General features: G+C 38.7%; 1 protein-coding gene and 1 long non-coding RNA gene across 2 annotated transcripts; both read left to right on the top strand.

The window, feature by feature from the left end:
- Nucleotides 1–11,573: 11,573 nt before the first annotated feature.
- On the top strand, nt 11,574–39,902 carry LOC118162804. Its single transcript, XR_004748640.1, has 2 exons — nt 11,574–12,182; nt 38,821–39,902. It is a non-coding gene; the product is annotated as an uncharacterized LOC118162804 (long non-coding RNA).
- A 9,602-nt stretch (nt 39,903–49,504) lies between these two features.
- SNAI2 (snail family transcriptional repressor 2) lies at nt 49,505–53,118 on the top strand. The gene is made up of 3 exons (XM_035319253.1): nt 49,505–49,809; nt 50,377–50,922; nt 51,859–53,118. Exons 1-3 carry the CDS (start codon nt 49,731–49,733, stop codon nt 52,038–52,040), a joined length of 807 nt encoding a protein of 268 aa, XP_035175144.1. The 5' UTR covers nt 49,505–49,730; the 3' UTR covers nt 52,041–53,118.
- The last annotated feature ends 13,116 nt before the right edge of the window (nt 53,119–66,234 follow it).

Below are 66,234 nucleotides of genomic sequence, written 5' to 3'. Positions count from 1 at the left end.
CAGGCAATTCATGCACACAAGAGTGAGCCATCTACTGCAGGTTTCAAAATTATTGCACTTTCTTCTCAAAAAGAGAGAACGCACTCATCCCAGTAAAATTGATATCCATGACATGTAGATGCTCAGCCACAAGGTGCAGATAGTGAGTATCTTCTTCTGCTGTCTCTATGCAACTCTGTCCGCATGACTCCAGTGAGCATGGGAGTTCAGATACATACCTAAATCTGAATGGCAATTAAGGTGCTGGGGAGCCTGATAAGCCCTTTCTATGAAATGCCCTTTCTATGAAATCAGCTCAGTGCTAATCTGGAAAATGTCATCTCATTCATTGTGATATAATGAATGTTCCAGAGTCTGCACAACTAGGGTAGCCTGTGTGGCTGCAGAAGTAGAAATATTTAGCTAGTTCTGTTGCAGATCCTCTGCACATACATGTAAGTTCATCCTACCTTCATTGTGCAGCTTATTCCAGGAGTGTTCTCTTGTTCATCTGTAACTCAATTGGCCTTTCTTGTTAGCAGTCTTCAGACACATTTCTAATTCAGGAGCCCTAGGCATTTTAAGTGGGGAAGGTCCAGGTGCTGAGTTGTTCAGATTTTGTGTAGGACTGCCTCGAGAGCTTTCTCCTCCAGCGGGTGCATTCAGTTCACCCTCAGTAGCATTTCACAGACTGTGCAACGTGGAAAATTAGATTTTGTCCTCTTGAGTGTTGGAAGTAGGATTGTGTAAATACAAGCAGATGTCTGCCCAGTGGTGTAGAGCTCTTCCTGTTGTGAAGCTCAGTGCTCATAATATTGCTGTGATTCAAAGAGAATGAACTGGAAGTCCTTCATATTAGAGGCTAAGAAGCTGTAGTTTTTCAAGGGCCCCTCTCATTGTGCAAGGTCACAGGCCTCTGAGCTGTACCAGCTTACACAGAGACCATCCGCCATGCAGGGAGGAAATACCTTTCCCATTTTAATACTCACCTAAGTGCTTAACATGTCCACTTTGATTATGTCTTTTGATGTCTTTTATTTGCAACTTGCACATATTGCAAGACCAAGAAAAACATAAAGTGCTCAGTACAGTAAATTGTTTTCTTAAGGTGTGATTTCCAGATATTTTTCAGATGGATATCAATCCATCTGTTGATCTGCATTACCTCCAATTACCTTGATCCTCCATCTGGTAGCTAGATTTTCTGCTCAAACATTCTTCACACTCTCCAACAAAATGCTTGGAGAAGAATTGTAATTCCACAGATTTTGAGTGTGATTTTCAAATTGTTTTTTCTTGATCTTTTTTGCATAGGCACTAAACCATAGCTCTGGGGAATCTTTCAAATTTGCTAGTAATGCTTTCAAATTTAAAGATCAATAAAATGTTTCATAAGATCTTACTTTGAATCAAAAACCACAAATTAATGAGGAAATCATAGTTTAAAGATGAGTATTACATACCCTGTTCTCTTTCTTTTTCTTGTTTCTCAGTTCTGCACACATAAAAAGGCAGGTGCACTTATTTCTGTACACTTTATTTAACTCCATGGCCAAATGTTCAACGATAATGGGACAATAACATTTTTTCATTTTTTATTTTTAATACTGCTTGACAGGTTTGACTATGAAAGTAGTAGTTCATTATTTTATATTTATGAATCAAGCTGAAATTCTACAATATCCTGTCCCAACCTGATTTATTGTTGTACTCTTGTTTCCTGCCCGTTATCTGACTGCTGCTGGAAATTTTACCCATAGGTGCTGGTGTGTTGCTTTTAAATATAATCATGTACTGTTGATTGTTCTCTCAGTTGATTTATTTTGGGTGATAAATGGACATCTTGAGGCAGTCATCAGACTTTAATTTGACTGAACAGATCATATCTGAAAATGACAATTTTCCTAGAGTGCTTTTGGAAAGAAGCAGTAATTTCACATTTAGCTATACATTTTTGGCTGTTTATTGGTTCTTTACAATATGCACTGCAACACTTCTTCTAGTATTTATGGCACTCTTCACATATATTACTATCAACGTAATAAGCTACCAGTAACAGGTAAAAATATATTTACCCACAGAGCTTATGATACTGGGGAAACATAGAAATGCAACACTACTACCTGTGTACCTCAAGCAATATATTAAGTTGTTTTATATACTATTAAAAATAAAAACTCCTTTATGAGTGCTTTTCTTCTACCATTTTTTCCACCTAAGACTCTCGAGAGCCTCAAATTTGAAAAGCTTCTTATTTTGCCTTGCAGGGCTTTTCAACATAGTTACATATTGGTCTTGTTCTGCTGTTTACATTGATGTAAATATTGTTGACAAGGGATGCTCTTCTGATCCAGAAGACTGAAAATGTTCTATCTCTTTCCTTTCCTCATCACTCTCTTTAGTCTTTATTATCCCTTGCCCTTCTTTCTGTTCATGCAACCCATCCTGTTTGGGCTGGAGCCTTTCTATTCTGTTACATAGATTCATTAGGTTTAATGACTAGTAAATAAACCCTTCCATGCTCCTGTACTATAAAGGCTACAGGCTATTGGCCCCTGCTGAGCCCAATAACTCTCTTGTGGCTAAAAAATATTTTTAAGGAAGCACTTGGTTTCTCTCTGAAGGCAGCAAAACAGGGATCATCTATGACTTCTCTTGTCTACCTCCCTACATTTTCCCATATTCTCAATTTTCTCTTGTAGAGAATGTCATCCAAAATGATACATTTTCTTACTTTTTTCTACTGTTAATTTTTACTCATATAGAATTCTGGTAAAGGTGGTATACAAGAAAGGAGCTGGATCCCAAAAGCCTTTCTTATTGTAGCAATCCCATCAACTACAGCAGCATCTGAATCTACTTACTGTAAAAATGCAAAGTTTTCTGGCAAGGTTCTAACATGACAGAATAAGCATGGTCAGCTTTAATAACAATAATGTTAATAATATTAATAATAATAATAATATACCTTGCAAAGGGCCAGAATATTTTTGTTGTTTTCAAGAAGATACCACTAGACTGCTCTTCCCTCTACTGTAAGCCTACTAGTGCTGTAGCATCTTTACACTCTGGGGAACATGGGAAAGCATCATCCACTTATCACATAGGACTCCAAAGGGACAGGAAGGAGCCCACACTGTACATTTATTCTAATACTCAGCACAGCAAGGCATCTTTTGTGCTGTTTTATTCATCTTGGAAAGGATATGTGTGAACTGAGACAATGCTTCTGTGTAGTCCCTCTGTATTGCTGAAACTCCAAGTTAGCCTCTAGATGTGAAATCTGAAACTTGTACCATCCTTATAAAGGTTTTGAGCCCTAAAAACCAGAGCCTCTGAAATTTGACCTACCCAGTACACTTTCTAGTACTGTGAGTTAAAAGGCAAGACTTTGCTGTAGTTCTCAAATGTCAAAACTCTGTGCTACATTTTCTTTAGTAGCTGATGCTTCACATAGTCATCTGTTCAACTAATTACAAACCATTTTTTCTGGTAAACACACTTATTATTGTTACAGATGACAGAGAAACTCCTACTATTTTCTAGAATATTCAAGGGAAAATATGTTCTCACAGTATTTTTGAGTTTTCCTTTGTGACACCATATTCTGAAGAAAGCCTTGGAATAGAGTGTCTCCTCTCAAAATCCATAAATGTTTAGATCCACCTAATTAGTTTAAAAGCATATAAATGTTATTAAAAAAAAAAAAAAAAAAAAAAAAAAAAAGTTGGATCTATCACCACAAACAGGTAGATCTTCAAGGAAAGATATCTGTGGCCATACTCTGCTTTGAAACAATCATGAGGTGCTGTTGGGTAGCAATTTTCACTACTCATGCTTAAAAGTCAGAAAAGCAAGGTAAAAAGCATAGGGATGATAACAACCAGGCACTGTATCCATGATGAGCCTCTTTAGGTAAGTAACTTTCAAAGATATATATGTGGAACAAAATATCTGTCAAAAGCATGTTAAAGTATCTCATGAAAATCTTGTAATATTCTACCTCTTTTGTGAAATCTGGCCTCTATTTCATATTTGCTCAGACTCTTACTGCAATCCCTTCTGCAGTTGCCGTATGTTAGATGGAACGACTGAAAAGCACATGATGTGGTTATGACAAAATCTGGAAGACAGACTGACTACCCATCTAGCTGGATATGTCAAAAGACCTCTCTGCTAACTTCTTACAACATATTCTTACAAAGCTGCCTCATATATGGTAGGCCAAATTAGCCACTTCATATTGCTTTTAGCTTCTTGTGGAAAACACTTGTAATTTATTTGGAGCAAAAACTCACTCTGGTTCTCTTGTACAAAGAGAACACTGCTGTTGTCAGTCACTGGCAGTAATTCAGTCAGGAGGGGACTGAACTAGTAAGAAAATTCCAGAATATCTCTCCAGCTTCCAAAAATGTGTTCAAAACAACATCCTGTACTTTTCAGCTGTAACCTTTCCTGCCTCTCTTCCCAGTGTCAAGAAAGGGAGATAGTGAGGGCTGTTGGAAGAACCAGAGCAAACATGCACCAGAGTTCCTGATAGCTCAGCATGCCAAGTTACATATTGCACTGGTAAAAGTCCACTGATATTCTGAGAAACAGGAAACAACAATAACTGTATTTTGAAAAAAAGTCTGTTCTTTGGAGGTAAACTAAAATTGACTCTCTGCCCAGCCTTCTGTGAACAATCTATACTTAGTACTCTTTAAGGAAATCTTGGCTTGACTTAAATACAGCCTCCAGTGAATACCAAGCTGGGAATGACTGCACCTTCCCTAAGTTATTGTAATTTCTCATTTAATTCACTTGCAGTGAATTTCCTCACCCCACAGACTAAGCATTAACTGAGCTTCCAAGCTCACACCTGCCTCAAGCCTGGCTTTGTGTAGTGGGCAGGAGGAAAGACACACTCAGGATTAAGAGCCTGTCCAGGCAGGAATGTGCCTAATTTAACACTCAACCACACTGACAAAGCCTTCCAGTTGAAATTGAGCCATACCTAAGATGAAGCTTACGCTGTCAGGGTGGGGACAGTTTGCAAACCCTATGATGCTAACACTAGTATGGAGTGGGAGAGTTCAAGTCCCTCTGCTATTGCTGACACTTGCTGACACTTCTGCACTTCAGATGACTGTTGCCCATCTCTCTCTCTGTGAATTAAACCCTATGGATATTGTTCAAGTGTCGTAATTTAAGCTAACCAGTGCAGAGAAGTCAAGCGCTGAAAGAAGATAGCCCTGTTTGGGCTGAACCACATTTAGAAGGAGCACAGCAACAGCAGTAAACCAGTCCATCCTACTTTATATTTCTGTTCAAGGTATTCAACTGCCTTGACATGTAATAGCTCAAAAGCGAATTTCCTTCATTGAAATGTAATGCTGGAGTTGTCTTCAAAAGATCTGTGTCAGCAGCTCCTTGTTTCAAGCCATCCTATTAAAAAAAAAAAAAACGTTATAAATGCAATTTTATGCCTGTATGTTCAAGCCAAGCATTTTATGGTGTTTAAAAATTAATAGGAATTGAAAAGCCTCTGATAGTGCAAACTTCAGCATTCTAGATTTCCTTTTTCACTCCTTTACATTCACTGCCAAAATATTTGTTAACCAGCTGCAACCTTTACCCTAGTTTCACCGGGTACTAAAATAGTCTGTTGTGCTGCAGACATGTTTCTCTGCTTTTAATTTGCTGTTCACGTACAGTACAGCGTGTAGTAACCAACAGCTTTTTGTGGGGCAAAGGTAACCTGTGGACTACAGCAAAAACAGCACAAGGAAAATGTTGAACTTTTAATCCTATGTATAAGCAACATCCTCTGACATTTAGGCAAACCTGAGTTCAGATTTCTGAATGAAATACTCATGATCATTAGTAATGTGTAAAGCATTTTCTATCCAATCTGTTTTGTATTCCCTATAAAGTCTCCATACATTTAAGCGAGGAATTTTAGTGTCTTAAGCTAAAATGCTTCAGGCCCTTGGCACAGGTATGAGAGAACTGATTCTGGATTTGCCTTCCTTAATACAGTCTGGAACTATTTGAATCATTCTGAAAACAGGAAAAACAAGGTAGAATAGTTGTCATACTATTCATTAAAATAATAAACAGGCGAAACAGTAATTCGAGTTGTCATACTATTCATTAAAATAATAAACAGGCGAAACAGTAATTCGAGTAAAAATCTACTGATCAGGAAAGCTGGGAAGAAAAAAAAAAAAAAAAAGAAAAAAAAAAGAAAAGAAAAAAAGAAAAGACTTCAGGGCTTAGTTCTGTAACTCTCATTTGCAATAGGCAGCATCTTTTGTCTAAGGCTTTTATAAATATTGAAACCTGGACTGTAATAGGACTAGAGGAAAAGAAGGATATATCCGCATACAGAGAGTCACGGTCACAGTTTCAGTTTCAGAACTCAGGACTATCCCCATATTCAACTGCCATGTCCCAGAAGACAAGTAAGAAAAAGAGCCATTTTTCACAGGACAGGACAAGGTTGCCGAAAAGTAACAATAATAGGTTGCATCAGGCTGTAGAATAAGTGATTTGATTAGCTTGCAGGTTGGGAAGATACTGAACATAAGTGTACTGGTCTAAACTTTTGGGTAGACCTGCGTGGTGCAAGGAGTTGGACTTGATGATCTTTATGGGTCCCTTCCAACTCAGAATATTCTATGATTCTATGACTGCAAATTCCTAATGCTATTGTGCCGCTTACAATGCCATATTTAAAGGTTTTTTTGTTTTGTTTTGGTTTGGTTTTCTGTTGTATTTTGTTTGTTTGTTTGCTTGTTTGTTTGTTTTTCTTTATTTTATTTTTCATAGAAAAGGAAGATGGGATATGTCTCAAAATAAAAATAATTTTTAAAAAGTATAGTGTTTTAAGGATGTTCTGACAGCTCTAGCAACGTGAAGAATCCCAAACAGCTGTGGATTTTAGTGGCTTAACCAAGCCTTTTGATACTGGATTTAAACCTGAGGCAGAAGAATACAGCTTTGCTGCTGGAAGCAGTGGAAGAGATCTGTTCTTAATTTATTTTCTACTGTACCAAAACTTCCATTTCCATTATCCCTGTGTGCATGTGTAAGTCTTTTAAAAGTACAATATAGAATAGATCTTTTGTTTTTTTCTCTTGATGTATTCTCTCTATTTACATATTTAAACATACACTCCACCTTAAAACTAAATGCTGAAAAGTCACACATACAACATAATTAATAAATAAAGGTGATATTTGAAAGCTTTGCTGTAAGTCTGAATGGAGCAAGTTGCCAGAGGAAAGCAAAGTACTTTGCAGAAAGTGAAAAAACTTTTTCCCCAGCCTTATGCCCAGGTGTCAAAGAAAAGAAAGATAGATTTCAGGCAAGCATTCATAAGGAATATTTTTTCTTAGGTATAGACTTGCCAATCATCTACATTTTTAAAATATGTATGTTTTGAGGGGGAAAATAATCTCTTTTTTGACTGATAGAAGAACATAAGTTGCAAAATTTTGAATAGTTAATTTTCAAGCATTGAGGTGGACTGCTTCTGCAGACAGAATCACAGCTGTGTTCTGATATCTATGTCTATCAATACAAAGGTATTTTCAGACTTGTTCAAGAACTGAAGTACAGAATCCATAGTCCAAACTCACTGTGCTATTGTGCTATCTCAAATTTATTTAATTTCATTAAGAAGCTTTAGGTTCCTGCTGCAAACTAATGTCTGCATTAGAAGTAAATGAAATCCTGTAAAGGGCTCTGAAAGAAATAAGTGTATATGTGTACATTTCTCACAGTTGTGCCTAGAATGCCATAGTGATTTTTATTTTGTTAATTTGGTGGAAGAGGGACTCTGGCAGAATAACGTGTGCACTATTTTAACATGGATGTAACTACAAAAACTAGAAAATTCACTTTTGAGACCAAACCTTTTGACTCAATGACTTAGCAGTGTTTTTTATTCTTAAAATGATCTTGTATCAGTCCAGAGTTTTATGAATTTTATGTGTCATGAAGGCCGAACTAAGATTAGAGAAGGTATTACATTTAAATTTGTGATTTTTTGTCATTTTCTATTTCATCTTTAACATTAGGAAGGATGAACTCTGTCTAATTTCAATGATATGGGAAAGCTGCTAAATTCTTACCCTACTTTGAGGAAAGTGGGATCAGTTAGAAATATAGTGGAAAGAGCACAAGAGAGGAAAGAGAAAATGTCAGATGAAAGATAATTATGTTTGAGCTAAATTCAACTCTTACCTAGGATCCTACTGGACAAAATGTCCACCATACAGCTAAATAAAAACATCATACGATGGGTGAGCAATTGGCTAACGGGCAGGGCCCAAAGGGTTATGGTAAATGGAGCTGCGTCAGGCTGGCGGGCGGTCACCAGTGGGGTCCCTCAAGGCTCCATTTTAGGGCCGGTACTTTTCAATATTTTTATAAATGATCTGGATGTAGGAATAGAGGGTATTTTGAGCAAGTTTGCTGATGACACCAAACTTGGAGGAGTTGTGGACTCAAATGAGGGCGTAAAGGCCTTGCAGAGGGATCTGGACAGGTTGGAGAGCTGGGCGATCACCAACCGCATGAAGTTCAATAAGAGCAAGTGCCGGGTCCTGCACCTGGGACGGGGAAACCCTGGCTGCATGTACAGACTGGGCGATGAGACGCTGGAGAGCAGCCTAGAAGAGAGGGATCTGGGGGTCGTGGTAGACAGCAAGTTGAATATGAGCCAGCAGTGTGCCCTGGCAGCCAGGAGGGCCAATCGTATCCTGGGGTGCATCAAGAACGGCATCGCTAGTAGGTCAAGGGAGGTGATTGTCCCGCTCTACTCTGCGCTGGTGCGGCCTCACCTCGAGTACTGTGTGCAGTTCTGGGCACCACAGTATAAAAAGGACATGAAACTGTTGGAGAGTGTCCAGAGGAGGGCTACGAAGATGGTGAAAGGCCGGGAGGGGAAGACGTACGAGGAACGGCTGAGGTCACTGGGCCTGTTCAGCCTGGAGAAGAGGAGGCTGAGGGGAGACCTCATCGCAGTCTACAACTTCCTCGTAAGGGGTTGTCAAGAGGCAGGAGACCTTTTCTCCATTAACACTAGTGACAGGACCCGCAGGAACGGGGTTAAGCTGAGGCAGGGGAAATTTAGGCTGGACGTCAGGAGGGGGTTCTTCACAGAGAGGGTGGTTGCACACTGGAACAGGCTCCCCAGGGAAGTGGTCACTGCACCGAGCCTGTCTGAATTTAAGAAGAGATTGGACTGTGCACTTAGTCACATGGTCTGAACTTTTGGGTAGACCTGTGCGGTGTCAAGAGTTGGACTTGATGATCCTTAAGGGTCCCTTCCAACTCAGGATATTCTATGATTCTATGATTCTATGATTCTATGTGGACACATCTATATGAGTAGATGAATAAGAGTAGTGAGCTAGGCTGTGAATCTGCCATGTTCCAGTTCCTCCGTATCATATATTAAGAATGAGTCAATTTGTTCCATTCTGGATGTAAAATAAGCTGCACCACACAAAAATACTTTCAGGGTTACCATATAGGAGTAAAACTTTGGAGAATTAAGGGAGTGTGTGAAATTCAAGCACATTCCCCTCCCTGCACCAAGACCCTCATACATCCTGCTCCCAATGGGTCCACTCATGCATTGACCTACCAATCAGCTGTACCTCATATACAAGATCCAGTGCTGTAAAAAGCCCTTACTTCTTCTCAGGAGCCAAGGGGAATTAGCCTTACCACTGTGCAAGTGGTAAGCACTGTGCTAAGTGCTCCACACTTAGCAGGCTCCTCTAGGCTCCAGATTGTCCATCCCCAAGTGAAGCCTTGGTCTGTGCCTTTTCTGTGTCACATTGTAGCTGGGCTCCTGCCACATTACTCAAGGCATATGGTGGCTTGATTCCCATTGTGTTGCTCAAAGCACAGAGCTTCATATACTGGGTCAGGAAAACAGGGACAGATCTTTTTATTAGTCACCCTGACATGCCAACATACTGGGTTTTCTGCATGCATCCTACAGCTGCTACTTGGCTGGACCAATGGGCTGAGGCCAACAGTATGAAGTTCAACAAGGCCAAGTGCCGGGTCCTGCACCTGGGGCCCAACAACCCCAAACAGAGCTACAGGCTGGGAGATGTGTGGTTAGAAAGCTGCCTGTCAGAGAAGGACCTGGGAGTATTAGTTGACAGTCGGCTGAATATGAGCCAGCAGTGTGCTCAGACGGCCAAGAAGGCCAACAGCATCCTGGCTTGCATAAGAAACAGCGTGGCCAGCAGGTCCAGGGAAGTGATTGTCCCCCTGTACTCGGCTCTGGTGAGGCCGCACCTCGAGTACTGTGTTCACTTTGGGGCCCCTCGCTACAAGAAGGACATGGAGGTGCTTGAGCGAGTCCAGAGAAGGGCTACGAAGCTGGTGAAGGGTCTGGAGAACAAGTCTTACGAGGAGCGGCTGAGGGAGCTAGGATTGTTCAGTCTGGAGAAGAGGAGGCTCAGGGGTGACCTTATTGCACTCTACGGGTACCTGAAAGGAGGCTGTAGCGAGGTGGCGGTTGGTCTATTCTCCCACGTGCCTGGTGACAGGACGAGGGGGAATGGGCTTAAGATGCACCAGGGGAGGTTTAGGTTGCATATTAGGAAGAACTTCTTTACTGAACGGGTTGTTAGTCACTGGAATAGGCTGCCCAAGGAAGTGGTTGAGTCACCATCCCTGGAGGTCTTTAAAAGACGTTTAGATGTAGAGCTTAGGGATATGGTTTAGTGGAGGACTTGTTAGCATTAGGTCAGAGGTTGGACTCGGTGATCTTGGAGGTCTCTTCCAACCTAGACTATTCTGTGATTCTGATTCTGTGATACTTTGCAGCCTCTGTCCTAGCCTGACTCACAGTCACTTCCCTGGACAGGCAGTCATTTTTAGGACTAAAAAAGACAGCTCTAAAGAGGTGTGAGCTTTCTCTGATTGCTTTCTGAACTGGCCCAGAAACTAGCAGGCTTAATAACTGTATCCTGCTAACTTGATCAATCACACTTAGCTCATGAACTCCTGGTCTAAGGCCAGGGCAGAGTGAGTACAGAGTACCTATGTGCATGTAGCCTGTGTAGACATAGCTAAAAATACCCACAGGAGAGTCACTAGCAAAATTTAAATTCATATTTTAGCTTTCTTTTCAGTAACATACCTATAGATATGTAACTCATTACATGAGTTTAATTCCTGAGTAGGCCCACTTTGCTAAAACTCTGAGAAGAGTATGGCCTATATCACAGTCTCTATGTAGAGCAATTCTCCTGAGAATGTGGTGCTGTGCATGTGCTTGCTGCAAAGAAAAAGAAAATAAAACTTTTTTTTTTCCCTCTATCAAGCAGTGACAGGAAAAGAAGCAGGGGCTTACACTGTGACAATAGATAAACTCTCCAATGGTGAGATAGTTGGGTAATGGAGTACACTGCCTGGGGAGTTGTAGTGTCTCCCTCACTGGCGTTTTTTTTATCAGGACATAACACAGCCGTCTGTCAGGAATGATTTATATATAGCTTATCCTTGGAGCAGCTTATCCTTAATATAGCTTAGCCTTGGAGCAGGGAATAGACTAACTGACCTTCTCGGATCCCTTCCAGACCTGTTTTCTGTGATTCCCCATGCTAAGACACTTCTGTAGATGTGAAATATGCCTTTACATACCGTATTTCCGTTGTATTCTACGGGCACAACCCTTACCTCTGATAATTTATCTTCTTCCCAAAGCCAATTCTGTTTCATTAAGTGTAATGACAGTTTAATGCACATTTCTCCACCCTGTTTACAGTATTTTCATTCATCTGTAACTCTGCAGTGCTGGGACATAGAGCTCTCCTTTTAATCTGCAGTTCAAAGCTCTGCCTAAATCTGTCAATATCGCAAAGGTGAAGGGTAGAGCTGATCACCTAACAGTGACGGTTGTTACATGTTGTTAGTTGAAATTGGAAATGAAAGCCAAGAAGAAACGTAAGAAAAAGCTGTGGCACAGCCAAATGGGAAAGAAGCAATCCACGAGATGTTTTCTGCAATGACTGTGATGCATGGCCACATGGTCAAGGGCAGCACCACAGACAACGGGGAAATGCAACATGACCCTGTTTTTCTCATCCACAACTGCGTAGGACTGAACCCAGGGATTCAACAGGTCATCTTCAGTCATACGCTCTCACTTCACAGTGACATACAAAAAGGCAGACTACTTCAAGGTAGTAGTTTCTAACGTTGCCAAAGATGTTCTGAAAGGAAAAATATTTTTTTTTATTAGTATATGGTGCCATAGGCAAAACTTCCAATTCATTACCTCTGTCTGATTTTTACTGTCTTCAATAAATGTCAATTTGTTTTGTTTTGTTTTAAAGTAATTATCAGTTCTGTTGACTGTTTAATTATTCTGTCTCAGGTTTTCCCTGTTGTTTGCAATTTAGCTTGTGTAAGATTCTTAATACTCTCTTTTCGGTTATGTTGTTCCCTCTCTGAATGTCTCATGAAAAAAAAAAAAAAAAAAAAAAAAAAAAAAAGTAAGAATCAGAATTTACATGCTATTCAGGTACTACAGAACATCCTGGCAGATTCATGTCACTACAATAGAGTGTTTTCTGTTCAAAATCTCTTGTCACGGCCATGCACATAAATTATGTTTGTATACTTTCTATTAAGAGACATAACCAAGTAAATCATCCTTCACCATAAGAGAGTCCCAAATATTTTCTTTTAAAGTTTGCAGGTGATGTGTGAGCTGTTTATGAAAGAGCAATGAAAGGATTATTATGGTCAGAGTAATTGTGACCTATTTAACTACTTGTGAAACATCTACTGCATATCTCTATAATATTTATGTTTAAAATAAACTATGTGTATATGCATGTACCTACATGTGCTTAGAATTTATGAAAGGTTTTATCATCATTTCTGTCTCAAAAATAAAAAAAAAAATAAAAAATAATAATAATAAAAAATAAAGGTAGATTTGCACTGCTTAGTGCATGATGAGTCATAGCACTTGCTGGGGTACAAAGTTCAGTCCATCTCAAAATACAATTGCTTTACCTTTTTCTCCATGGTCTTGTCTGACTGTAATGTTATCACTATGGAGTAAATATTTTCAGGTCCTTGGAATACACAGGAGCTGTTGAGTTTGGCAACAAACCTTTCCACTTTTCTCCCACCGCAGACCATTCAAAATTAAATCCAGGGCATGTTCATCAGCACCTGTTCTCACTTATCCTCTTGCCCAAATTTGCATTAGGTCCTCAGTTCCTAAAAAAAAGCTCATAACATTTGATATAAAGTGGGAGAGAAAAGAAAGCTTGCTTCATATGCACGATCCATTAAAGAGTGCATGTCATTTAAGGTCAGCTGCCACCTGCAAGAGGAGCTATAGTGAGATCACAGGCAGTTCTTACTTATAAATAGAATAGATCTGAGTCTGTTCTCTGGGGAGGGGCATGGCATGTTTTGTAACCATACAACTATACCATCTTCTTCCCAGAGCATGTTGCCTCATTTACACTGTCCTGTGGATATAAACCCTGGTCCATGTCAGCCCCAAAACCACACCTGGGTATAGCGTGAGAAAGCCTACTTACCCTGAGCAGAAACCATCCCAGAAAGCATGCTAGCAATAAAATTATTTTCTTATTCATTTAATCCAACAACATGCCTTAGTTATCTGTCAATTCTTGAACTAGTTTCCTGTCCCCATGCCTTTAGCGTGAGTAACTGTAGACTCAGTTTTTGCATAAGGCACTTGGGTTAGAAATGTCACAAAATTTTGGAATGACAGCATGTAAAAATGTCCATGTATTCCTCAATCATAATAATGGGAACAACCATGCTGCTACCATTTTCCTCCTCGAAAGTGCTCCCTCTGGATACATATCAACACCATGGTAGGCTGTACACCTAGGTGACAGAACCATCCTAACAGGGATCCTAACAGTTTTCATTTTGCAAGACCTGGTATGAGCTACATCTCTCCATTTACTTGTCTTTGTGCAAACACAAAGGAAGGAAGACAGGCATGCTCCAAGGACCCAACAATTTACAACCAGACAATCTATGTAAAAGTTACTGTGAATGAGTGTCTGGTCTTCAGGCAGGTACCACAATTCATTTTCTTGGTTGGACATTGTCCAAATTCTATTGTACCTGATTCAACAGATACTATATACTTTCTTTCACGATATCTTAACAAAATGAAATATTACTGTGTGTTTCTATTACTATTAGGGCTCTTGGATAATAAACCAATTAATAGGAATTTATAGTTGATTTATTAGTTTAAACAAGAAATCAATAATTTTCATTAACAGATATGGCGAATGACTGAATATTATCTACCTGTATACCTATTTAACAGGTAAAGGCTCTGAGCCTGTGGGTCCTTGTACAGGCAAGTTGCTGCTTTCTAAAGTACTAACCCACACCTTATTTTAAAATATAATTACATGTATACTAACCCACACCTTATTTTAAAATATAATTACATGTAAGGATATATTACATGTAAGGATGTCACAGTTCTTCCCTATCGTGTCCCAGTTGTGTCCCAATCATAATTTTACTGAACACTGCCCTTGTCCTTTTCAGAAGATAAAAACTTATTTTTTCTCAAGAGAAATTGCAGCTAAAATTTGCCATATTTATATTTGTTACTATTTTCATACCGCTGGTAATATTAGTATGTCCTGAACTTCAATATTTAAGAAAAAAAAAAAAAAAATCTATGATCCCGTCATATTTCATCTCTGGCTCCCCAAAGTGTTTCTTCCCTTTAAATTTCTACCAAACTTTTTAATAAAAACAACAATAATAACAAAATAATTGAAGTAACAAAAATAATTTGAGCAATGGAATAACTTTTTATGTCAGTCTGAGGACTCTACTCATTAGATTTGAAATGAGGTTTATTTGCCTCTGAAGCATACATATGCAACACAACATGCGGCAATGCAGTTACACTCTTCTTATTAGCATTAATGAAGCTCTCATCATCAACTCCCTTATCTTCAATCTGAATACCATATGCTTTTGTGTTCTGTTGTGCTCATGCATGTTTTTTGTTTCATTCTCCTGTAGACACAACATACGTTATAAACACCAGCAGAGCTCTGGTAATTGGCTGATTTTCCTGCTCAGCTCTGAAAGGGCAAAGATTTCCTGCTGGGGCTGCGTAGATAAAATCCAGAATCAGGGAGAGAAGGGACAGAAAAAAGTCCCATGTTCCCATGTATGTGACAGTTGTTTGTCCCTTATTCTCTTTCAAAACAAACAAACAAATAAACAACAACAAAACACACTATAAATAATAATTATAATGATCTCCGATATGATCTTTCATCTCTCTATGATGAACCAGCCTCAACATTAAAAAAATAAATAAATAATATGGGTAAGCTGTGGGAGCAGAGAAGAATCATGGTCCAGATATTAAGGTTAATGGTGAATGTAAACTACATTAAACTTCATCCTAGAGTGATTCTGTTTATGTATATCACTTATATGCTGTATGAGTTTGTAATTGTTCTAGTGGTTTAAAGGCAGTTTGAATTTTGATTGTATTTAGTTTCTGACTTTCCTTTTCTATTAAAAAAGAAAATGCAATAACAAGCAAAGACAACAGATATTAACAACTCCTGTATGCTGAAATAATAGAACTTTTCATAGTGCTGACTTGTGTAATATGACACTGAAATTAAGAAATAACAAACAGAACTATTTAAATGTCTATTTTTACAGCACAACTGACTATTGCAAAATGTTGTTTGGTCAAAAAATGAAGTGTTCACTTAGAGTATGCTTCTGGTGGGAAATTATCAGGTTTATTCAAACTCAAAACAATGCTTAGTATTGATTTCTCTCTATAGTTCCATCTGAAATCTTAAATTCTGTGTTGTAGGTGGAAATTCAGAGTTAGTGTCCTTACAGCAGGCATTACCAGAATTAAGCATTTGGACGTAACTAGGGAGAAGGAAGCATTTTAGCATTATCATTTAGATGTTTCCAGATCCAAATTCTCTGGAAAATTTATCTACTGAGAGACACATAAAGTTTTATTATTTAGAATGAAAACATTACAGAATGTCAGAATTTCCCACGACAAAATCTGGATTTCCAGACAGCTTGGCAGCCACTTATTGTCCCTAGAGCACAGTGCCCTGGAGCCTTCATGCTCTGGTGAGAGCTTGCCTGAGAGACAAGACACACTCTCATTAGCTAACACTGCTACAACTCTATTTTAATTACAGATTTTAATAGAACAAGAGACTTCAGCAACAGTGCAGCTTCCTTGCAAATGCATATAGAGCATTATAAAAAGATCAAGGCAGGGTTTGGGGGAGGGAGGACAGAAACAATTTCTTCTACTTTTCATAGAACTCCTTATGCTACTCACACCTCTGTAAACAAGTTAAAATCATTTCATTCATATTTCTTGCCAATCTGTCTTTGAAATCATTTGATATTTACCAAAGTGTAAGATCTTTTCCATTACTTCGATTCACTATCTGCATTGATTTTTATTATAGACAGTTTTATTATAGAATCATCCTTTTTAAACCAATGTTCAACTTGCAAATGAGTTAAAAAGTGTTCCAAATCATAAAATGCCATACAAGCTTAGGAAGAAACAAGCAGAAGATTGATTCAAAGGCACAGATCTACCTATTGGCTCCTCTTTCCACCTCTGAATACTAAGGACAATCTACAATTGTCTCAGGTTTTGATTCTTTTTCTGATTTTCAAATTAAATCAAATATTGTCATGTCTCATTTGTTTAATGGACCTCCAAATTAGGAAATGGATTTTCATGCTTTTCTGGTTACCACAGATGTACTGACAGCCTGAGACTCTAGTTCCATTTGTATGCAAATATGGTGTATTTGGCATAACATTTGTCACCTGATGAGAGTATCTTATGTAGGTAGAATGGTGTTTCCAGGTCTCAGCTCCTGAAATGTGAAATAATAATGAATGTAAGGCATTCACGCACACATATTTCTCAACAACCATGGAACTAAAATCAAAAACTGCATTGCTGCAGATTGTGAGGGGTCCCTGGAAGATCTAAATGATATACTTATGAATGCCATGGTTCAGGGTCTCTAGTTTCTTTGAGCAATGCTGTAATTTCTCTGTGTGCGTGGCCTTGGACCAGACATCTTGTGCCACCCATCACCATTCCAACTGGAGTTTTGCAGCTCATCTCTAATGGCCTGGGCCTCAGAGTATGTTGCATGCTGCACCAAGGAGTACCATTCAGCAAGCCTGATGGGCTTTGAAATTGTCTAGGTTGTCTTTGGAAAGCAATGGCTTTCAAAAAACAAGTATGATTTAATGTCAGAGAAAGAAAGAACTGCTATGAAAGCAAATATTTGTACTGTATAGCAAGTCTATATGCTACACCTATATAATCTACATCTACTTCTGTTTTAACCAAGGATTATGAGGGCATTCCTTAGTTCATTCAGTCCCATCTCCAGAAATTACACTGGGATTTATTGGTCTGCACACAGGCAATCTTGTTCTTGCCTTCCTTCTGTACACAAGCTGCTGTACCTGCTTACCCTAGTTCTTTGCATTTTCCTCTACAGAAAAATGTGTGGTTTATAAAATAGTCACCTAACTACCATGTTTTCTTATATATTTTTCTAGACAGATAAGAGATCTGCATTACACTCTTAAAAAAAATATGGACATATTTTTAAGTATTCATACTGTACTGTGTATTTTTAAATATTCAAACACAACTGCTATGTTTTGGGTAAGTTTGCACAGGCACCCTGCACTTTGCAAAGATGCTCCATAAGCAGTGTGCTTGAAAGGATAAAGCAGAGATTTGTCAGCCAACACATACAGAAGCTAGCTAGGCTTTCACAAGCTACTAGGCTAAGCATTGGTGTGTTCTCTACTGCAATAAGATACTCAAAGAGACTTTGCTAGTGAGGAGGGGATTGGCTGGCTTCCATGGCTTTGTGGAAGAGAGCTGTTCACCAGTGAGCTTCTGTCATTGACCAGTTCCATCAACACTGACATAACAATGGCACTGACAATTGTGCAGATCCTTGTTAGATCCACCCTGTTCTTCTGTTTAGCATTTTACACCCTGCCAGACCAATATTTTTCTTCTTGAATCATTGAGCTCCTAATGACCCATCTCAAAAATCCTGCCTACATTTCTAATTTCACCTTTCTTATTTCAACTCTCTTATTTGAAAGTCTTCACAGATTTTCTCACAGCTTTCACACAACTTAGCAACTTTCTCAGCAGTCTGAGCCAAGGCTGTACAGCCAGGCCATATCACAGGCAGACCTTGGATCCTTGAAACATCAACGTACAGATCTCTGTCCCCTAGTTAATGGAGGAAAGTTATGAGAGGGTAACAAGTAGAGAAGGTTATAATAAGGAGAATCACAATTACGATACAAATCTGGATATATGTCTTCAACTCTGCCCCTAAAATTAGTGAAATGTGACTATTATTGATTCTAAACAAGGCACTATCCATACTTTTCAAAATTTTTTTTTTTTTTTTTTCTCATATGAACCAAGATCTTCCCAGAGACCTGTGTTAAGATTTATGTGTCAACCTCAAATCAGGCTCCTCAGCCATTAGTTAACTCATAAGCCATAAAATTATATGTTTTGATTAAAAAGTGATAGCCATTGTTATTTGGCTAAGGGAATAGTCTTCTAATTTAATTCCTGCAATAGAATTTTAATGAGCAATTTACTGCTCTCAAATACACATGGCCATAGCATGATCATATATTTATTGTACTCATTACCATCTAGGAAAACCAATCAACTCCTCCTCTACAAGCAAAGCACAAAAGTTAATAACGCCATTATAATTAATAAACAGCATTGAAATAAATGGGCATGTTGGACACAGGGCATAAAGACATCCTTATCTAACCATACCTGGCCCTATGCCCAGGAAGTACAGGAAAGTGAGTGGTACCAAGGTGTCACCATGGCCAAAATTTGTCATGCTAAGGAAACTGCTTCCTCTTGTCAAAAAATTTCATACATAACACCTTCCTTATTACTGAACCTGCACTCTCCTGTGTACCTGTCATGCCAAAAAGCAGCAAGCTGCTCGGTCACCTCGTGGGAAACCTTCTGGTTTCCTCTGTTTGTCTTTTCGGTTCACTTGGATAAATGACTTTTCTGTTACTGAAGAGAAATAGCCATACATAAAATAAAGAATGAACAAGTGCTAAAACAGCTGCTTTGGGAAAAGAGAGTCAAGCTTCCTCTGGTCGGTGACTTGCATAAGACATGTTTGGGGCTTCCCTGAACAAAAGATATGCTGAGAAGATGCTTACAGATTTCCTCTTCACATAGTATGTATCCATGCTCTTGAAACACAGATAATTCTTCCATTCTCCTACAGGAAAAAACAGCATTAATTTAGAATGAATGATCAGGGGACCAGAGATGCAGCCTGAAAAAGGCTGTCTCTAACTGACAGAGCAAACACATCAACAAGTATAAGGTTAGAGGAATTTAATGAACCTTAGATTTCCTATTATGGTATATTTTATAATATGATCCTAATAATTTAACCAGATTCATTAAGTCAAATAACCTGTGTAAGTATGTCTTCCTTCATAAGTACAAACTAGGTAAGGCATTCATCTGCATATCCTTTTCTGCAGCTCAGATTTATTGACCACTGCCTCCTGAGAGGAACAACCTGGGGCCGTTGAATGGTACTTTAATTTTGAGAAAATGTAGAATTGTTATCAAGTCCTGAACTATTACTCATGTTCCCCATTACATGCCAGTGAAGGCAAAAACAGATGTGAATGAATGCAAAAATAACATTATATTAGTGCTGAGTCTTTGACATCAGGAAAGCAAGTCTGATAAATCTACATCCTTAAGCATAGTCCTGTAACAAGATGCCTTGCTGAGATGGCAACATTTTGCATCATGTCTCCAGATCAGCCAGTACTTTTGTCATTCTAACTATGTGCAGTATTTACGGTTTTGTCAAGAATTCAGAATGTTTCTTCTATATGAAAAATGTCATGCACACCTTTTAGTAAAGTAAAAGGAGAAAGGGTATGAAAATCATAGTCAAACAAACAAATGAAAAAAAAAAAAAAAAAAAAGAGGAATTAAGTCTGATATAAGGAAATGCCATAAAGCCTTTGATTTGTTTACATAGAGACTACAAGACATGACATACCCTACTCAGTTTCTATTCCCATTTAATTAGAACTGAAGGAATATAAATACATGCTAATATTTAGAAATTTAGGAAACAATCTCACCTGGCAAAATATAATCTCCAAACAGTTTAACTCCAGTATCACTCTGTTGATTCATAGAATCATAGAATCACCGAATGGTTTGGGTTGGAAGGAACATACCACCTAGTGCCAATCCCTTGCCATGGGCAGGGACACCTCCCACCAGCCCACATTTCCCAAAGCCCCATCCAGCCTGGCCTTGAACACCCCCAGGGATAGGACATCCACAGCTTCTCTGGAACACCTATGCCAGTGCCTCACCACCCTCTTAGTAAAGATTTTCTTCTAAATACCTAGTGTAAATCTCCCCCTTTTAGTTTAAAGCCATTCCCCCTTGTCCTATCACTGTACTCTCTGTACCAGCTTTCCTGTAGGCCTCCTTTAGGTACTGGAAGGAGGCTATAACGTCTCACCAGAGCTTTCTCTTCTCCAGGCTGAACAACCCCAACTCCCTCAGCTTGTCTTCACAGGAGAGGTGTTCCAGCCCTCTGATCATCTTTGTGGCCCTTCTCTGGACTTGTTCTAACAAGCCCATATCCTGCTTGTGCTGGAGGTCCCAGGGCTGAACACAGCACTCCAGCTGGGATCTCACAAGAACAGAGTAGAGGTAGACAATCACCTCCCTTTCCCTGATGGTCATGCCTCTTTTGCTGCAGCCCAGGATGTAGTTGGCTTTCTGGGCTCCAAGTACACATTGCTGGCTCATGTTGAGCTTCTCATCAACCAGCACCATCAGGTCCTTCTCCTCAGAGCTGCTCTTGATTCTACAAAGTCGTCTCTGATTTACCATTTAACACAAAGCACAGGATAATTTATGTACTATGTTAAATTGGATGTTTTATTTGTAATGAAGAGTGGTTGGTTTCTGTTGAGGATTCCTAGGAGATTTATCTCTCATGTTATCCCACTAAAGTCAGTAGATAAAACTGTGTAGAATAGGACCATCCTGTGTCTCAGTATATCTGATTTGATTTTTAAAGTGAAACTAATAGCAGTCCAATTGCACTACTTTTATTGTAATGAATTGTATATTTCTTACCTCCTATTTTATAAATTGCCTGTCTTCTTAGATTGCAAACTTTGATTTTAGGCATGTTTGCTTATATGATGGGTATCACAAATGCATCCCTCTGTGGAACAGAGCTACAGGCAATACTAGATAATTTGGCAAAATTAGTGTTCAGATATTCTTTCCCGCTCTTGATCATCCTCTTGCACTTGTGTCTGTTCATACCACTCCTGCCATTTCTTCTAAAACTTCTGAAAACAGTAAACCACATGTGGCAGCTAGGAAGAACGATCAACAGCATTTTCCTTATCATCTGAACAGAATTTAGATATGTTTTTTCAGGTAAGAAAGGGTAATGTACCTAACACACTCCCATGACATACACTATTATTTGTAGTCTAATTACCACAAAACCTGGGATGCTTGACATGGAATAAAGGCTGAGAAAAAATAAAATAGGAAAATTTTATTTAGTTTGCTTGTTTGTACAAGTCCAAATTACCAATTGCAAACTTCATATAAGCAAAAAAGTATAAAATCTATTATGGCACTAATGAAATCCCACAGTACTGACAGAAATGACCTGTTCTATTGGATGATCTGTAGGGTTATTGAGTTCCTGTAGATGTTTCAAGGAGGTTTCTAGCACAAAAAGAATAAATGGATTTCCTGCCATGTAACAGCAGAAATCCACTACAGTGACCTGTAACCTGTGAATTTAAAAGCAGCAAAAGTGAAGGAAGGTTCAGACATAATAAGTTTGCTTTAAAAAAATCCCGTACATTTGCAATAACAAAATGTTGTCTTTTGATTTAGCACATATTGGGAGAAAATTCAAAACAGATATAGTCACACCTTGTGGCAAGGGCAACTGCAGAGGGAAAAGCTGGCTTTTCCTCCATACAAAAACACAGAGTTAGGTAAGGAACACAACCCAACGTGACCAGCTTTTTCTCTCTCTTAATGGTTTTATTGAACAGCCAGAATAGACATTTTTTTCACACACAACAACACAGAGTGCTGCTCTGTAATACTTGGATATTAATTGTTACTACAATGGGATAACTACAAAGAGCAGTCATGTTTGAAAAACATTTGGAGCATGACTTTTCACTCTTCAAATAAATATTGCCTGACCAATTTTTACTTCAAGACTTATTTACTATAACTTCTGTTTTCATCAAAACTTTGAGAAGAACAGAAAGTTCACTAAGCACACCAACCTTTTCCCCAATATCAACCAAAAATTAATAAAAACATGCCAAAGGCAACTGCTTTTTAACTTGCATCCAGTTTCTCATTATCATTCCCCTTCTCATCTCCTCCTTCACTCAAATGCTTAGATCAGAGAGAGACTTGCTCCAAGGCTTGCTTCGTAGGTAACAGGCACTTGTTCATTTTAATGACTGTCACTCTCTCAACATGAATATAAGAAAGGCTTTACTCTTTTATTCAAATAATGGTCCAAGTATTATGAAAATAAGCTCCTTGTAAAGTATTTCATGCTGGGTATGTAATGAACTTGAGAATAAAAACTGTTTTCAGTCCTGCCTGCAATTTCTTCTGTCTGTCTATTGGAAGATGTGCTACACAGGAAGCACAAAGTAATCTCATGAAAAGGTAAAGATGAAAATCTGGAAGTGCTAGGTCTGAACCAGGCCAAACCCAACATTTTTTGACATTTCTCATAAAATGGAGATTGTTGAGCCTGTAGCGCCTCAGTGAAATCAACATCCGTGTCAGTTCTACTTTGAATAGTTTTTCAAGATTCCTAGGGCTCTGGGGAAAAGCCAGCTATTCAGTCTCTCATCTGTGACAGACCCTCCTGGCTCAGTTATCAAGACCCAGAGCTTCAGTTTTATTTCATTAGATAGCATTTCATCAAGGATCATTTTTATACTACCAGTGCATTCCCAGTACATCTATTGGCCTCTCGATGTTTTGAATTTATATTTTGTATAAAGTATAAGGAAGAAGAATTAAGGAAGGAAAAGACTTAGTTTTAAAGTTCACTGCTCCATAGAATCTATAGTGACACTAAATGTTAGATTAACAGCACTAAGTACATGTAAAATGCCACTGAATATTCTTGTTTTACTATTACGGGATTTTGTTATGCTAGCAGTGACCTTTCATGGATTAGTATCAAATTAGTATAGTGTTCTGGGAGCTGAATCATTGTTAAAGATTTGAGATTTAACAGTGAAAAGAAGGCAGTCAGATAATCCTGACCTTCTGATCCGGATTAACTGCAAGAAGCCAAATGTAGCCCCATTTTCATCCAAGAAAATGTTGCAGCCAGGACTAATGGGCAGTTTCACTTACCACAGATACACCCAGGGAACTATCTAGGAGTTCAGTGCTATTTCATCTTACAAAACCAGAACTACATACGGATGGATTTTGTTATGTCCCTTGGCCTGGTTTGGCATGCTGGGATCTGCTCTCAGCAGAACTGTTGACAGGATGCCATCAATGACATGTTGGTGCTGGTGATCCCTGCCAGGTTCTCACTGCCAGAGCTAAAACACACATCTGAAGAGTGAGTCCCCACCCTGTCCTCAGCAGGACACAGAGACCTGGGTTACACCCTAACTTGGCGCTCAGGAATTATAAGAACATAGTCGAAGATTCATCTCAATGGCTGTCCCATAGAGTGTCCTCAAGATCTCTGCTTTCCCTCACTGCTTTCTTCTTTGCCTAGAGAGGTACCGAAAGTTTTATTCTCCCTCACAAAATTTAGCAAGTAATATTTGCAACAATTCACACACATACATACACACAGACACACACACACACACACACATACACAAAAAAAAAAAAAAAAAAAAAAAACTATTTGATAAAGGATTTGTAAATAAAGTAGAACAAAGGCACAGTGGAATAGCTGGGTCTGTATTCTACCCAGGTTATAACCAAGCAAGTTATCAAATGAAATTTTGAGAGCATCTAAAAGAAGAGATATAGATACTATTTTATTTTGACACCTTACTCTGCAGATCTACAGGTTCCTGCAGATCTACAGGTTCCTGCAGATCTACAGTTAACACTTTGGAAAAATGAACTTGGCAAGTGAACCAGCTTTTCAGCATAGTATCATAATGCCTCAGAGCATTCATCCCTCCAGAAGACAAAAAAAAAAAAAAAAAAAGTCCTACTCCTATCACTTTTAAATGCACACTCTATTTGATTTTCTCCTTTTCTGTAAATACTGAAAATATTGTATTTTTTTTTCCAATAAAAGAATTTCATGAGACATGAATGATGGTCCTTACATCTTCCATTACAGAAAGATCACTGGTAAAACTAGTTCCCTCCTAAAGCCAACTTCCAATCTAATACAAAATGGAAAATAAACCAGTTCTAAAACAGAAGTGCCAGCAATCTTAAGAAGTAGCACACATGTCCTACCAGCTATTCCTTATCTGCAAAATATATCCTCTTCCTCCATGACTAGTTTTTAGATGAAACTATAGCATAGAAACTTTGGCTGTAGTTTCCCCTTATGGAAGAAGTCAGTTAACATAGCTCACGGTCAATCCAGCCAACTGACTTGAAATGTCGAATCTTTCATACAAGAGACCACATGTGTTATTGAGGATCTCTTCCAATGTTCCACTGGGGTCAGGATCACACTGCCAAATCTCATGATTATAGTAATAAAAATATGTCTTTATGTGCAGAGTGGATCAGACACAATTGTAACCTGAGCAAAAATGTTCTTAGAGCTGTAGAATGGCTTGGGTTGGAAGGGACCTTAAAGGTATTCTAATTCCAAGCCCCCTGCCATGGGAATGTTGCAGCTTTATTAGCAGAAATTCTCTCCTCAATACCCACGGCACATCCTTCAGCTTCACTTCGAACAGCCCTGAATTACAAGTTTAAGTTGCCTATTTGTTTCATTTTGTGCTCGTTACAGTTCAGCAACAAAGATTAGCAATAAATATAACACACAATCTTGTTTTTGCTGGTTCATAACAGCAGTTTTGCTCTACCTCAGCTACAACCATACAGTCCTGTACCTTGTTTCTCCTTGTCAAGGTACTTCTGAAGGCCTGGAGTTATCCAGTAGAGAAGAAACATAAAATATGAAGCAAATTGCAGGCTATTTTAATCTGGTCCCTGATGGCTGAAATATCATTACTACAGAACTAATGCTATTGTTTAATATAATAGAAACATTCCTTTGTTCACATTGGTCTTTAGTTGTTTATTTTCAGTGAGTTTCAGAAGTTTGTATCATTAATGTGTTTTGGGATAAAAGCATCAAGCCGCTTGTACACTCAAACATTTACTAAATTCACTGCAGGAAGATCCTGCAGCTGTCAGGTTTGGCAGGCACTCATTGAAATTTCTCTCCATTAACCCTCTTGAATAGACTTCATTAACCTGGCAGACATAATACATATGATTTTATCTCTCTTAATTCCATTCCATTATTATTTCAATCCGTTTGTTACATCACCTCATTCCACCCCAAACTGTTGATGCCTCTCTGACACAAACTCTGATCAGATGCATTTTTAGCGCTATGCTCTGCTTCCATTTTCTCTGCTGCATGTCTGCTTCTAAGCTGTGAGGCCAGGCGGGACAGTACATCTCCAAGAGAATGACGCCATCCTGCAGGTGGTGACAGGACCCTACAGCTGTGCATTATCATGGAAGTAGAAAAGAGGGTTATAAGGCAATGTGGAGAGAGGGTATTAATCCTTTTTCAAGTGGCACAGTAAATAATGCCTTATCTGTAAACGACATCCAAGGAAGAAGAGAAATAAGGTGAGACTCCCTTAGCAACCTTGCCATGAAGCATCAGCAGATGCACGTGAAAAGCAATGTGTGGGATTTCCCAAGGCCAAACAGAGAGAGCTGTAAGAACTCTACTTTTTACTTCCTGATTTCCATTTTCCCCACTTCTTTGGTTTATACCCTTTATTTTCTGTTTCTTCTCTCTCTCTCTCTCACTCTCATGTTGAAAAAAACACTGCAAAGCCTTTCATAGACTTTTTTTTTCCAGCATTTCCCATCTCCCTTGCCATCACAATGGGAAATATGTCAGTCTTTGCTTTTTCAAGGTAGCGTTTCTTAATGATATATATTTTTTAAATACACTATTCAGTAATGAAGACATTTTAAATCTGAAAGGACAAGTAAAACAAATATATATGCTCTGAAAACCTCAATCGCTGCTTGCATTTTAATGTTTCATGATCTGCAATATCACAGTATTTTTCAAAGTTATGTGTAATAAAGGTGACCTTTTCACTTCTCAGGAAAAACCCTAAATAATTAATTATCTGTCTAGTACTAACGTCAATAAACATAGTCATCATTTCTTGAGATTTCTGACAGCAGGTGGGAAAAAAAGCAATACATTCAGCTCTCATGTACTTCATTTGCTGAAACTGGTCTTCCTTGGATTTACAGTGCTCTCTTGTGGCCACATCGGGTACCTACAATCCAAAAATATACCGCTGCCCTAAATCCTTAGTCTTTTTGGCTACTATGGTCACTCTCAAAATGCTACAGACATCTGCCAAAACAGATGGGTTTAGTGACAGATGTTCTCCCCACCCCACCCCCTTCATCCCTCCCATCAAGTTACATAAATTGTAAAATTATCAAAAATACTCCCCAAATACTTTAGTATTTGAAAACTGTTGGGGGGGAGGGAGATTTACTACTGTCCATGAAAGAATAATTTAATATGACCTTTTTTTTTTTTTTTTTCCTAGCATGGATTTTAAATCTATGATTTATAGCTTTGGAGATATATCACAAAATCTCCTTGAGATTTTGTATCTCCTTGAGATACAAACATACCTAGGGTGGAGGAAATCTACTTCATCCTGCCAGTGTGTGCTCAGGCCAGATCCACCTCCAGGCTCCTTCCATTTCAAATGGGCACCGCACAATATCTGTCGACTTGCATCTTCTCATGTGGAGAAGGTGGGAGATGGAATTGTGTGTGAAGCAGTCATGACATAGCTATAGGCAGGGCCATACCCACAGAGCTGCACTCTGGTGACAGCCATGCTCTTGTGTTGGTGTACAGCACCCCAGAGCAGAGGCTGCTATCTTCCAGCCCTTCCTACCGCTCTCCACTCTCCCAGCCTCCTCACAAGGAGCTACTCCATTTCCTTCCTTCCCTTTCAGCTGGATATCCTCCATCCCTTTACTACAAAGTTCCCAGTATGACCCTACCCCAGGCTCCTCTCACCCCTTCCCAACACTCTGCCTCTTTTTAGCCCTCATAACCACCACCTATCTCTGGCAGTTACTTCTCCTGCTCTGGGTAATGGCCCCACACCCACCTGGTTCAAACCCTCACTCACCTAAGGGCCTGGCTGCCCAATTTACCTGCTCCTTGCAGTCACACAGTAGCTTTTGCAACACTGAGAAAGGCACCAGAAGCCCCTGCTCATCTTCTCTCTGTCCAGTCTATCTCATATGCAGAGAAAGGCGGGAGAAAAAAACTCCAATAAGCTCAAGTGGGCACGAACATCAGATAAATTGGTTTATCCTCCTTTGTTTCTCTGCATTGAGGTAATAGGTCCAGAAAGAAAATACCTAACTCCGCAGGTGTGTGGTGTCTCATCCAAAGTCTTCACTTCCATATAATTAAGCATACACCATTAAATCTTACACATTTACATAGTAATAGCAAAGATGCTTCAAGATGTGATAACCTTCATAACCTAATTCATTAATTCACAGGCATTCAAAACAAAATATTGCTGGTGATTTTAAAATATTCTTTTGATCAGTAAAAATGTTCAATTACAAAGGCATAACTTAAGAAGAATCTCTGTATTAGACTAGACCATTTTTGTTTTTACCTCATCCTAAATTGGAAGGAAGGAAGGAAGGAAGGAAGGAAGGAAGTAAGGAAGGAAGGAAGGAAGGAAGGAAGGAAGGAAGGAAGGAAGGAAGGAAGGAAGGAAGGAAACCTTCAATCAACAGGCAGAAAAATCTGAACTGGAAACCGAGTTATTAATTAGCATCTATCACTGATTTGATCAATTTTCTTTTCATAAAATATCCAGTTTTATTTCTCCAACTTTACTGGTAGTGTAAAAACAAGTGCTCAAAGGAAGATAAGATGAAATGCATCTAATGTAATATTTAAGTCTGCTTTGTACAAAATTTTCAGAAAGAAAATTTTTGGGAAATAACCTTTTCTCTTCTTGATGTTTTTCTGTTACCTCTAAATTAAAATTGCCCTTCAAAGACTTCAGAGTTCATAAATAACCTTGACATTCTTCCTCTGACTTACTGCATAAGTAATTTTAGCATCACTGTTGGACAGTTAGTGAACAATTGCTTTGAAAAATAAAGAAACAGAAAACTAGGAGTAAGAAATTCTGATTTTTACAAACAGTAGTCAAATTACCAAGTGTGAACCACAGTATGAGACTTAAAGTACTTCCTTGAGATTATTATCTCTTTGGAGTACCAAACTACTGTTTTTAAAGAGCAGATATACTTACGTCAAAGACACTGTGATCTTCTATAAGCCTACATAAGTAAAAAAGATGTTTCAAAGTGTTAAACAAATAACATAATATTTTCCTTAATGATTTACTAGTTAGCATGTTATAATATCATTAAGAATATTTCCTAATAGATTGAATGCTAAACATACTCGTATTTACTACTACACTATATTAATTCAGAGTAAGGCTGACTTTGAAGAGAAACTTTTTTAAAAAAATAGTTTTTACTGTACATTGGAATTACCTTGATTGAGCCACAGAAAAGACTATACCGTTGTCAATTAAACTTATTTTTTTAATACAGTGGTGAGCTGTGTAGTATTTAGGTATGGGCTAGCAGCTGCTCAAGTCATATGATGAAACTACTGTGAGCTTTAATGTAGTAAATCATCCTTTCACTAATAGGTTTGTGCTCCAGTTACAAGTTTTGTATCCAATTGTCTTAAAAAAAAATGAAATCACATTTCTACACACTTTGTAATTCTTCTTGATTTTATTGCTTGGTCCCTTTGATTCATTGTTAAAACCAAAATTGGTGGGATAGCTTTCAAACAGCACTTTTTGAAAGGCAGGAACATCTTAACGGTGTTATAAATATGAAATAGCTGTAAGAGTATCTTAAGCATTTCAAACCAGAAATTTTTAGAAATATTGCAGTTCAGACATCTTGGTTACAAGATTAATAAAATCTTAGGCTCCAGTTTTGCTGCGAACGCAATTAATCCCTTAAATCCAGTTTAATTGGCTCTTTGATGACAACTATTTTAGAGCCCCTTGCAGCAAGCATCAGTGGGAACAGACTTGTCACCATTACCAATAAAAACTGTAGTCTCAAAAATAAATTGCATCTATGCTCTGAAGGCACAAATGGATGAGGTCCTTTCCTATGAATCCTACATTCTCCTTTCATATGAAGGAAGAAAATCAATCTTAAAACAGCAAAAGCATTTGAGAATTATTTTGCTTTTTCTCAGCCTTATCCGGAGACATACTGATAGACCTAAAAATGTTGGCAGCAAACAAATTTCAGTGTTGCACAACGGAAAATTAGGGGAAAAAAATGAAAAAGTATAAAATAGAAGTTAAACAAAGGAATTGATCTGTAAATTATTATTTCTGGCAACTTAAAAGTGTAAGACATTATAGTGCTAGTATACCTAAGCACGTTACACTAAACATCTTTTTCAGAATTTTGGACAAGGTTGCATAAATAATATAAGCTGACGCACACTTCTATTTTTTTTTCTTTTTTTTTTCTTTTTTTTTTTTTTCTGGCAAAACATATACCTTTTTATATCTTAATCAAAGTAGAAATTCAGAGAGGCAGTGAGCAAACGTAAGTTTTAGTAATCTCTCTACATTGTAAGCTATGGCACAAAGTAAAATTTATGATGAATTTGACAAATTATGGATTTTAACCATATGAATGTTTTTAAGTAGCTTAGAAAATTTTATTTCTTTATCATTCTTTTAGCATTTTTAAAGCAGAATATTTGTCTGCATTTTTACATAAAATTATTTGACTTGTCAATGTGATTGTCTCTTTTTGCAATGCTATTTAGAATGTAAAGAACTGATCTCATTGTCTCCTGGAAAGCAAAAGTATCAAGAATTCAAGGTGGCTGATGTTACATGCATCATGTAAATACTGCATTCTCTTCAATATTGTATACTTGTTTTGGAACTTTTTGATGTCTTGTTCCAATACTAAAGGCTTCCAAACTGAGTTACTTTCTATAATATATGTAAAATGTGACATTGTAAATGAAAAACAAACAAACAAACAACAACAACAAAAAAACATGTCTGATAAAGATAGTGTGTACCAAGTGTAATGAGTTGTCACGCTCACACAGAAATTACACGATTCAGAATTCATCCAGACCTTTGGACTGCAAAATTAATTTTACATTACTTAAAAGCTGCGAGGTACAATAATACAAAGTCAAATGATTAACAATATGATATGCTATACATTTTTTTCTTTTAAAATTTTACATATAATGTTTAGTAACAAAGATCACTGAAAAATAGTAAACAAGTATAAGCCTATCCCTTCTTAACTATATTAATGGAAGAGAAGCTTACAGATTGGTTTGATCTCTTTACACTTGTCCTTCTCTCTCTTTCTGATGAGACAAATCAGAACTTCATTTTTGCAAACTTTTTTTCCCCAACATCCTTTTCATACTTTATTCCAGTAGTGTACATGTATAGATTTTTTTTACGTTGCGATTGAAACTGTTCACTTTAATACCATGAGGCATCAGCTTCTTTATATTTCTTTGCCTACTCCTTGCCCTTCGTTTACTTTTTGTCATTGTTCCCTTTCACATCCTTCTGCATTGCTCCATTTTCAATCACTCTCTTATTATACCACTCTGTCTCCTTTACTTTTTTTTCTATATTTTTCATTTCACATAATTCTATTTCATGTCCCTTATCTCCCTGAGTTCTATTTTCCTTTAATTTCATTTGCATTCCATCCAACATAATTTTACCCACCTCGTCCATTTGAATTGTCATGTTCTGTTTCATCCATTCTTTTCCAGAGTCCATTTTCTGTTCATTTCAGATTTTTTTTTCAGCTTAATTTTGATGGAGAGGAAGGAGAAAGGGATACCTTTACACACAAGGATATTTTAACTGATTCAAAAAGGGTTCACTTTTTTTTTTTACATTTATCTTAATTTTTACCTTGGATTTTAAACCAAAATATCAAGATTTCTATGTAAATTTCAAGGCTAATGAGAATCTACAGTGTGATCTGCTGGATTTAGTAATAGTTTTAGCGTCAGATTTCAACAGGTAAACACTATACAAATTGGTGTTAATAGGTCAGTAGTTTGTTAAAGTAAGGCAGTATAATTATATATATACAAAACTTTGTTATATATACAGGAGTTTGTTGCATAGCTGTTCATTAAACAATATTATATATCTACTTCCCCTCACAAACTGTGTATTAGCGTCAGTAAGAAAGACTAGTCCTTGAGAAAGAGGTTAAGTAGAGAGATTTCTGCTGATTTACAGATGCTACATTCTTCTCCTTGAATTCCAGTTTTTCTCTCTTGGTCTCTGTCTTGTCTGTGCACATTAATGCAAAGCTATGGGTATTACATCCTGATCTCAATTAAGTCTTTTTCTCTTAATCATTAATGTTGACATTACAGGAAGGATTTCTGAGATGTCCATAAAAGCCTTTTCTTTTGACAGAGATGTTATTCTTCCTCATTATTGAATGATGTGACAAGTAATACATAGAATTATACATATGCTTTATACCATCTGAGGTGAATGCCTTTTCTCACAACATTTTGAGACAAAATAATAGATAAGGAATAAGAAACCACATAACAGAAATAGTTCTAAGGCGGACTAGAAATATAACATCCAAAGATGATTCAATTAACAATGATGGAATTAATGATCTAATGGCAAGTGAAGCAAAAGAAGGTGCTTTTACCTTTTTGTCTCCCTACATCCCCTCCACATGCACTCTATGGCTTAAAACTGTGTTGCCAATATTCTTCCCTATGTCACAGGGAATGTCACAGGGAACTTCGTCTATATCACAGAACTAACGTACTTTGGCAAGGCCAGATCTGGCTGGAGATACTTTCTTACACTTCAGAGAAAGATTGTCTTTCAGGTGGAAATCCCAACTTGAGGATTGTGACCATAGATTCAGAGAGCCTTCTTAACTCAAGGTCTGTTTTCTCTGACCACCCAAACACTTAACCACAGATGAACACATCTGAGGAAGTCCACCACAATATATTTCACAATATATTTATATTTAAGCTTTTGCTGTGTAGTTTGTTTGTCGGTTGGTTTGAGGGTGTTTTAGTTGCTATGGGAAGTGTTGTTTTTGTTTGTTTGTTTGTTTGTTTGTTTGTTCTTTTGGCTTTTGCTGTGTTCAATTATGCTTGGTGGTCAGTTCTGTAGGCAGATATCTCTTCAGTTTAACTTTCATGGAACTCTGCAAAGCAACTGCAAGTTACTTTCACAGATAGACAATTTGCCTCAATACTGCCTATTTTGACTACAACATTGGGTTTAATGAGCAAGTCTCCATAACCTCTGAACTCTTTTTCTGCATTTTCTTCCCCAGGCTGAACAACCCCAAGTCCTTCAGCCTCTCATCACAGGAGAGGTGCTCCAGCCCTTTGATCATCTTTGTGGACCCCCTCTGGACTTCTTTTAATACATTCATACATCTTGTGCTGGGTACCCCAGAGTTGAACACACATGAGACTGACTGGCCTGTAGTTCCCAGGGTCTTTTTTTTTTTTTTTTTTCTTTCTCTTTTTTTTTTTTTTTTATTTTAAGAAATGGGGGTTATATTTCCCCTCTTCCAGTCAGTGGGAACTTCACCAGACTGCCATGATCTCTCAAATAAGATGGGTAGCGGATTAGGAACTACTTCTGCCCATTCCCTCAGGACCCGTGAATGTATCTCATCAGGTCCCATGGATTTGTACACCTTTAGGTTCCTTAGATGGTCTCATACCTGATCTTCTCCTACAGCAGACAGTTCTTCATTCTCCCAGTCCCTGCCTTTGCCTCCTGGGGCGTAGGCTATGCAGCTGGAGCTCTTGCCGGTGAAGACTGAAGCAAAAATGTCAGTGAGTACCTCAGCTTTCTGCGTATCCTGCACAACATTGTATCCCGTTTCCTTCTGGATGGGGCCCACAATTTCCCTAGTCTTCCTTTTAGCACTTACTTACCTACAGAACCCTTTCTTGTTGCCCGTGATATCTCTGGCCAAATTTAATTCTAACAGGGCTTCAGCTTTCCTAACTTGATTCCTGAGTGCTAAAACAATGTCTCTGTATCCCTCTCAAGTTACCTGTCCTTACTTTCACCCTCTGTAGGCCTCCCTTTTCTGCTTGAGTTTGTCCCTGAGCTCTTTGTTTATCTGTGCAGGCCTCCTGTTTTTTTTGCCTGACATCCTCTTTGTTGGGATGCATTACTCCTGAGCTTGGAGGAAGTGATCCTTGAATAATAACCATCTTTCTTAGGCCCATCTTCCCTCTAGGGCTTTATCCCATGGTACTCTACTAGGCATATCCCTGAATTGGCTAAAGCTGGCTCTCCTGAAGTCCAGGGTAGAGAGCTTCCTGTGCACCCTCCTCACTGCCCTCAGGATCCTAAACTGCACCTTCATACCCCCTACCAGCTACTATCTGTTGGTGACAATAAAGTCCAGCATAACACCTCTCCTCATTGGATCCTCTATCACTTGGAGAAGGAATTCATCATCAATACATTCTAGGAAACTCCTGCTTTCCCTATATGCCCTGCTGTGCTGTCCCTTCAACAGATATTGGGGTGGTTGAGGTCCCTCATGAAGACCAGGGCTTGTGAATGTGAGGCTGCTTCTATCTGTCTATAAAGGGTTTCACCTGCTTGGTCTTCCTGATCAGGTGGCCTGTAGCAGACACCCACTACGTCCACTGTCCCTGCCCTCCCTTTAGTCCTGACCAAGCAGCTTTCTGTCAGAAATGTTCTCATCCAGCCCCAGGCAGAGCTCCATGCACTCCAGCTGCTCATTGACATAGAGGGCAATGCCCCCTCCTCACCTCCTTTCCTGTCCTTCCTAAAGGACCTGTATCCTTCCATTCCACTGCTCTAGCCATGGGAGCCATCCCCTCATGTCTATGCAATGTCAATGAGGTCATAGCCCTTCAGGTGTGTGTACATCTCTAACTCCTCTTGTTTATTCCCCATGCTACATGCATTAACATAGAAACATTTGAGTTGGGCCCCTGATGAAGCTGGCTTACTGGCTGGAATCCCTTTGTGCTGCTCTTCAGGTGCTCTCCTGCCAACCCGTGACCCTTCTCCAGGCTCAGGCCATCTACCACAGACACTGGCATCAAACTGGGAGAAGCAGCATGGATTGACGTTCCCCTCCCCCAGCAACTTTAGTTTAAAAGTGTTTCACTGAAAGTGTTTTAGCTAAGTCTATTTCAGCCTATGCTGAAATTGCCAATATCTGATTATTTAGAAAAGTACTGGTTCTAGCACCAGTATTTGCATTTAGAAAGATCTTAGAGACCATAAATTTACATTAGACCCTGTGGGTATGGATTATATGACTCACCCAAGTTGCTTCATTTCTGAAAACCATACAATCTTTCATGGAAAGGGAGATGACAAGCTGTTTTCTGTCTTTCACTGCCATGATTCTGTCTTTATAGTCTCATTAATAATCTTAAAACTAATTTTCATCTGTATGCAGCTAACACATTTATCTAAATCAAAGTCAGCAAAGCCTTCCTTCACAACAGGACTGCTGATGAGATATGAGGGAAATGGTATCCCAGCATGAAAACTGAACCTAACTTCTTACATATTCCCCACGCTCAGGAGAGGAATTTCACTGAAAGACTAATTCATTTTCAAAAACATCACTGACCAAACTAACATTTTCCTTTCCTTTTAAATGTAATACTTTAAGCCATCAAAGGTAGTCTACCACTATATCTAACAGAACTCAGCCATGATAGAAGTAAATTGATAAAGGAAGTGGACTGGCTACTTGAGGCATGGAAAGACAAGGACCTAAAGTTCAAATTTTAAAATGCAATGACGTGCCACTTGTCACTCACCAGGAAAATACTATAATAATACATTATCCTATTTATTAAACTTAGCTTTTTCCTATAGATTTGAGTTTCAAAAAGATTGAAGAAGCAAAACAGCCCTTACATATTATGAGAACCTGAATAAAGAGTAAAGAGTTTAAATAAGTTAATCCTGGTTGTTTCTCTATAACAGGACACTTGGATGAGAATAAATGTGTTTTCTCTTGATTTCTGACTGCCTTATCAACTTTTACATGGAGAAGAAGAAGCTGTGGTAATTCTTCAGCTTCTATAGATCAGTGCCAACCCATTCCCCCCCCATACCTCAAGATCAGGATTTTTTGTGGAGAAGAAGGTAATGCAATACCAGAATGTACAGAATGTGTATGTCAGAAAGAGAGCAAGAACACAGCAAGAAAAGTTTGTATTGTTATAATGTATCACACCAGCCCCAGGTTCCAGTCCTTATTATAGGTGCTGGCTGTGAAATAGAAAAGCTAGGAAGATGCAATAGTGCAGTCATGGAGCCACACAGTGACTCCCTGAGGAGTTCATGTGTAATCATAAAAAAGTTCAACTATAAATTTTCTTTTATGGCTTGAAATCTTTCTTAAAGTGATCCAATGAGGTGGGACAGCTCTTTCCTCTGATGAATGCCCTAGTTTACCTCCAATCCAGTAGATGCCAGGCACAGGCTATAACTGCAAGCCTTACAAACTGTCCTAGCAGCTGTTTTCTCAGGAGGAAAAGACAAATCCTTTTCTATCCTTCTGTTCCACACAACCAAATATCTGACAAGAAAATTTTGCAATGATCACAACAGAAGCTGCTTTCCTCAGCTGCTTCCTCCTCCACACACACACAAAAATGCACTTTTATGGAGGGAAGGTGTGATCAAGGCAGCAAGAGGTAATAAGACTCTGAGTGACTTTTTTTTTTTTTTTTTTTTTAACTGAATCATGCCATTAAACATTCAGCCTACACATTAATTATTGAATGACATCAAGGATTCAGTCCAAAATTGGATCTGACTAGTACACTTAATTTACCTACTGCACCAAACAGCTGTTCAGCTTCTGTTGAATTTGAAAGCAAATGTAATTAGTGCATGTTCACTGCTGCTTTCTCATTACATTGCCAGCCCATATCATTGGAATAGTTAATTACTGCAGAGACAATGGCTTGACTTACCTGATACAGTACATGATTATTCATCATTGAATCATTTTTTCTTCTTCACAGGTAATTTTGTTAACATCCCTGACAGTACTTAGCAGTGAATCCCCTTGATCTTTTGCATTATTATGTCTTCTCAAATGTTACTCAAATTCTCCAGGTAGCTTGCTTCTCTAGATTTTAACGAGACATGAGGTATAACTTCAGTTGACACAGCATGTAACTGGAGAAATAACTTGATTAAGTGGTTCCATGGCAGAACACAGCAAAACATGTTATTCAGTCACTGCTCATCTCTCCAACCTTTATGCTTTGGGGCTTTTCTCTTGCTCACAATCCAAGTGCCTGTTAATGGAATCTCCTTCTTTCAGTGATGGCTCAAAATTGATGCTGAGAGAAGGAAGGATTATTCCATAATTGGTCTTGTTCTCAATAGACTTGTTCCACTTCTACACAGCTTTTTTTTTTTTTTTTTTTTTTGACTCTGGGTGTGTCTTTTAGCTCTCCTTTGCCTCAGTACTCCATCACTAAAACGGAGGTAGCTGACTTTCCAGCCCTGCCTACCAGATGTTACATCTCCTCTCAGATACAGTTTCTTCTCTCAAAAGGAAGCTCTGCCTGGGTGAAACCTGAGGACTTCACACTTTATCAGTGACCTCCAAGCTGGTGAAAGACAAATTGCACAATTTATCTGACAATCCTGGATATTTTTGCAGTGCACATGCACATCAGCTGTGCTGTGCTGGCATGGCAATGCACCATAGTTCTCAGAAATGCCAGATTTAGTCATTTACTGCACATGTTTGGCATTATTGCCAGGCATCTGCAAAACAGCCCTAAAACTGTTCTGCTGCATTTGCCCTCCCATTGCTTTGCAGAAATACCTGTATACTTTGGCAGAAGAAGGTCACTGAAGTCCTCAAGAAAGGTTTTACTGATTTAGACAGTGCTGAACATTCGTCATCTTTTTCATACATGAAAACCTGTTAGCAATCCTTGAAGAAAAATAATGTAAAGAATCAAGGAAATGTATTAAAAAGTTTATGAAGGTTTAGGGTAGAGAAGCCATGGAAAATTCTTGACAAAAGAAGGTTAAATAAAATTATTCTTTAAAAAAATACATGATTCTCAGAGAGAATCTGAAGAAATTGAGACAGGGCTCCTAAAGCAATTCAGGAGGCAAATAGTCCCTTTAGGTACCACAGCACTATGTTGACACTTAGAGATCAGTAAAGTAGAATTAAAAGGGCTTCTCTGCCACCTGAAAGAGACTTCATATTTTTCAAAGACTTTTCATGTTCTGAGAGATCAATCTGACATTTACTTGGTTCACTCATTCTTTCTTCTCACAGATATGCTTGCCTTCTTTTCTTCTGACTCCCCTACATGAAACTTCTTATCAGTATACATTTAACAGAGAATCCCCAACAAAAAGGCTGCATGAGCAACTAAGCAGTCCACAAACAATAAACCTAAGCAATATCTGATCTGCACATCAAACCCCTGTATTAGCTAGGAGCTCCAAAGAACAGCAAATGTTTGCTTTATATGCTATAACTTTCAGTCTGACTTTTAGAAGGCTTTAAAGCTGTTTTGGTATTTTTTTTTCCTATGTTTGTTTTGGTTGGTTTGTTGTTGTTTTGTTTTTTTTCCTTTTTAACAGCTTTAGACCTCAAGGTTATTTTTGGGTACCTCAGTTCATTCCATAAGGAAAAACTGAACAAGTGAGAAAAAACAGCATGTGGAACGTAGGTAATTTGGCAGTCACTGCTGAAGGGGGTACAGACCAAATCAAACTTCAGGCAAAGTTACCTTTCACCTCCCACAGGAGCAGCCTCTGCAGCCTGTTCATGTCACTGAAAAAGCCTGAATGTCAAATAAGAGCAATCTACTCTTTATTGACATAAATAAACAGGGAATTACGCAAATTCAGAGTAGGTAATTGCCTGAAATAAGCAATTTTGAGCAGCTAGTAAAGTCAGTGCTATCACCCACACAAATATTGACTCATTTATTAAGAGTAATTGGTGAGGAAAGAAAAATGCAATAAAGAAAAAAAGTGAAAAACAATTTTTTTAAAGGCCCTGAAGGTCTCTCTTTTTTATATTCTGTGTTCTGTAAATTCTCTAAACTGGATTTTGCAATGGACATTTTCTTTGTAGATCTTTAACATTTCAGTAAAGCATTTCGTATTTGTTTCAGCTTATGAATTACACAATAACCCATGACAAGAGTAATTCGTTAATATCTTTTAACATGAAGCAAATTAACAAAAAGCCTCAGTTTCAGCTTCGGACTTCTTTTGGTGCAGCATAAAATCTCTCAAAATGGTACTTCAAAGGATTATTCTACAAATTGGTAGGGACGTGCTCAAAAGGTACAAGTGCAGAATGGCTGAGCTGAGAGAAAGGACAAGCACATGGCAATGTGGCACTACCTTCTGCTTCTGCAGTGGGAAATGATGCAGCCTTGAAGGAATTTCCAGGACATATGTTCCAGCTGCATCTGCCTCCTTGTCCTCCCTCTGTTTCCCTGTCTTCCGTTTCAGAATTTTGTTCCAGACTTCAATCCAGTCCAACACACTGCTAATCTCCTCTTTAATATCCTCTGTGCTTTAAAGCAGTAGTTCTGAGACCTTCTCAGAAGATAGGGAAATACCATAAGCCCCATTTTACAAATGGGAAACAGCAGCTGAAGCACAAGCAGAAGTAATCTGCTGCAGAACTGGGATTTCAATGCATTTCTAAGAATGGAGTGATTCAAGCAGTAAGCACAAAGTTACCTTTCATCTTGGAATTCTACTGTCTGGACTCCTGCCCTATCTATAGTGAAAAGGATGTAAGGTAATCTTTAGACTTTTAAGGATATGAATCTTCTGAGGTTCAAACATATCTCCATTTGAAATGTAGGCTATCAGCATCCCCATTTTTTTGTTTGTTTGTTTGTTTTGTTTTGTTTACTAAATTAGGATCAGTCACAGAATGCAAGTTTTTATTAATTTTGCATTAGATCACCTCCTCTTGTAAGGTTTTGTTACTTGCACTTCAGAAAATATCAGCTGGTCATAACGGTTACTCATTCTTCTTCATGGCGATGGTTGTAATACGGGATTCTACATTTTCATCTATTTTGTCTGCAATGGAGAACAGTGAGATATTTGAGATCAACAGTAGTTGTTTCCCAGATGTTACGAATATCTAAATCTTCTTTAAGTCATTTTCTAAGTACCTAGAGCATTTATAACTGCATGGGTAAGAGAACAGGAGTATAGCATTGGACAAGAGACTAGGACCAAACCGGTACAAAATAAACTGAAATGGATACTTTATTATGAGTAAATGAAGCTGACATAAAATTTTGAAAAGCAAAGGTAGCATTGGGAAAACCTATGACCTGGACTTTAGAAATTCAGTGAGAGATTTCAAAATTTTGAAATTACACATAATAAAATTATGACATAATTTGAGTAAAACACTTTTTTTTTCATTCCCTCTCCACTACCCCCTCACCCTCTGGACAGATATATGTCAGGATTTAACAGGCATTACAATGCATATAACCTGGGAGGAGGACATGAACTATTTGAAAGATGAGTGTAGAAGAAACACTAGGGAAAAGATTTATAGTATTTTTATATTACTATTCAGTATTTTTGCAAATATTTCCTTTAATGAAGAATCAGACTAATTTCGGGAATATGAGATATCCCTGGATTATTAGATAAAACAGAGCCAAGGCACAGGCATACAGATGTCTACAGTGCTCCCTTTTAAGTGAGCACTGTTTTTTGTTTTTTTCCCCAGGCACTGTTTTGCCATGTAAGCATCATCATCCTACCAGCCTTTAAGGCCTAGGCATGGTTTGGCATTTTCCATGACTGTTTCCAATTGCCAACTCAGCTGTAGCCACCATGTATTGGGGAAAAAACATCAGTTTACACATGTAGTCATGAGTCAACTGTGATGCTGAACCTCAAGGCATAGCTTCCTTCAAGTAGTAACATTTAATCTATAGAAATGCAGTCTTCTCAAGGCTATTATGCTGCAAATTATCTATAAACTCTGGTAGCAGCAGTCTGTCCAGGAAAGATCTCCCTCTCTCTTATAGCAGTTAAACCAAAAGATGTAATTGGCTAAGAACTATAACATGAGCAGGAACTAGTGCATCAACTAATTCACAGTACACTTCATACCAGCTTGCAGAGATGATTACTGAGGGAAACACTGATCATTTTACAAGTGCTTCTAAAGAGGAAGAGCAGGAAAAGTGCATAAGCAATGACAGCCGCTGTTGCAGAGAAAACACTCAGGAACATGGAAGAGAAAGTTACAGACAGTTCAGCAAAAAATCAGTTGATTTAAAATCAGCCACACTACCATAGCTATAATTAGACTTTGGGATCAATGATGGATCCATTTCCAGCCAATGTGCTGAGACAGCTGCAGCTCACTCCCACCAATACCAAGAGGCAGCACAACATGGGAGTGAAGAAGTGTGGCCAAGTGCTGGCAATATGCAGTAAAGCTGTTTTGAAGCCAACAGGCAGACACGGGCTGTTAACATAGGAAAAAAAAAAAAAAAAAAAAAAAAAAAAAAAAGACACCATCACTTGTAATGCACAGGAGTTGAGGCAAAGAACATTACCAGATAACATTATTAAAGTGATCTTGAGTACTGTGTGTAGTTTGGGGCTTTACAATATAAGAAGGACATAAAGCTATTATAATGTGTCCAAATGAAGCCAACAAATATGGTTAAGTGTCTAGAGGGTAAGATGTATAAGGAGTGGCTTAAGTCCCTTGGTCTGTTTAGCCCAGAGCAGGCTGGGGGAAGACCTCATGGTGGCTTGCAACTCCCTCACGAGGGGAGCAGAGGGGCAGGCGCTGAGCTCTGCTCTCTGGGGACAGTGACAGGAGCCAAGGGAACGGCATGGAGCTGGGACAGGGGAGGGTCGGGCTGGGTGTTAGGGAAAGGTTCTGCACCCAGAGGGTGGTCGGGCACTGGGACAGGCTCCCAGGCCATGGCACTGTGCCTGGCAGAGTTCCAGAAGTATTTGGACAATGCTTGTGGATATATGGTTTAGCTCTTAGTTTGCCCTGTCTGGAGTCAGGAGTTGGACACAATGATCATTCTAGTGGGAGGTGTCCCTTCCTATGGCAGGTGTGTTGGAATTAGATGATCCTTAAGGTCCCTTCCAATCTAACCAATCTATGATTCTATAATCCTCATGAGTCCCTTCCACTCAGGATATTCTATGATCTACTAGTTGGGTTGAAATACAATGTAATACAATGTCTGACTGCCCATACCATGAAAGAATAAGGTAGTAGTCACTCTAGGCTCTCTTCAGCAGTAGCTGACAGAGACATACTGTAATGAGATTGACTCCTCAGGTACATGCTGTAATCAGCTGAAGGCTCTCACAGAAGTTAGTATGAAACCTGAAATGCAGAGATCTGTCAGTCCTGGTGGGGCTGCTGAGGAAGGAACCAGGGAGAGCAGAAAGCCCTGACATCCTCATGCCTATGGAAACCAGAGCTGGCAGCTGTGCCTTTTCATTTTTACAGCCTTGAGCATTTTTTCAGTGGTGAAAAGCCTTCAAGAATATCTTGTATGTTTGGGAAACCTCCCATCAAGGAACAGAGCACAGCAAAGGAGTTGTTACTTGGTAATCTTGAAGATATACTGAGATATATTGCTTGATTTGTCTGGGACTAAAAAGGTCACTGACTGTGACCTCTAGGTTCTGGTGTGCTGTGCTAAATCACCCAGCCACTGACAGTCTGTACTGAGCCTTTTGCCAGGTACCATTGCAGAAACAAAAGTCTCCAGACATCAGCCTATCCCCAAATCTATTCCAGTGATAACAGATAAAGACTGAACGGGACTTTCAGACATCAGGCCTGCAGCTGGCAACAGTTATTATATAAGGTGATAGGAGAAGGTAATGCAGGATGTTTTTATCAAGCTTAACAGAGCCAGAAACAGAGTACTAGTCTGAATGCTAAGAAGCTGTAGCTCAGGAGAACACAGGGCTTCACTAACAGAAATCTCTGGGGTCCTGGGAACTTCTGAATAGCCCCCATGAAATGAAAAGACCAAGTTCTTGAGGGCAATCCAAGAAATTAAAAGAGTAGCCTTCTACAGCATTTGCCTGGGATTCCATGTGCAAGTGATGCATAATATTAAATGAGGAAATAAAGAATAGGCAGTACAGATAGAGAACCAGCCTTATAACACTACCATGATTTTGAGCAACATTGGTTACAGAAGGCCTTAGGATGAGACAAAGAAGCAACACAGAAACAATCCCAACATCTCACCTTCTGTTGCCACAGCAAAACAATGAATTTACACTGAAATAGAGATGCTGGCTCCATGAAGTGACATCATCATTTCATTTTGGTGCACAAAGACAAATGTCCTAACTGTTAACTGGTGCATACCACTGAGATGCCGAGAGTTAAATAGACGTAGAAAAAAACTTAGGTGTTTGACTTGTTTGAACAAATAGATGTGAAATTGATAAATAAACAATAAGAAACAGTCCACTAAATTAAGATACAGCCCAGGAAAGTTGCCTTCTGTGGCAGATATGCCACATGCTTTTTTGAGTACTGAACAGATGGTTGAGAAGCAGAGGAGACATCTCTGCTGTCCCCCAGAAAACAGCATGCTGCCCCATGTCTGCCAGGCAGCCATGATATAAAACTGAATGTCAACAACTACTGTCTCTTCCAGCACATGCTACAGCTGGCAGGGAGGGAAATGAACCAGTTTTCCCTATTGGACCACAAGCAACTTACTGCAGTTTTAAAGAATAAATCAAAAAGAGTGCATAGTAGCTCACTGGATAGGTAAGGAGGAAGAGTGATCAAGAAGAGGAGGTGTCATATAGACATTTAAACCCAGTCCAAAGGTGGGAACATGTTCATATTGACCCAGCCAATTTAACATCAGAGTATATAAAGATGGGTCTTATGTTTGCAGTTTCTGGCAGGCAGTAACTACCTCAAGGACAGTCAATCAGAAAACAAGTTTGTGGGGAATCTGAAGATGTGGTCAGAAAGGTAGGGCATACGGGAGAGGACAATAAGTGTCTCTGGGAAGACAAAAAAAAAATCATTCAATCATTGTATGAAGTATTTGGTATGAACATAATAACTGACACCTAGGCAAAACATAGATGGCCAAATCCAAGCACTGTAGTCCACCAATTAGAGTAAAGGGACAAGCAGATAACAAACAAAGGAAAGAGTTTTACTGTATTTGAAAATCTATGACACTGCAGTGGATTGTGGATAAAGGTCATATCCTCAGTATAAGTGATAAATTAATAATAAAAATTATACATATTATATGTGTGTGTAATCCTTTATTATTTTATCTTTAAATAAATGCAGTAATATTTGCTGCAAAAGGAAATGATACACCATGTTTTGCAGCATTTGGAGAGAGGAGCATAAGCTGTTGGAGAGGAGGCTACAGCAAGGGATAGTTAAAAATAGATTTAAGCATTAAGCTTTTGAAAATGTCAATCTCTTCATGTTTCATTTAGTAATTTTCAAAATAGGGATAAGAATACATTGTCTCCCACAAACACTTGTGATTGAAGTGTCCATGTTTGAAATAGTCTCACAATTATAAGTAAGAAAATGTACAAATACAAGCATATGTACATATGTAAATGTATGTGCACATGTAAAATACATGACAAACGTGTGTGTGTCAGTCATACACAGACAGACGGACATACAAACCGCACAGGGAGTCTTGAATGAGATTTTGCATCTCACTTTGAGGTAGGCAACAACCAATAATGACCAATAAATAAATAAATAAAAAAAAATTAAGATCGAAGTGCCCAAACCATGATAAACCGGGGTTACCAGATCACCAGGAAGTGATCCCTGGCTGATTCGAAGCGCCCACTTCGCTCGGCGGCCGCACGATGGGGCGGCTGGCACGGCTGTGGCCCGGGAGCGCGCAGTGCCCGTCCCGGCGGCGGCGCCCAGCAGATGGCTCCTTCCCCTCGCACAAAGCTCACTCGGCACCCAGATCGCTCCCAGCCTCACATACTTTGTTCCTCGCCTGAATTGTTCCAGTGGCACACTGGAAAGTCAGTAAAATGCAACGCATTTTAGTTTTCAGAGTGCGATGCAGAAAGCATCCCTTTTCGGAGCACGATAGTTTAGTGGGGACGTAACATGCTTTCGTTTAACGAATACTTGTCACAGTACTACATAAACAGAGCTCTATTTATTGGACTAGAATCACATCTCAGTTCTGCTTGAGTAAATCTGAAATAGTTCAGCTGTAGCTGGTGGAGATACTACAGATGGGAATGACAGGGGAATTTGGCCCATTGTTAAAATATCTTCATGTAGAAACAATGTAGGAAAATTGAACTATGACCAGGTTCCTTCATTATGAGCTAAATTGACTCTAAATTGAACCCTCCTAAGTCAGTGAAGTTCCACAGGTGTGAAGGAAAGCACACAGAAGCTGGCCTTGCTTGAACTACTTGGTCCAAAAGGGACCATTTTGCATCTTATTAATAAAAGTAAGTTTCCTCACAATTAACATTCTTTACATATGTATATAAATATATATAAAGAAAGAAAAAAAGGAAACATTGCAGATGGGCTTAGACCTCTAAGGCACCCTCTTCAAAGCTTCTTGACTTTGAAAAGTTTGAAAGTTGAGACTGAATCAGAATTTTGTGGTTCAATAATCGTTTCTTTAATAGGCTTAAACTGTAATTACAAACCTGAATAAACCAAAACACAGAGGAACACAGTTCTATAACATGTCCTAAAAGCAAATTTGGTTTTTAATCTCACAGAATCTCAGGAGTTTAGATCTTATTACATAACTAAACTTGATAACTCTGACTTAAGGCTACTGATTTTAGAAAAAAAAAAAAAAAAAAAAAAAAAAAAAGAAAGAAAGAAAAAAATGTGTTAATTGTTGTGAAACCTTCAAAATGTGAAGAATTTTAACTTGAATTCAAAAAGCTTTCCAAAATGCAGAGATTTCTTCTGACTCATTGAACTGTAAGCATACAAGGATGGAGTTCCACATAATTTCATACCAGTCCCTCTAAAGTTGCTGCCATTTCTGATCATAGTTCTGGTCAGAATTTGTAAGGTGGAAGTAAAACATGAAAAAAAAAAAAAGGGGGGGGTTCCTAAAAACATGTTTCAAAAAAAATTACTAAGGTAAATGTGTTGGGGCAATGGGAAGGAATATCATTCCCTAATTGTTTCTTTCTGTTAATTTCAGGCTTACCCCTCTCAGCCATTCAACATAATTACAGTTGAGGTACTCCTCACCTTTTGGGTCTACTAAACATTTACTGCCTCCAAGTTACACCTCTGCTTTACTTTCCCAGGATATACCAGCTGGCACTAAGGGAGAAATATGAAAGCACAGAATAAGACTGAAGAATAGCCAATACATGCCACATACTATTGGCTATTGAAAACTGATCTCATTTTCATTCTTCTTCCTCCATAATAACCATTTCATCCTTTCCTCTGATTTGTAGGAAGCTTATAAATTGGAAGAGCTACATCGTAAGTGTGAGTTACTTCTGCTTTTGCTCCACCTGGGATGAAGTCATCACCTACATCAATAACCCTCCATAGCTATTTTTTGTATGCTCCACTGGGTTCAGTGACTCCTGGGGGTTCCTCTGAACCTTGCTGCACTGCCTTCCATGGGCTCCATGGCAGGCCCAGGCAAAACGTGCTCAACACTGCTGTGTTTGCTTCCAGACAAATGTAGTCTGCTCTAGGAACAGTGTTCCAGCATAACTCATTTAACATTCTAAAACTACTTTTTGTGATTCTGCTGTGACTTATTCAGATATTTACTATTTTCTGATCCACAATCTTGGCTATTAATTGATGCTTGGTAAGGACATAAACTTTTTAATAAGAAAAACTGAGCTTGTAATGGCTTAGCTTGGGTCCTTCTTCCCTCTTTGATACCAGACACAGTTCTGGTACCCTTCCATTTCCAGAAAGCTGTGTAACAAAAGTTGCTGCCTCTCTCAAAAGGCCTGACAGGAAAGGGATTTGTTGGAGCTGTCAGAAACTGAGGCTCACAGGTTGTTATTTAGACACATAAACAAGTGTCCTGGTCTTTAAAAATAAATAAATAAATAAATAAATAAAAAGTAATAATCTGCTACATGGTTGAATATTTGGGCCTAGCCATGCTGTCGGAGCAAAGCACATACCAAGCTTTCAGGCAGCGGATGTGCTCAGGTCACTTCCCACCCGCTTCACAGAGCAGCAATTAGCAGTACAGTGGCATTAGCAAGACAGCTTTACACCAGCTTTCAAAGTGACAACCTAAAGAAGCCCAGAAAGACCAACTAATTGTAAAATGCGCAGGGGAAGCACTTGGCCTGACTTTTTGGAGGTGGACGCAAGGCTTTGCCTGCAGGCAGCAGGAGCCATCGGGAGCATCCGCTGCCCTCCACCAGCCCTGCGCCTCCCTGGCTCCCTGGCTGAGGGGAACCCTCCCACCCACCCTCTGTGCTCGACCTTTGTGTTTCCTTTCTTGCTCAGGGATGGATGCTGCACGTCGGCGAGTGCCCTCTCATCCACATTTGCCGTAAACACCCAGAACACCTGTTTACTCTGACTCACCCACCCCTCACACAGACTCTCCCTTTTTTTGACAGCAGACCTCACTCAGGTAGTATGTACTGCTAATATCCTTTCAGAACCATGTAATAACATGCCTTCTATCCAATTCCTAACATCCTTCAATCAGCTCAGCCAGTGGGCTAACTGCTTACGCTTCTGTGATTTATATAAGTGCAATTAATTTAAACTGCATCACTCCGGTGTTATGCTGGTGAAAATGCCCCGAGAGGGAGTACCTCACTGGTGAATCAGACCCTTTACTTTTAACAAATATACAAAGGAACAGATCTCGAGCCAGTGAAAATCTGCATGGCTCCATTCATTTCAACACACAAACTTAAACCAGCTCAAGGTCTGAATCACAGCTCATGTAACAGACTATTTAGATACAGACTAATGCCTCACATCCTGAAATGCAATGCTTTCCCAGAGCTGGCGGGGGACGGGGACTTCTCAGATGGAAGAGCTGAGAGGGGACCGGTGCCACAAACACCCCTTTCAAAAATGTGTTGTAGATTTCTTCATTCCTGTACAGAGGAGGAAAGCAACAGCTTGTGTTTTGGCCAGCATTGCTTTCTGGCTGTGAAGAGCTGCATTTCTGCCTCCACCCCAGCTATAAAGCAGGTAACTTGGAAGTCCTTTTCATTGCCACTTTCCCTTTCCTTCGCTAGTCTGGGTGTGTTCCCTGCAGCGTGGAAATCCATGTGACACCTTTCACTGACATACACCAGAACTAGACACTGAACAGCTGAATCTTTTTAATCAGGTCTTGAAAATGGCTAACCTTCCCTGCACTTGTTTTGGCATCTCAAAGATTAAGAAGTCATGCAGTTGACAAAGCACTTTGCTCTTACGTGTCTTAACAGAACCGGAGAGATTTTTTTTTTTCCCGTCTCTATTCCAACAGCTGCAAAAAAAAAAAAAAAAAAAAAAAAAAAAAGGGGGCTGGGGTGGTCTCTGTGCAACACCCATCCCAAAAGGACAGAGCCCTAGCAGCACGCCGGCACGGCATACCAGTATGTGCCCAGGCAGGTGGAGTTAAGACGCAAAGGGGGGGGGAGAGGGGTGGGGAGGACAGAGCAGGACTCAGTCAGAGTGTGGTCTGTGTTACACGTCTGCCAGTGTTCAGCCGTCCACATTTTCAAAATGCAAATGTTTTAAAATTAAAAAAATATATCTGTGACTAAATGGCTTCTCAAAACCAATCTAGATAACCAGAAAATTCTATGGCACATTTGAGAGACTTTCATCCTAAATGAAATACATAACTCGGATTATACCTTCATAGGAAATCAAGAGGTCCTAAATATACTAATGGAGAAGTACATTTAAGAGACATTTAAATTACCCAGTCTATAATTTTGGGGGTTTTGCTTATCTGTGCATCTTTTAACTGCTTTGGATAATTAGGAAAATTTCATTGGCAATGCTCTAAGAGGATAGGCAAAAGAGTGACATAACTACTCCCAAGGAAGGAAAGGTCGAGGTTTTGCATTCTGCAGATTTTTAAAGTAAAAAATTAAAGTATCCTTCATATGAACATTCTGAAGCAGTATGCATATGTGTAACATATAAAACCTATCACACAGCTCTGAAATGTGTTGTCTTTTCATGGGCTGCTCCCTCTGCTTTGACTCATTTGAAGTATCTTGCTGGCCCTTCTGCCTGGAAGGGCCAGGTTAGGGAGGCATGCTGCTAGTCTCCAGTATTTCCTGAATGCAATTTTTCAAAGGCAGCTCCCAAACAGAACAGGCACACAGTTCGTTCAAAACCTTCCATTAGCTCTGCCGGCTAGCTTGTTATCTTGTAATGTCCCCCCCTTCTGCCCGTAATGAACAGTTTGTTCCATTGTAATTCTTATATCAAGCATCTGGAAACCAGACAGATAAATTTTTACACACCAGATAGATGTAAAAAAATAAAGAAGAAGAAAAAAAATAAGAAATAAAGAAATAAGAAATAAGAAATAAAAGAGAAGACTTTCAGTACACATGACTTGTCCAGGAAGGAAAATAATAATAATAATAATAATAAAAAGGATTCAGCTGAATCAGTAAACTGACCTTTTTAAAAAATAAAATAAAATTTTTAAAAGCACTTTGAGCGATATGTTTTTCTAGACAGCAATTCTGAAGAGCAACGTACACTTTGCAGCAGGATAATGTGCTCTGACAACAGACTGCTCCTCTGTTCACAGCTGTCTCCAGCGGGAGGAGCTGAAACCTGAAGCAAACCCTCCGAGCAGGGATTGGATCCGTCCTGCGAGCAGCCCTCCCAGAAAAACAGGCTGTTTGGAAAAGTGCTTGAGAACATCCAGAAGTGATTGGAGGAGCAGAAAACCCTTCCCCCCTGCACCTGACTTGTGGGTATTTACAGCACTTTTCAAGGCGCCTCTGCACTGCCACTACACAAGCAGACTGCATGGACGGCGCGGGGCAGACAATGCGATAGGGACCGATGCACCAGCAGTGATAGTGTGCGTGCGTGCTGCACACCAGCCGGGCACCGTAACACGAACCTGAAAGGAGGCTCTGGAAGAAGGAGAAACCCTGCATTCAAAATGCCACGCTCCTTCCTGGTCAAAAAGCATTTCAATTCATCCAAGAAGCCAAATTACAGCGAACTGGACACTCATACAGGTAACAAAACAAGATCGACAGCCGCCGCGTTGCTTCTGAGGTTGTGTTTATGGCAGGGTGGTAAAGAGGAGGGGTGGGATTGCTTTTACAGGCTTTGGAGAATGGGTTAGTTCACTGCTAGCTCTTTTATCTTTTGCTTACAATGGGGGAGTTCTGAGAAATTTGTCAATGCTGCACAGAATGAATCATGAAGTTTGCTCATCCACTTGAACTCAGTTATTAAAAGAGGATTTGGAGTTTTCCTGTTCTACATCTGTTGGAAATGGAATTGAAACTTTTATTCAAATCCTTCAGGAAGTTTCACTGCTTCAGTGTATCAGGGTGCATAAGTTTAGAAAGAGCATGCTGCCTTGAAGAGACAAACTGCAATGCAAACTATTATACTTCGCTACCCATCAGTATGTATGTATCAAATAGATACATACATACAATCCTTAGTCCTCCCTATATTCAGATGACCATGATGAGTGTTTGATTTATGCACTTTTTAATCCCCAAAATGTTAATTTTGCTGCCTTCCAAAATACTTTTCAGTTCTCTTATCTTAAATTTTTCTTCTTTCTCCAGTGATTATATCCCCATACCTGTATGAAAGCTACCCAGTTCCTATCATACCACAGCCAGAGATCCTGAGCTCTGTAGCTTACAACCCCATTACTGTGTGGACTACAACCGGGCTGCTACCATCTCCACTACCCAATGACCTCTCTCCACTTTCTGGATACCCCTCATCTTTGGGAAGAGTCAGCCCACCTCCACCTTCTGACACCTCCTCCAAAGATCACAGCGGTTCAGAAAGTCCCATTAGTGATGAAGAAGAGAGAATCCAGTCAAAGCTTTCAGACCCCCATGCAATCGAAGCTGAAAAGTTTCAGTGCAGTTTATGCAACAAGACCTATTCAACTTTCTCTGGGTTGGCCAAACATAAGCAGCTGCATTGTGATGCCCAGTCTAGGAAATCGTTCAGCTGCAAGTACTGTGACAAGGAATATGTCAGCCTGGGAGCGCTTAAGATGCACATCAGGACCCACACACTACCTTGTGTCTGCAAGATCTGTGGCAAGGCTTTCTCCAGACCCTGGCTACTTCAAGGACACATCAGAACCCACACTGGTAAGAGCAACCATTACAACTGCAGGCTGTTGTTGCTATCTCATTAGAATGCCTTTCTGATTTTTTTTTTCTACAGGTAGAAAAGACAGCAAGGTTTCTTGACTGACCTTGAAATGCATATGTGCAATTTCAAATATATCATTAAATGGGAAAATTCTTCCTTTTGGGGACCTGGTTGAGAGGAAAGTGTAGAATGGCCTCAACTGTGGGGCATATTCTGGCATAGATAAGCATTGCTCCTCTGATAATACCAGGATGGTTTATCTTGTTTCCACTAGCTGAAGGTTTTGCTTTAAGGATTTTATGTTAACTTTCAGGCTTTGGAAAATGCTAACTTTAAGAAGGCTTCAGCTGACTCTGAAGTAGCAAAACAGAAAGGCAATGCATGAGAGTATAATCATTGACTGCTTAAGCAAACGACAAGTTTTGCATGCGCTATCTCAAGTCCTTAAGAATTAGAAACACATCATCACCAAAGCATTTTTTTGTGTTGAGGCAAAAACATGATCTTCAGTATAACACTGGGTACAATGTAATGTCTGTACAGCTGTTTGCTGCTTTTCAGTCAAAGTCTTGTTCCAAGTTATTCACACAGAGCTAAGTAAAAAAGACTCCATGAAAATATTTGAAAATGCTGGGAGGAGCCCAACCTAGAAATACTGCCTGCACCTGCAGATGCAGAAGGTGTCAGCAGCTTGTCTTTGGAGACAGCACTCAGCAGTGTATTCTGAAAGCCTGAGTTCTGCAAGTACAGTCAGTAGTGCTGAAAGCTGTTATATCTGTGGCCTGACTAACTTTTTATTACACACGTTTTTTGTGATAACAAATAATTTTTGTCTGCTTGTTTCTTAGGTTAAAAGTGAGTTTTACCTGTCCTAAACATGTACTTCTTTTTTAAAGATTTGTTTGTATTTTTACTTAATGTTTCCTTTTTAGGAGAGAAGCCGTTCTCCTGTCCTCACTGCAACAGGGCTTTTGCAGACAGATCCAATCTGAGGGCTCATCTGCAGACCCACTCGGATGTGAAGAAATACCAGTGCAAAAATTGCTCCAAAACTTTCTCCAGAATGTCTCTTCTGCACAAACACGAGGAATCTGGCTGCTGTGTAGCACACTGAGTCATGCAGTCAATGTTTACCTGGACTCAATGCATTTCTCCACTCCTGTTCCAAATGATAAGTGGAAATCCAAAGGCATTTTCTCTTCTACTTTTCAGCCAAAAAAAAAATAAAAAAATAAAAACACCAAAAAAATAACACTCACAAAAAAAAAAGCAAGCAAATAAACAAAATAGTGGGAGAACTTAGAATGTCAGTAGAAACGAGCTTTAAGTAGTTCTATTCAGTCACACATTCACATTCTTAAGTGTGAACTCTGATATATGGGGAAAGACACGATGCGTGACATTTCAAGTAGATCAGCTTTCTTTAGAGATGAAGCCAAATGCATGTAGTCTTTTCTTGCTCAGAAAAGGCTGCAAAGTTACTAATACATTCCTGCCAAGCCATTTCAACCAAAGAAACAGTATTTTAAGTGGAACTTTTAATAAAAATACTACCCAAGTGAATTTTGCTAGACACCATTTATCTCAGGTGCCTTAAAAAGTATTCCAAGTTTACCTTAGTAAATGTTTAATATTATTCATTGCTGTGTTCTTTTTTTTTTTTTTTAATTTTATTTTATTAAAAGCCAAGGCCTCCATTAATGATCTGAAATGCTTTAAAACTGCATAATTAAGAGAGGAAAAAGAAAACATGTAAGAGAATGTATGAAAAATTGAAAGCCACAAATTAATTGCATGTGCCTTTTTAAAAAAAATACTGTAGCTTCAAACATTCCTGGTGCATGCCTGACCATCTTTAATATGGAATAGTTCCTCTAAACTTTAATTTTTTTAAAAAACGGGAATAAGTGCAAGAGAGGGGGCTCATGGGAGTTTGACAATTATTTTTTTAAATGCACAAAGGAAATGCAATATTTTCAGCATTACCCCTCCAAGTGCCTTTTTTTATTGATGATTTTGTAAAGTGTGTGGACATAATGTAAATATTTTTATTTTTATATGACCGAATGCGTTATGAATGAAAGTGAATTGTTGCCTATAGCAGCATTTATAGATAACTTGAAGAAAGTGTGAAGTGAAATTTATGTTTTTTTTTCTAGCCACTTTTTTACAATAAACATTTTTAAATAAGATTTCTGTTGTTTGTTCTAATTAAATAAAGGGACAATGTCTGGATTAACAAGGGTATTGGATACATAAAAATGCAAGTGTCTCTACATGAAAAAATGAAGATGAAAGTGAATTCTTAGTTCACAACTTCAGAAAAAATATATATTCATTTGTATTTTTCTAACATTTAGAACAGTACAGAACGTATTTATGGAATCACTACTTTAAAACAATTCTTTTTGTTACTTATAACAGTATGACCACATTGTGAAATATATTTTATCAGAAGTATTTAAAAAGTTTTAAAATTCTTGCATTTTATCAGTTTAAAGAATGCTATTAGAGCAGACTTATTACAGTACTTTCCTGAGACGCTACCATTAGAAAATTTGGGCCGTATTAAAAATTCATTAAAATCATTGGAGCCTTACAGGATTTCAGCAGCATTTGCAAGATGCTTCTTTAAAGCAGTGTTTAAGTCACAATATGCTATACTTTACATGGTCATTTCAGAAATAGTAAAGTTATTTTGCTAAAGTGTCTTACATATCAGAACTGTCAAGTGATTGTATTATGACTGTATAACAGCTAGTATATCACAGAAAATAATTATTCAGTAATAAAAATCAGAAATACTTTTCTTCAGATGATTTTACTAAGAAATCCAAGTTCTGAACTACATAAAAGCATTACAACTTCAGCAAATTGTGTCTCATTATTACTGACTAGCTTAAAACAACAGTATTTTCAACTTTTAACCATGCACATAGCTAGAAAACAAATAAACACTAGTTGGCGTCCAATCTCAAGAGCACTATGTCTACACTATGTTACTAGCAGAAGCAGAAGATAACAAAACCAGAATTCCAACCAATGAATGAGAAGATTACAGCAGAACATACACAAGTTGCAGGTTTCTTGAAAAAGAGTACATTACTAAAAAAAAAGGAAAAAAAAAAAAAAAAAGTTACAGATGATACCTGCATTGAGTCTCCTCCTGTGGAGACCCTCCAAGGAGTGCTTCTGCAGGACTGCATTAGAAGAACTTAGGCAATAAGTGCATGAGAGTTTTGCAACTTTTTTCCATGGGAAACACTGTACTGAAAAAAACATCTCAAATGAAGCTTTTCATATTCTCCAAGCATATTCTGACGAAATCTCACTGTTATAAGAACAATTCTGTAGGAGTTGTTATTATTTTTTTTCAGGAAATAACTAGAGAGTTCAAGAAAGGTAGTATTAGTGGGAATTTGCAAGGTAACTTTTTAAAATGAACATATGAAGGCATCAAATACCTTTGAAAAGTTTCATGTGGTTACTCTATTGATTTGCACTTCCATGTTACTCACTTTGAAGTTCATAGGCTCCAGCAGCTCTTTGTGCAGCTTTCTCTTCCCAGAGTGAAGTTTACCAGTGTATAAGTAAAGCTGTGGCAGTCAACAGCTATTTGTACTGTCAAAGTTCTAGGTTTGCTCTCCTGTGACTATTTACCTCATGTTATAAAGGCTTTTCCATTGTTTTAATTCACACTTTAAATTCTCTACACCCATAGTAAATGAAATAGCATAAGAACTTGACTTCTTGAATGAATGGAAATGCTGCTGCTGTCCTTAAGGGAAATCAGATGAAAACTTCATCAAAATACAGTATGCTAAACCAAACACAAGTGGAACTGGTCTGATTTGGAGATGACAATTAAGATATGCTACTTTGCATGCCTGTAACACCTGTACTCCTAAAACACAAAGATGGGAAAGGCTAGAAGCTCTTCTGGCTCATCTCTCTAATTGAAACAGAGTGCTCTATCAAAGATTTCTAGCTCTCTGTCCAGTTGCAGCATAAACTTCCCAGGCAGCTGAATTTCACTGGTTTTCCTGTGAGACTGCTTTGTATGTGCTGTCAGGACAGTTTTCCAAAACATCCTCCGTTAATAGTTTTACCTCATTACTCTAGAAATGCCCTTCTGTACCTGCACAAGCTATTTATCAATGTAAATTTAATTTTGCTCTGAGCAGCTGGCTGATGAATCCTTCGACTTTTTCAAAACATAACTGAAAAGCTCCCTTCCTGGTGAATTTATTCACTGAATCCCTTTGACCACAACTACATTTCTTGCAAGACCTCGCTGATTCTATTAACCGCATAATCAAATTTTCAAACCTTTCTAAGGAAAATGTGCTCCCAACACTCATAATATCTTCACCACTCTTTTCTGAACTAATTTCTGACCTTTGATTTTCAACGCCACTGTTAGACGTAATACTTTTAAGTGAAAACTTAAGCTATCAAAAGGCCATTCTCTCCGCTGAAAGTACCAGCATGATAGCAACCTATATGCGATGTGATTCTTATCTTCTTTTAAACTTTCACTAATGAGTTGTTTAAAATCAGTAGATCCTGGAAAGGGACTTTTCATTGGAGCTTACTCAAACTACTCTAAATACATACCTACTTGGTTATATGATGGTCCATCATAGGGAATGAAGGATCATTCATTTAGTATGTTCTGGCAATTTACTTTCACCTCCTGAGTGTATTTTCAGTGTGCGGAGGAGAGCTGAACGACCAGAGCACAAGCACAATTACATGCCGAATATGTGAATTTCTCAAGGCTGAAGGCAATAATTGATTCACTTTGGTTTCCTCTTTTCTCTTCCCTAGCTTCCATTTGGGCGTGTTTTTCACCTCAGAAGCTGCAGCAGGAAGGAATATGTGCACGAAAGGAAGACAGAAAAAGTTTATGCTCAAAGCACTGCAATTATCCTACCAACTAATATGAAGTTCAGAAAAGCATCTTATGCACTCACCAAAGGGTTAAAATGAGTGCCTCTCAGAGTAAGGCACCATGAAATCTGTCATCTCTATTATTACTCTCTTATTTGGACTATTATAGTTGCTGTTATCTTTAACCAAGCTCAGGGCCTATTACTCTAAGCTCCATAAAATCATATAAGAAGCACCCTAAGGATCCCACAATTTCAATTAAAAAAGGAAGGACAATAGGAAACCTGGTAATTTAATTCTGATGTCTTGTTCTCTGGTTGTTTTCCCATGGCAAAAAAAAAAATATTTCATCTTACATTACAATGTTTTTACTTTTGAAAAAGGCATTTTCAATGCTAAACTTTTCTTTTTTCCTTTTTTTTTTTTTTGTTTGTTTACATATAATAAGATGCTGGTATTTACTAGCTGTCCTAGACATTTGATTTTTTCTTTTTTTTTTTTTTTTAAGTATTTTGACAGTTAAAATATATAAATTATAATTCTTGTTCACAGAAATGTAGAGTGGAATGTGAGAAGCACAATCGAACCTGCATATATTGTAATATCAAATGATGGCTTCAAGAAATGAGAACAGACAGTGCAAGTGAAATCTGAGAACTGCAGAATGGTTGAGGTGGGAAGGCACTGATGGAGATTGTCTAGTCCAACACACTGCTCAAAGCAGGGTCAGTAGAACATTTTACCCATGTGTCCAGCTGGATTTTGAGTATCTCCAAGAACAAAGACTATAACTTCTCTGGGCAACATTGTACTGGGTCCACCACAAACATATGCCCATGTTCAATCACCCTTACAGTAAAAAAGTTTTTAAATGTTTAAGAAGAATTCCCTGTATTTCAGATGGTGCCTGTTACCTCTTGTCCTGTCACTGGGCACCACTAAGAGTCTGGCTCAGTCTTCATTATTCCCTCTTATCAGATATTTACACACATTGATAAGATACCCCCCGAGCCTTTTCTTAAGCTGTCTCAGCCACTCTCATGTGAAAGGAACTCTAGTCCCATAATTATTTTTGAGGTCTTTCAGTGAACTCACTCCAGTATGTCCCTGTCATATACTAGTGAGCCCTGATCTGGACTGGGCACTGCGGATGGACCTCACCACTGCTGAGTATAGGTGGAAATAGCTCTCACTTTATCTCAGTTTCTGTTGGCATGGAGGCATAAAGGTTGTGGCAACCATATGAACTATAACATTAGATCACACCTTATACATACATACATACAAAAAAAAAAAAAAAAAGAAGCTTGCTTTCTCTATTCCTTCTTTCCCAGAATTTTAATTCTTTCCTAATCTCTACAAAGTCTTCAGGAACTTTGAAGGGTGTGGAGGGTGGAACAGTGCTTTGTTGGGAGAGGGAAAGCTGCCCTGTCCTGTAGCAGATTGCAGCACAAGGGTACCTCAGGTGAATACAGGTTTATGCCAGGAATGCATATCTTGTTGCAGAGGCATATATATCCTCTTTGGGACACTGTATGAAAGTGTCTCAAAGTCTTAGAAAACTGTTAAGTCTTTGAGGCCATGGTGCAGCCTATTTACATCCTTGCACTGTTGTGCAAGAGACACATAGCCAAACCAGGATAGAGAATAAAAAAGAGAATAAAAGAACGAATATGTGGTGGTGGGATTCTACTTGTTTGGCATTTTAGTCACCTTTAGTCCTCTTCAGTATTTCAGTAATGCCATCCAAACCAACATTGTTTTTTGTATTTTTTGTATTTTGTATTTTTGTATTTTTTCTTCTTCTGGTTCACTCAGCATTTTGGATTAAAACAACAACAACAACAACAACAAAAAAAAAAACATAAAAACATAAGCAAATGCTTCTTAATGGCCTCCATTCTCATATTTTCCCCATATCTCTGTAAGACAAAAGTTATTGTAACTTGCAATTTTGCCCTCCAGTTGTTTTCTATTACATCTGCCTCCTCTCTCCATGTTGACTGGGCATTGAATATACCCTGTCTCTTGTCTTTGTTCCTTTCTGTTTTATATGCATCACCAGAAGTCTGTCCAGTGTGTATGCTAGGTAGGCTGGAGGTGGGTGAGGATCATAGTTTGGCAGTCGTTGCCAAAAGGACTTAAAGGAATTAAATCTCCTTTTCCCCTTTTAAATTTTCCCTTTTTAAATCTGTCATTTATTTTGTTCAAAGAAGACACAGAAAACAGAACAATCACAGGAATTCCAGCTCAAATTCACATGGCTTCTGTCATCTTTTAGTAGGCTTCATCCTGTAAGTTTGGAGAGCAGCAGTGGTACATGAAGACATCCACATGTTGTCTTCATATAGGTGGACATGCAGCCAACCAGACTGCACATTCAAACATACAAGTAATTTTACTGCAATCAGAATTTAGATCTTTTACAGAATGACCCACAGATAGATCCCTCATTTTGTCTCTGGTAGATCCATCCTTCAATTAAAAAGGTGCATTTAAATGCAAGCACACCGGTGTTTTCTAGCAGGACAAAACTTGTGGAAGTAAATGAAGAGTGTTCTTTAAGCTGACTGTCCATTGATTGGGCATAGGAAGGATGACTACTCTTCAAACCTGGATTAGAATATTTTCCTAGTAGTTAAGTTTTATATTACTTATCTGCTATAAAGCAGACCTTTTTGTATAGCCAAAGAAAACTACAGAAAGCCGTTCTGTACCTTACCAAGCCTCTCCATTCTCCCTACTTCCCTACTTCCCATGTTCTTGCCTCTTCTGTTATTGCTTTCTCTGCCTTACATAGGAGTCATCTCTTTCCCAGATGAGGCTGACATTGGATCAGAGTCAGTGATTCTTTTAATACTCGATAGTTGCAGGCATTGCCACTCCCTCTAACCAGACATAAATGTGGGTCCAAACAAAAAATACGTCACATACTGAGCCTTCAAATGGCATCCATCAAATGGCAAGAGCTCCTGACCATCACCTTTTCATATCTTCTTCAAAGGCATGACCTGGGATCACAGGAGCTTGGTTCTAACAAGTCCTTCACAGAGAATAGCCTACATCTCACTAAGTCCTGTGGGTTCTCAGCACCTGCTGAACATCACAGTGCGAAGTCACAGACATCTGTTAAGTTGCTAATAAGAAGCAGTTAAAGTATAAAGTTGCACTACAATTAGCTCAGATTTTGCACATGTCCCTAAACCAAAGTAAATTCCTTTGAATGTAACCTGCCCTCTCATGTGGGCTGGCAGATTATCCACAGCTGACAATGAATAAAGAGTTACAAGAATGAGAACTGACAATTATTAAGTAACTACAGCAAAAATTGAATGAATGATAATCAACAATATAAAGTCATAATGTTATGCATGAGACTAATAAAAGTCTCCTTCATTTCTGCAGAAGCTGCATCATATTGAGCATTAACTTATTTTTGTCTCCTCCCCCACCCCCTTTTTTAGATGTTATAAAAGAAAAATTTTGGAAGACAGTTCACCAAGATTTATAGCAAAGCGTTCACTATTCATCCATTATACATGAAACTGGGCCAGGTTGTTATGTCCTGGGGAAATTAAAAAAAGAATCTTGTGACTCATGATAGACATTTTGGTGGTGTTTGTGAAACAATTTGGCATCTCAGTCCAGTTCCTAACTAGCTCTAACTGGACAAGGCCCACACTCAAAACGAGTCAGGATTTTTTGACAGCCATGTCTTACTGACAGAAAATCACATTTTTAGGGAAATAGCTTTCTGTTTCTGGGTAATTTCAAGAAATTGCTCTATTCCTTTTCTGTATCCCCCTTTTTCGTAATATTAGCAGAACAGTGGTTTAAAGGTCACAGCAGGGAGCCATGACAGAGGGCTGGTTCTGAATTTTTGAACCCAAACACTCTGTCCTAAGAAGCTTCATTATGCTGCACTGTCAGGACAACATGGGTTCTGGGAACAAAACTGAGGTCTTAAAGATTGTTAAAATGTCAGCCTCCATGGAGCAGGATGCAGGGCTAGGGGGGGGGGGGGGGGGGGGGGGGGCGGACGTAGTATTTAATAGGTATTTACAAGCAGTAAATATCAATTACAAATTACCTTCATTACCTTCCAGGTCAGTCTTCTGTAACAGGAGAATCTCAGTGCTGTTTAGCTTTGAGGGGAGATTTTGGCTCCAGCTAGCACTGCTGCAGATAAATCAGTTCAGTCAGATTGCTATGCTTATTGACACAAGATAGAGCATTAACATAGTTGGGGGTTTATTATTATACAAATATAAACTATGAAAACAGGAAAATCCAGAGTCATATAAAACTATGTATATGTAAAACACATGGAATTAAATGCACAGAATTAATACTGGAAAAATATTTTAAGAAAAAACAGCTACAATTCTACCTTTTTTTTTGTTTGTTTTTAACTAAAACTTTTAACTAAAAATGTACCCATTGTTTACCAACTTTTTAAACAAGGGTTATTGATATTTTCACTCAACATTCTGTAACAATTTGGGGAAAAAAAAAAAAAAAAAAAAAAAAAAAAAAAAAGTTGTCTACCAACTTTGCTCTGATCCCAGACAGCTCTGCTGAGAACTGAGTTATTGTGAAAATTATAAAAATGTGCTCTTCCTGGTTTTTATGTGTATGTCTATCATTTTGGTGGTAAAAATTCTATGCATAAGCTATCCTGAGATTGCCCAACACTGTGATTTTCTCCTAGCAAACTTTCTGTTTTCCACTGTCAGAACAGTATTTCCTATCTATCAGGACATTTGCTAATAAAAAGGTCAATTTTCAATAAACCTTTGCTGTAGTACAATCCCATGTACATCACATGTATCATTTGTTTCAGTTTGCAGGGTTAAGGAGGAAGTAGAGCCAGGACTCTGTGAGCCTGGCATCTTGTTCTTCCTAAACCACTGACCTGCTTGGAGCTCTATGGGTCTCTTCTCAGGGCAGATTTATATATATATATATATATATATTATATATATATATATATATATTTCTTTCTGTATAATCACCCAGGCTGGAGAGGAATCAGAATCATTTTTAATGAGCTCTTACATCTTCCAGCTTTGCTGAAGGTTGTATGTCAGGTTGCTGTGCTAAGAAAAATAAGGTTGCAATTCTGAGTTTCTGTGGTAAGTTTTGAAGGTTTTTTTAAACATTTTTCTCCATGCTTTTTCCTATGTAATTGTAGGAAAGAATGTAACTTATTTACTTATTATTTAGGCTGAGTTCAAGTGATTTTTGAAAACTTAATTCCTCACAAATTTTCTAATAATTGCAGACATGATATTAAATCTGAGCTCTCATACATTTGAGAAGCTTTTTCTATTCATCTTTGGTAAATGCATTTTCATCTTGTTTATATCAGCCTATTTTAAACACAAAGTAAAAATTTCATGAAAGGTTTCTTAACACAGCCTGAAATTTTGGGGTCTTCTCTTTGTGCTTTGAGATCTCATATTCAAGAGGAGAAACAGTGCACATGCGAAGTTTGCTGTTGTATGTTGACTCTGTAAGCAGAAGCATCACAGTGTATTTGTTTCTTAGGTCAATAATAGAGAAGTTCTGTTATGTAGCACTTCCAAAAACACAAAAAGCTGGCATCTTGCATATGACTTTGGTATCCCACTATAAACAGGAAATGCTTTTAGTCTTTTAGTCCAGATTAATTTTCTCTTCCTTTTAATACTTTGTTCCTTCTGACATCTGAAGTTTTGTTGTGCTTCCTCATAAAGGAAGTTATTTTCTGAGAAAGATCTTAGAATTTATTATTATATGTGGGTTTTAGGGGCCCACAACTGAAGTTTAAGATATATATTACCTACACAGATGCACAATGCAGCCAAGTATTCATGCAACTCTTCATTTTGAAAGGAGGAAGTAATATTTTGAAGAGATGCAATGTAAAGTCAAACCATTGGTCCTCCGCTGATAGATTATGACCAAGTCAAAAGAACAGGACGTCAAAGAACAGGACTGTCTTCTCTTTTGAAGAAGACCCATCTCTTGTGAACATTAATGCTCACTACATGGGAAGAGGTTGTCCTTTAGTCTTCTCCTTTTCATTTATGTCCTGATAGTGGTGCTTAGTGTGCTGCCAGGATCCTCCATGCTTTGACTTGGTGCAGCTGGGAAGAAAGGAATCAAGTATTCAGCCAGGTATCCAAGGACCAGCCTTCTCTACAAGAAACTTCACGGATGTAACTATGCAGCACAATCTCCAAAATGTGTGCAAATCATGCTAACACTATATGCTTTGCAGCAGAACTTCTCCTAGTTCCCCAGGCACAAGAGCACTTGTAGGCCAATAAAGTTGTAACTAGGCTTTAGCTTTGTCAGTACAGAAGTGCCATAAGAAAATAAATAAATAAAGGGGGCGAATGACATGACATGACACTAGCACTACACTTTTGGCATAAGTTTCTGACATAGACCTGATCTGAGTCTCGACAGTGCAGCTTGCATACCTTCTTCCTCCCAGGATTGTGCCTAAAGTATAGCCCGGACATTAATGCCTAAGTGACAGGATTTTGAGGTGACGTGAAAGGTAGAAGGAATGGGAAATTGTATGCTTGGTGGCAAAAGAAGAGTTGAAACTACTCCTTCTCACTGTGAGACTACAGCAAATATACTTGCATTAATCGGTTTATATTCTTCCTGCCTGCTTTTAGTGAGAATGAATAATGTCCATGTCTCATAACACCTCGGTAATAGTTCAGCAGGATTGCTGTGACCTTTTCAGGTTGGACCAGGACTAATTAGCTGCAGATTTCGATATATGAAACTTGGCAGACAAGCCAGGCTTGCAGAGTTTGTACTACTGCAGTTTCTATTGAGGAATGTAAAGTGATCATTTCTGTTGCTCTTTGAAGAGAAAAGTAATAAATTGATGGAAATTGGAAATGGAAAATTGAAGTGAAATAGTGAAATGCATTTTATTTTAATTAAACCATCTGATTTGGTTTTTGCAAATGAATATGTTGCTCTTTTTTTTGCTCCATTTTGATTTGTTTTAAAGCCATTTGAACCTCCTATCTGCTTATGCCAAAGATGAACCTTTCCAGGTGATCAAAAATGTAGGCTTCTTAACCGATGTGAATGGCAGCCTTCCTGTTTTACATTCCAAGTTGTAAAAAGAGAGTTGCACTGTCAATCAGCCAGCAAATGGTGCTGCACTGGCCTTTCTAGAAAAACAAACAATGGGTAATAAATGACTTTATGGTAGGATTTAATTTAAAACAAAAAAATCCTTATCAGTACAATATGTTTTCTGGTCCACTAAAACTCTTCTGTTTTAATCTGTTCCAGCTATGTTACATTTCCCATTTATAAAATTACAAGTCCTTCTAAACATATGTATGTATGTATGCATATATACATACAACTCTGACTATAGAGAGAGACTTTAATATATAGAAGCACTTTCTATAATTGCACAAAGGTAGAATTAGAGCAAAATGGCATCCTAAATGATACTATTTCTTTGAGCAGTACTATTAATGCATGGGACATTCCCATCCTCCTTTCTATTCTGAAATCTCAATTTTTATTTTTAAAAAATAGCCTGTTGTTCCTACAGTTGCCTTCCCCCCGCCCCCCCCCCCCCCCCCAGGGAAAAAAAAAAAAAAAAAAAAAAGTTTTGAAGGCAACCGAATGAAACCAATATACTTCTAGTTACTTTTAAGTAGCCAAGCATCATAGTGCAAAGACCAGTTTCAGGGATGCACACTTCAAGTGATATATTGGCACTTCTTCACTCAGAGAGTTTTCAATGGGGACAGTCCCCAAGGAGATGATAACTGTTAGCAGAACTAGTTCTCTGGCTGATCAAAGCGTGGAAGGAAAGTGTGGGAGAACACTGTAGTGAAGATCTTCACTATTTATTGATTGGAATTTTACTTTGTTGTTGTAAGCAGCATGAGTGAAAGAAAGAAAGATGACAAAATGGCTTAGCAGGTAAAAATAGAGTGCAGGAGTTAAACTGCATGCCTTTCAAAGCTAACAGGTATGCCTGAAACCCAACTGTATGTTAGCTGCATGCAACAAATACATGGAGTCTGTTGGATCCTACTGGATCACATTCATACAAGTATAGAAAAATGGGATTGGCATCTATCTGGAAGATTTCTGAGATTCTCAACACTGGAAAAAAAAAAAATGGAGTGCTTCTACTCTCCCTTTCCATTCAGTTCCTGCCTTTGTACCACATAAAAAGTGTGGCACAATGAAACAGCCCATAGACTGTCTTCCTGAGCCAATAAACCATTACACTGCAGGCTGGCTAACAGACCTAAAGGGAATGCACTGTATTAATTTACTCAGACATGTTTTTCTACAGTTTGCAACTTCTGCAATGGAGACTCAATCACATAGTTCTTAGAGTAGTCAAGATCTCTTCTTTATGCTTATGCAATATAGGCAGTCAGTGTTCTTTATTCAGACTTTTCTCTGACTCTTTAAAGGCAGCCAGCACTTGACTATAATGTTCCTGTGTGGGTGCATGCACCATGCACATGTGTTATCCCTTTTTCTCCAGCAGAAATTATTTTGGGACACAACTGAGGTTTTCGATTTGGATTTTTCCTGTATATTCAGCAATCCCATCAGAGAAAAAATAAAGAGACAGGTATCCTCCTGTGCACATGTATGTATCAGTTATGCTTGTTCAGGGAATTTGATGCTTTCAGGAAACACTGGTCTTACCAGGTGTGAGCAATACAGCTGTGCAGAGCACTCACAGCATCACATCAGACCTGTTGCATAAATACAAACTCTTGATCTGCACCTAAGTGAGAACTCTGATGCATCTCCAATTTTTTTATATTTTCTATACTTTCAGAAGCCTCCTGGAATATCAAGGAGAATATACCAATCTTACTCCTACACAGATGCTCTGAAAATCTGAGAAAAAACTGCATGTGCCAGGCAGCACAGTGGAGAATTGCACATCTTAAGGCAGATAAGGGTGAAAGATAAGACTGCCTACATATGCAAAGGATATGTAGCACAAATCCAGCTCTACTTTTTCCATGCCTCACCCCAGGAGCTAGAGATTATAACCTTTCACCTTGTACTGCACACAGTCAGTGCTCAGCTCACAAATGTAGAACTAGTTTTATGCTGGAGTTTTCAAAGAGTGTGGTTCCAGTGAATAGACACAGTCTTCTCTTTTTTGGCTCCCCGCTAAGTAACGCCTGCAAAATACGTCAGACAAATATTGTAAAGGTCAGGGGCCAATGGCTGACAGGAAAGCTGGTTCTCATGGCTCTATCCACAGGATAGGGTGGGTGCATTTCCCATTGTGGCCCACAGTCCTGGTCTCTTGGTGCACATCTGGTTACATTCTCACTATGTTTCAGGGCAAAACATCAGGGAGCAACCTCACCTTGCTTTGGAGGGAAGCAAGGGCATACAAGCAAGGTATATTTCAGAAGGTTCCCTATCCTCAAATAGGGAACAACTAGTGCTGTAATGTGTGAATCTGCTCCAGAGACTAGTTAGAACTATTATATCCCATTTTTAAAAAGTTATATATACTTTCCATTGACCGAAGGTCAAAAACATTTCTATCAAGAAGGTGCATTCCACAAGCAGCATGGCAATGGCATGCTATGCAACATGTCAGATGAATGTCAGTGAAAGTAAAAAAAAAAAACATAGGACAGCTTTGTATGCCTTTGTGACATGCCTTCCAGGCTGCTCTGTTCCACAGGTAGCTGTTGCACTGCAAAGCTTACATGGAAAACTCACAGGACACCAGACCTGTACATAACTGCAGCCAGTGGCTCAACGGCAAAAGCTTCCAACCCCTGTACTATTATTTTTAAAAGGGACAGGGGCTTTCAGGAGAAAAAGCAGCACACTTAGATGCTGCCCTGCTTAAAACCTGGCCTATGCACTCTGACTTGAGTGGCAAGTTTGGAAAGTGCCATTAGGGAGGTCATACTGAAAATTCTACCCTGTCTGGTAGAAAATAGGCTTAAATTATTCTCCCTGGCCCATGGCTGGGCTGCTGTGCTATGAGTCATGATCCATCTTGCTCTCTTTCCCTTTCACACCTGGATACCTTGCAGACTGGTGGTTGGAACACATGGAGGTGCAAAACTGGTTCAAATCCTACCAGGCGGGGTGATGCCTAAACCAGGAAGCTCCTGTGGCTAAACAGACGTGTATGATTGCAGCAGAGCATGACTCAGTGAATGAGGATGACTTTTTTTATGAAGTTCTGTGAATGTTGTCTTATACTTTCTTACCTTTTACTGCAGGCATCTTCAAAGATATTAAATTTACTGAACAAATTACTGAACATATACTAAACACAAACCTGTGAGCGCGATCAAGCACCGGAACAAGTTGCTCAGAGAGGTTGTGGAGTCTCCATCCTTGGAGATACTCAAATCCAACTGTACACA

This window comes from Oxyura jamaicensis, chromosome 2 (genome assembly GCF_011077185.1).
Source record: "Oxyura jamaicensis isolate SHBP4307 breed ruddy duck chromosome 2, BPBGC_Ojam_1.0, whole genome shotgun sequence".
Taxonomy (NCBI): domain Eukaryota; kingdom Metazoa; phylum Chordata; class Aves; order Anseriformes; family Anatidae; genus Oxyura; species Oxyura jamaicensis.
Note: the sequence above shows the minus strand (reverse complement) of the source record. Positions and strands in the feature narration are given on the sequence as shown.

Coding starts and splice junctions, on each gene's coding strand:
- SNAI2 (XM_035319253.1), top strand. CDS start 49,731: ATGCCACGCTCCTTCCTGGTCAAAAAGCATTTCAATTCATCCAAGAAG. Junction 49,810..50,376: donor CGAACTGGACACTCATACAG/GTAACAAAACAA, acceptor TTCTTTCTCCAG/TGATTATATCCCCATACCTG. Junction 50,923..51,858: donor ACACATCAGAACCCACACTG/GTAAGAGCAACC, acceptor TTTCCTTTTTAG/GAGAGAAGCCGTTCTCCTGT.